Source organism: Phyllobates terribilis, unplaced genomic scaffold (genome assembly GCF_046119375.1).
Source record: "Phyllobates terribilis strain yellow unplaced genomic scaffold, ASM4611937v1 Scaffold_3__8_contigs__length_932513732, whole genome shotgun sequence".
In the NCBI taxonomy this organism is placed as follows: domain Eukaryota; kingdom Metazoa; phylum Chordata; class Amphibia; order Anura; family Dendrobatidae; genus Phyllobates; species Phyllobates terribilis.
In genome coordinates this window covers 129474400-129546488 of record NW_027362763.1, presented here as the reverse complement: position 1 = coordinate 129546488, position 72089 = coordinate 129474400, and the positions used below count along the sequence as shown (strand labels likewise).

Below are 72089 nucleotides of genomic sequence, written 5' to 3'. Positions count from 1 at the left end.
CTACCAAGGCTACTGGTATCTCAAACACAGGGGGATCCAGCCTCTGCCTTCCAGGCTAGTGGAGTCCCACACAGGGACCAGGCCTCTCTTTCTAGGGCTCACCAGGCCGCTCTTTATCTCCCTGTTTCAAAACTACCAGGGTTTATATATCCTTTTGTGCACACAGGACCTGTGATGATGTCACATCACGTTATCAGTCACCTGAGGGGGAGGTAAATGGTCAGCTAGAGCACACCCCCTGGACATACTAGCAATGCAGTAAGCCGCTAAGCCGCTGCATTACACCCCATATAGTATATTGTAGCCCCCCATCTAGTATAATACATGTCCATATAATATAATGTAGCCTCATCTAGTATAATGCATACTCATGTAATATAATGCAGTCCCCCATATAGTATAATGCAGGCCCATATAATATAATGTAGCCCCCATATAGTATAATGCAGCTCCATATGCCCCCATATAGTATAATGCAGCTCCATATGATTCCATATAGTACAATGCAGACCCCATAGTCCTCCATACAGAATAATGGGCCCCACATAGTCCTCCATATAGTATAATGCACCCTTTAGTCCTCCATACAGTATAATGCACTACCCCTAGTCCTCCATACAATATAATGCAGCCCCCAGAGTACATACAGTATAATACACAGTCTACAGTCCTTGATAGAGTATAATGCCGCCCCCACAGAGTATAGTGCCGCCCCCACAGAGTATAGTGCAGCCCCCACAGAGTATAGTACAGCCCCCATAGAATATAGTGCAACCCCCATAGAGTATAATGCAGCCCCCATAGAATATAATGTAGCCCCCATAGAGTATAATGCAGAACCCCTTAGAGTATAATGTAGCCCCCATATAGTATAAATAGCCCCCATACAGTATAATGCAGCTCCATATAAAAAACCGTAGCCCCCATATAGTATAATGCAGCCTCACCATCTATTATAATGCATGCACATATAATGTAGCCCCATATAGTATATTGCAGCCCCCATCTAGTATACATGCCCATATAATATAATGTAGCCTCATCTAGTATAATGCATGCTCATGTAATATAATTCAGCCCCCCATACAGTATAATGCAGGCCCATATAATATAATGTAGCCCCTATATAGTATAATGCAGCTCCATATGCTCCCATATAGTATAATGCAGCCCCATATGCCCCCATATAGTATAATGCAGCCCCATATTATTATTATTATTATTTATTATTATAGCGCCATTTATTCCATGGCGCTTTACATGTGATAGGGATATACATAGCAAAAACATTTACATAATCTTAACAAAACGAGTCAGCGACTGGTCCAGGAGGAGCGAGGACCCTGCCCGCGAGAGCTCACAGTCTACAAGGGATGGGTGAGGATACAGTAGGTGGGGGTAGAGGAGGTCATGCAGTAATGTGGTGAAGCCGTGGTTACTGCAGGTTGTAGGCTTGTCGGAAGAGGTAGGTCTTCAGGTTTCTTTTGAAGGCTTCCATGGTAGGCGAGAGTCTGATGTGTTGGGGTAGAGAGTTCCAGAGTAGGGGGGATGCGCAGGAGAAATCTTGTATGCGATTGTGGGAAGAGGGGATAAGAGGGGAGTAGAGAAGGAGATCTTGTGAGGATCGGAGGTTGCGTGCAAGTAAGTACCGGGAGACTAGGTCACAGATGTATGGAGGAGACAGGTTGTGGATGGCTTTGTTTTATTATTATTATTATTTATTATTATAGCACCATTTATTCCATGGCACTTTACATGTGAAAAAGGGGTATACATACAAGAACAATTACAATAACTAATTACCCTGCCCGCGAGGGCTCACAATCTACAAGGGATGGGTGAGGATACAGTAGGTGAGGGTAGAGCTGGTCGTGCAGCGGTGGTTACTGCAGGTTGTAGGCTTGTCGGAAGAGGTGGGTCTTCAGGCTCTTTTTGAAGGTTTCCACGGTCGACGAGAGTCTGATGTGTTGAGGTAGAGAGTTCCAGAGAAGAGGGGAAGCACGGGAGAAATCTTGTATGCGATTGTGGGAGGAGGAGATTAGAGGGGAGTAGAGAAGAAGATCTTGTGAGGATCGGAGGTTGCGTGCGGGTATGTAGCGGGGGACTAGGTCAGAGATATATGGAGGAAACAGGTTGTGAATGGCTTTGTATGTCATGGTTAGGGTTTTGAACTGGAGTCTCTGGGCGATGGGGAGCCAGTGAAGAGATTGACAGAGAGGAGAGGCCGGGGAATAGCGAGGGGACAGGTGGATTAGTCGGGCAGCAGAGTTTAGGATGGATTGGAGGGGTGCAAGAGTGTTAGAAGGGAGGCCACAGAGCAGGAGGTTGCAGTAGTCAAGGCGGGAGATGATGAGGGCATGCACTAGTGTTTTTGCAGAGTCTTTGCTGAGGAATGCATGGATCCGGGAGATATTTTTGAGTTGGAGTCGGCAGGAAGTGGAAAGGGCTTGGATGTGTGGTTTGAAGGAGAGATCAGAGTCCAGGGTTACCCCAAGGCAGCGAGCTTGTGGGACTGGGGAGAGTGAACCGCCATTGACGTTGATGGATAGGTCAGATGGGGGATATGAATGAGAGGGTGGAAAGATGATGAACTCTGTTTTATGCCCCCATATAGTATAATGCAGACCCATATAGTGTAATGCAGCCCCATAAGCCCCCATATAGTATGATGCAGCCCCATATAGTATAATGCAGCCCCATATCCACACATGTAGTATAACGCAGCCCCATATGCCCCCATATAGTATAATGCAGCTCCATATGCCCCCCTATAGTATAATGCAGCCCCATATGCCCCCATATAGTATAACGCAGCCCCATATGCCCCCAAATAGCATAACGCAGCCCCATATGCCCCCATATAGTATAATGCAGCGCCATATGCCCCCATATAGTATAATGCAGCTCCATATGCCCCCATATAGTATAATGCAGCCCCATATGCTCCCATATAGTATAATGCAGCCCCATATGCCACCATATAGTATAATGCAGCTCCATATGCCCCCATATAGTATAATGCACTCCCAATAGCCTTGCAGTATTATGACCACCATTTACTCACTGATGTAAAAAATAAATACAAACTTACCTCTCCTCGTTCCTCCGGTCTCTGCACAGAGTTTCAGCAGCTCCACTGTCCGATGCGCGATGAAATTATGTCATCGCGCTGCTGCGACAGAGGCAGAGAACGAATGATGGGAGAGGGAGTGTCACATGACGCTCTCTCTTCCATCAACTCTTTCAACTGTACCGACATCTATGATGCCGATATAGTTGAATCTGCGATGCAGGGGAAGGGGGCGGCACTGGCATCGGCCCCACTGACTCATAGGCCCCGTAGCTGCCGCGTGTTGTTCCGCTATTAGCGGCATGCCACTGGCTGGAGGCTCCTGGGAGAGTGGGGGCCTTAGGCAGATGCCTAGTCTGCCTGCCCCTAACGCCGGCCCAGATTATACCCCGGGTATATTATGGCCTAGGCCAATTTATACTTCCTCATGCTAGATTATACCCCCCTTGATATCAGCAGCATATCATGCACAATAATTACTTAACTTTTCAACATTCAAGTTATGTGAGAAGATAACTGACTTAAATCTTAAAGCTTTAAACACATAGACTTTTATTACTTGAACCAGAAAAACTTCAATCAGTAAAAATATTAGAAGTTCACAAAGATATAATGAGGTAAAGAATCCTACTGCGCTTCTCAGTAGTTACACATTAAAAGCAGCTGTCTATCTGAGTATAATAGAAAGAGATCTGCACACTTTTCAACCAATCAGAGACAGGGTGAGAAAACCAGTGAAGTGATAAGATCAAGTTACAATTGCATTCTAAGGGTTTAGCTAAGTGCTTTTAAATGAATGTGTAAACACTACTGAGAAGTGTGATAGCCATCTTTTATCTTTGTGGAACTCTAACATCTAAGTAATTACAACAAACATCACACATCTCAGATGTTAGACTTCCAGAAAGATAAAATAAGGCTGTGTTCACACGATGCGTATTTCATGCGTTTCCGCGGCGTTTTTGCAGTTGCGTAAACGCCGCGGAAACGCATGAAAAACGCATGGTAGAAGGGCAGCAATGTTCCCCAATGGAAATCCGCATGTGCTGTGCCCATGATGCGGATTTTTCCGCAGCGTTAACGCTGCGGTCAAAAATCCGCAGCATGTCAATTAATTTTGCGGAAACGCGGCGATTTCGCCGCCATTGACTTGCATTAGAACGCGCCAATTCCGCAAGACAGCATTTGTACTTGCGTAATTGGTGCGTTCTAATGTGCGGATGGTACCCGGGTGTGGAGGAGAGGAGAGTCTCATCCACACCCAGGTACCATTAAAAAAGCTGTAAAAAGAAGAATAAAATAAAAAATAAATGTATTCTTACCTTCTGTCGGCCCGCGCAGCGCTCCCGCTTGGTTCCCGGCACTTGCAGTGAGTTGTAGGACCTGCGGTGACGTCAGAGTCATGTGACGGGTCACGTGACGCTGACGTCGGCAGGTCTTTCAATTCAAAGTTGCCGGCAGCCGGGAGAACGGAGTGAGCAGGACAGCGCGGGCCATCGGAGGTAAGTATATACACGCTCTCGGTTCACACTGTATAAATCCATGCTGTTTGCATGGATTTATATATTGTGACCTAGTTGTCAAGCACTTTCCAGGTGATGCTAACATCGCCTGGAAAGCGCTTGTCAATCTGCATGCGGAAACGCATGTGAATCTGCATGTGGATCCGCATGTATTCTGCAGGAAAAACGCATGCACAATCTGCATGCGTTTTTTCTGCCAGGGAGATGCAGAAATGATGCAGAAATTTTCTGCTTCATTTCTGCATCGTGTGCACATACCCTAAGACTAGCACACTTCTCAGTAGTGTTTACATATTTAAATTAAAAGCACTTATCTTAATGGACAACAGTGTAATCTCAGATGCAATGACTCTTGTCCATTACCAGTCACATTGTATTGTAAGATCAATCTACATCATGTGATTAACAACACAAATACCTTCCCACTACTTGAAAGTCAGTTTTAAGTTATTAAAAAATGGCATCTAAAATCTATCTCATTTACAAGGGCTCATAAAATAGAGGGGTATAGTTTCGCCTAGGCTATTTTACACCCCCGGGTATAGTTAGGCCTAGGACAGTTTATCCCTTGGGGAATATTCTGGCTTTGGCCAAACTATACCCGGGTTTAATATGGACATCATGGTGGCTCAGTGGTTAGCACAGCAGCCTAGCAGCACTGGGGTCCTGGGTTCAAATCCCACCAATGACAACATCTGCAAGGAGTTTGTATATTCTCCCTGTGTTTGTGTGGGTTTCCTCACACACTCCAAAAACATACTGATAGGGAATGTAGATTGTGAACCCCAATGGGGACAGCGCCCATAATGTCTGTAAATTGTCTGAATTGTGAAGCGCTGTGGAATATGTTGGCACTATATAAATAAAAAGATTATTATTATTATTATTATTGCAGGGGTTAATTTGGCCTGTTACACCGGACTCTGTGCCTACGGTCATGTTCTTCCACAATAAGTTATCCCAACCATGTCGGTATGGACCTTGTGCACTGGGCACAGTCATGGGTAACCGAAATGTGCCTTTCCCAAACTGTCCCCAAAAAGTTGAAGGGTATGATTGTCCACAATGTCTTGTGCTGATGCATTAAGATTTCCCTCAACTGGAATTAAGGTTGACACCTGAATAAAAAACCCATAGCATGGTCTCTTCTCTATCAAACTGTACAGCTGGCATAACAGACTAAATATCATGAACCCAAAATGATGGGTATAAATCGGTAGCATACTCCCACAATTCTGGGAAAAACCCAATAACATTGATGTAATAGAATATTTGGCAAGGAGCCAAAAGGACAATTTAAGGAAAAAAAAATTTAATGAGATCAATTATTAAAAAATATAGTTTATTAATATAGCAATATCAAAAAAGGTCAATTTAAAATCGTAGATATATTAGTGACAGGTAGGGGGGCTGTGTCAAGATATCGCACAGCCCGCTACCTGTCACTTATGTTTCAGGGGGACAAGGGGCTATGTCAAGATATCACACAGCCCAGGAAGGTCACGCTGTGATCTTTTGGAGCGAACAACTCTCTGCTTCCCCCTATCGTCCGGTTAATTACACAATTGGTCGACGATCAATCGAGAAGGCTGCAGGCTGTCTCCACTAATAGGCCGGTTATTGGAAAACTAACAGTGAGCGTATGGTATATACACCTCCGGATTCCAATGCATGGAATATGTATATACCCACGTACGATCCCTGCTAACTCCACGATAACCTCAGAAAGGTTATTAGCTGCCACCACCAGTCGTTTTTACAGGCTGACTGGAGGCCTGGTAGGTATGGCTTTGAGGAGCGGTTTACATAACAAAAGGAACAGAACTATTAAATTTTATATTTAATCCAAAACGAGGCAGTGTTTATGAAAAATATACAAAAGATTTTACAAAGGGGACAAAACAATACAGCATATACAGTTACAGAAAATAAAAGGATAAAACAAAAGAACTTATTACACCAATCGCAGAGACTATTCAGTTTAGCCGAAGGAGAGCGCTTCGCTTGGGGACGTTCAGGGAACGGGATCATGCATACACGATGTACAGTTGTGCTCAAAAGTTTACATACCCCAGCAGAATTTTAGCTTTCTTGGCCTTGTTTCAGAGAATATGAATGATAACCAAAAAACTTTTTCTCCACTCATGGTTATTGGTTAAGTGAAGCCATCTCTTTTTAAATCTTAATGACCACCAAAAACATCCAAATGACCCTGATCAAAAGTTCACATACCCTGGTGATTTTGGCCTGATAACATGCACAGAATTTGACACAAATGGGTTTGAATGGCTACTAAAGGTAACATCCTCACCTGTGACCTGTTTGCTTGTAATCAGGGCATAAAAGCTGAGTGAGTTTCTGGGATCCAGACAGAGTCTTGCATCTTTCATCCAGCCACTGACGTTTCTGGATTGTGAGTCATGGGGAAAGCAAAAGAATTGTCAACGGATCTACGGGAAAAGTTAGTTGAACAGTATAACACAGGTAAGGGATACAAAAATATATCCAAGGAATTGATAATGCCAGTCAGCAGCGTTCAAACTGTGATTAACAAATGAAAAATCAGGGGCTCTGTAAAAACCAAACCACGGTCCGGTAGACCAACAAAAATTTTGGCCACAACTGCCAGGAAAATTGTTTGGGATGCAAAGAAAAACTCACAAATAACATCATCTGAAATTCAGGACTCTCTGAAAACTAGCGGTATGGATGTTTCAAGATGCACAATAAGGAGGCACTTGAAGAAAAATGGGCGGCATGGTCAAATCGCCAGAAGAAAGCCATTACTGCCAAATGCCACAAAGTATCTACAATACGCCAAACATAACAGAGACAAGCCTCAAAACTTCAGGAACAAGGTCATTTGGAGTGATGAGACCAAAATTGAACTTTTTGGCCACAACCATAAACATTACATTTGGAGAGAAGTCAACAAGACCTATGATGAAAGGAACACCACTCCTACAGTAAAGCACGGAGGTGGATCGCTGATGTTTTGGGGATGTGTGAGCTACAAAGGCACAGGAAACTTGGTAAAAGATGATGGAAAGATGAATGCAGCACGTTTCAGCAAATACTGGAGGCAAATTTGAACTCATCAGCCCGGAAGCTGCGCTTGGGACGTACTTGGACATTCCAACATGACAACGATCCAAAACACAAGGTCAAGTTGACCTGCCATTGCCTACAGCAGAACAAATTGAAGGTTCTGGAGTGGCCATCTCAGTCTCCTGACCTCAATATCATTGAGCCACTCTGGGGATTTCTCAAAGCGAGCAGTTCATGCTAGACAGCCCAGGAATTTACTGGAATTGGAGGCTTTTTGGAGGCTTTTTGCCAAGAAGAATGGGCAGCTTTACCATCTGAGAAAATAAAGAACCTCATCCACAACTACCACAAAAGACTTCAAGCTGTCATTAATGTTAGAGGGGGCAATTCACGGAATTAAGAACTGGGGTATGTGAACTTTTGATCAGGGTCATTTGAGGTTTTTGGTTGCCATTAAGATCTAAAAAAAAAGAAAACACAGTAGTTTGACAATAAATGACTTCCCCCAACCAATAATCATGAGTGGAGAAAAAGTTTTTTGTTATTCTTCATATTCTCTGAAACAAGGCCAAGAAAGCAAAAATTCTGCCGGGGTATGTAAACTTTTGAGCACAACTGTATGTATCTCTCTACAGGAACATGGATCATAATTTGGCTTGATCTTTTATTAGCACCTGAGTAACACCCACACACTCCCCGTGATGACCTCACATGGGCCAGGTTGTGGGTTGTCCTCAGCCCTTCAGGATTTTATGAAAATCACACTTATGCGATAACTTCACTCCTGATGGTCGCAGAAGTTCAAGATCGCTGTGTAATGCAGCGGCTTGCTGCATTGCTAGAATGTCCAGGGAGTGTGTTCTGGCTGACCATTCACCTCCCCCTCAGGTGACTGATCACATGACTGTGACATCATCACAGGTCCTGTGTGCACAGAAGGATATATAAATCCTGGTGGTTTTGAAACAGAGCCAGAGAGAGAGTGGCCTGGTGAGGCCTGGAGTGGCCTGGTGAGGCAAGAGGCCTGGTCCCTGTGTGGGACTCCACTAGCCTGGAAGGCAGAGGCTGGATCCTTGTGTTTGAGATACCAGTAGCCTTGAAAGGCGAGAGGCCTGGTCCCTGAGTGGGACTCCACTAGCCTGGAAGGCAGAGGCTGGATCCCTGTGTTTGAGATACCAATGGCCTTGGAAGGCACGTGGCTTGGAGACTACGTCTGGGAAGCCTTAAAGCAACAGCTGTGGCAGAACCGAGCTGACAGAAGCAGCTGAGACCCGGCAAAGGTAAATCAGTGAATATTGTTGCTGTACCTTGCTGAAGTCTGTTATTTGAAGCCAAGCGGGCATAGCTGCCACTGAAAAGGCTCTAGGATACATGTGTAACATTCCTGCGAGCCACTGAAATGGACTATGTTATGTGCGGTTTATGAGGTGTAATAAACTGCTGGGCTACATATTACCGGAAAACGTTGTATGTGTGCTTTAATTGACCCGGTGAAGCGAGTGCCCCAGAGTGATGAATAGCGCTATCTTACATGTGGTGGAGAATGCGGGCAACTGCAGCCTGGTTGCTAGGGGTAACGGCACAGGACGACGATTGTGGATGCAAGAATCTTGCTGTGGCTCGGCGGGGTCACGAAGATTAAAGCATCTTGCTGTAACTCGGCGGGGTTACGAAAATTGTCGTCGTACTCAAACCTGGTTTGCTGTGGCTCAGCGGGGTCACGAAGATTAAAGCATCTTGCTGTAACTCGGCGAGGTTACGAAAATTGTCGTCGCACTCAAACCTTGTTTGCTGTGGCTTGGTGGGGCCACAAAAATTTTCCGGGGAGAGCGGTGTGAAGTGTCTAGTGTGAACAGTGTACCGGGATGGCTATGAATGGAGCAGTATCCCCAGATGGAGTGGAGAAGTGGTTAGATGTCCAGCTGCAAACGTTCTGCAGCAAAATGGAGTGTCCTGAAGAAATGCAGAAGCTTGAGAGACTGGCTGTCGAGAGCCGAGTGGGCGCATTGGAGACAGAGAGGTCTGAGAGAATTCTGCTGATAAAGGAGCAGTTGAAGCAGGAAGAGCTTCAGAGATGGGGTGCTGAGAGGCGAGTAGCTGAGCTAGAGGAAGAAGTTGTCGAGCTCAAGGGTTGCCTGGCAAAGTACCAGTCAGTGAATGAGGATTCCTTGGAAAAGGAAAAGGGCAAACAAGTTGCGCTTAATCCTTTATACCATGAGAAGGTGGACCTGAGGAGAGCTGAAAGAGTGTTAAAAGAAGATAAGTATGAAATGGAAGTGGACAAGACAAGAATTCTTGAGTTCATAGCTGTGAGTCTGCTCAGGGGAAGCATACAGGGTGAAGAAGCTGAAAGTCAGCTGTCCCTGAAACCTGAGCCAGATGTTCATTTGGAGACCACTGGTGAGACAGAAACGTCTCGGTACAAGTGTCTCATAGATGTACCAGAAGATTTGAGAGAAGAATGCACCAGAGAGTCAGTGCATGAAGAGTTCAAGAAGGCCGTGGGAGCCTGTAAGGTGTACTCAACCTCAGAAGCTAAACAGCTGGTTGTCCTGTCCACAACCGAAGTCACAGTGAAGAGGGTGGCTATCCTAAGTGACATGCACTGGCGATGTATTCGCACGTAGCAGTTTGTCCGGTTGAAGACGGAACAAGCCATTAGTCAACTGGAGCTTATGAGAAAAGCTCAAAGTCTGTCACGCTGTCTCAGCGTACAGGGGGGTCAGGGGCCTGAGCTGATCCTAGACGGGGGCCCTGACTAATCCCTCAACCTGGAGGTACTGTTAATGGTACAGAGATCCAGGCCGCCAGCGTAACCCTAAACTCCTGAATATCCCTGAACCTAAGTAATCTAGTCCTGAGAAGGACCCCGATCACAACAATGGGAAACAGGATAGAAAATGCCCAAAACACAGTACTAGACAAACAAGACAGTACAAGGGGAAAACCAAAAATCACCTTGCATACAAAAACTAACACCACAATTACAGAGGGAACAACAACAGGTTAGGAGATAAATGATAAAGGGAGGAAGGGAACAAACCACACCGCATACTCCTCGCTCCGAACTCCACCAAACAACGATCCACTCTGAAGGTCTGCAAGAAATGCTTTCACCGACAACTTCCCTAACAGACCAGCAGGTATTTGAAGGAATCCCAATATTGCAGCATTAACTGCAGCTGGGCGAGGCTGAGCCTCGTCAAGCACACAGAGAGAGAATTAACTCCCTCACAACCAAAAAACACAAAGCACCAAAAACTCAGCTGCGAGAAGTCAGGCTGTGTAGTCGCGACGATCTTCGTGGCGACACACCCATGACAAAGTCTGCGGGAAGAAGTCATCCGGGTGCCTCATGCTTTGGTAACAAAGCTCATTGGGAGAAATGACTGAACCATGCAAATGATGGTAAAGAAGTCTGGTGTGATGATAGTAAGCAGTCCACGTGATCATCAGGACTGGATACCAGATGAAGACGGCATGGTGCCCTTCTTTGCTGTCGGAACGGAAGAAAATCTTGCAAATGTACGCATGCTGATGGAGTACTGAGTGATCTACCTGCGAGAGGTAGAACAGTTGAATCTCGCCTGACTGCGAATGGAAAGACAGCATCGTCTGGCAGCCGTCTATAAATTGTGAGACCAGACAGAGAAAGGGCCCTTCAAATAATAGGACGGCTACAGTAGAAGTTAGAGACTTTTCAAGATGTCCTGAGGACAGTGAGACCTCCAGTAACTCAGGTCTGAGAGGCCCATACAAATGACCCAATAGAGTACGGGACAGCACGAAGTCAGACCTGACCTTAGATACAAGGGCAAGTGAGTCACACTGCTGTATTGACCGCTGGGAGTGGGGGAGGTCTGACAAGGTTACGACTGACCGCTGGGAGCGGGGGAGGTCTGACAAGGTTACGACTCGGAAATGTGACTTGACGAAGTTAGTGACAATGACAGATGGTAGGTCCCTAAGGAATGGGATAATGTTGATGTCTAATGTTCCAGGGGCTGAGCAGTGCAATTGTCAAGTACATGGTCTCTGTGTGAACTGTGGGTTATAATGTGATTGTGTATACTATGTGTTCAACCCCACAAGTTTGAACAGAGGGGGGGATATGTAATGCAGCGGCTTGCTGCATTGCTAAAATGTCCAGGGGGTGTGTTCTGGCTGACCATTTACCTCCCCCTCAGGTGACTGATCACATGACTGTGACATCATTACAGGTCCTGTGTGCACAGAAGGATATATAAATTCTGGTGGTTTTGAAACAGAGTCAGAGAGAGAGTGGCCTGCTGAGGCCTGGAGTGGCCTGGTGAGGCAAGAGGCCTGGTCCCTGTGTGGGACTCCACTAGCCTGGAAGGCAGAGGCTGGATCCCTGTGTTTGAGATACCAGTGGCCTTGGAAGGCACGTGGCTTGGAGACTACGTCTGGGAAGCCTTAAAGCAACAGCTGTGGCAGAACCGAGCTGACAGAAGCAGCTGAGACCCGGCAAAGGTAAATCTGCGCTATCAGTGAATATTGATGCTTTACCTTGCTGAAGTCTGTATTTGAAGCTAAGCGGGCATAGCTGCCACTGAAAAGGCTCTAGGATACATGTGTAACATTCCTGCGAGCCACTGGGATGGACTATGTTATGTGCGGTTTATGAGGTATAATAAACTGCTGGACTACATATTACTGGAAAACGTTGCATGTGTGCTTTAATTCAGAGGTCCCCAACCTTTTTTGCACCAGGGACCGGCTTTAAGCAAGACCAGTTTTCCATGGCCCGGTGGGGGTGGGGGCGGGGCTTTTGTCATATGGGGGTGGGGTTATGGAGGGGTGGAGCTGTATGGGGAGGATGCTGGCGGGACCTCGGTGTACAGCGCTGCTAAGTAGCAGCATTGTACATTGAGCGTCAGTGTATACAGCGCTGCTGCTTAGCAGCGCTACACACTGAACACCGGTACCGGGAGCCGCGTCACTGAAGCCAGTCTGCTGCCCCAGCACGCCCCACATAACATGTTCTGCCGGGGGCGTGTCAGTGAGGAGAGCCTGCCGCCCCACCCCGTCAGGAACACACCATGCTGTGCAGGAGGGCCGCGTCACTAAGACCCGCCCCGTGACGTACAACAGGTACCATGCTGTGCTGTGGAGGGCTGCGTCACTAAGACCCGCCCGACGCCCCACCCCGTCCTGCATAATGTTCTCTGCCGGGAGCTGCGAGCTGTCACGGCTATGGCAGAAAACATTATAAATCCACACAGAGCGAGTTCTGACCAGGCGCAGGGCCGCGGAGCTAGCTGTCAGCGGCAGGGCCGGCTCCAGGTTTTTCTGGGCCCCGGGCGAAAGAGTCTCAGTGGGCCCCTTTAACACATACCACGATTCATGATGCAGAGATACCACAGAGAAATATATATATATAGTACAATGCAAAGATTTCACTTCATGAGTGATATCTATTGTAAATTCTACAATAGCTCAGAAACCGGTGAATCGCTCCACACAGAATAGTGGCCCCCATATAAGGCTCCATACGGAATACTGGTCCCCATATAACGCCCATACGGAATACTGGCCCCCATATAACGCTTCATACGGAATACTGGCCCCCATATAACGCTTCATACGGAATACTGGCCCCCATATAAGGCCCCATACGGAATACTTGCCCCCATATAAGGCCCCATACGGAATACTTGCCCCCATATAAGGCCCCATACGGAATACTGGCCCCCATATAAGACCCCATACGGAATACTGGCCCCCATATAAGGCTCCATACAGAATACTGGCCCCCATATAACGCTCCATACAGGATACTGGCCCCCATATAACGCTCCATACAGGATACCGGTCCCCATATAATGCTGCATGCAGGATGTTACTCCCCACATAATGCCCCATACAGGCTGTCCCCCCCTTATAATGCTCCATGCAGGCTGTTACCCCCCACATAATGCCCCATACAGGCCCCTCCCTTTTAATGCTCCATGCAGGCTGTTACCCCCACATAATGCCCCATACAGGCTGCCCCCCCCCCCTTATAATGCTCCATGCAGGCTGTTTCCCCCCACATAATGCCCCATACAGGCCCCCCCCTTTTAATGCTCCATGCAGGCTGTTACCCCCCACATAATGCCCCATACAGGCTGCCCCCCCTCTTTATAATGCCCCATGCAGGCTGTTCCCCACCTTATAATGCCCCATGCAGGCTGTCACCCCTCCTCTTTATAATGCCCCATGCAGGCTGTCACCCCTCCTCTTTATAATGCCCCATGCAGGATGTCCCCCCCTCTCTTTATAATGCCCCGTGCAGGCTGTTCCCCACCTTATAATGCCCCATGCAGGCTGGTCCCCACCTTATAATGCCCCATGCAGGCTGTCACCCCTCCTCATTATAATGCCCCAAGCAGGAATCCCCCCCTCTTTATAATGCCCCATGCAGGCTGTTCCCCACCTTATAATGCCCCATGCAGGCTGTCACCCCTCCTCTTTATAATGCCCCATGCAGGCTGTCACCCCCCCTCTCTTTATAATGCCCCAAGCAGGCTGTCACCCCTCCTCTTTATAATGCCCCAAGCAGGATGCCCCCCCTCCCCTCTTTATACTGCCCCATGCCTCCATACATTAAAAAAAAAAAAAAAAATCAAATACTCACCTCCCTTCTCCTCACCTGCTACCTGCTGCCCGCCGCTCGCTGCTCGGCTCCGAACTCCAGCGTTGTCGTTTCTTCCCGCTCAGCGCTCCCTGTGACGGCTCAGGGGAGGGCGCGGTGTAAAGACGTCACCGCGCCCTCTGACCTGAGACGTCACAGGGAGCGCAGAGCAGGAAGACAGCTGATCTGCGGAGGCACGGGGAGAGGTAAGTATCGGGCTGCCGGGGCCCTGAGCAAGCGGCGGAGAAGGGCGGGCGCTGACACCGCTCTCCTCCGCCCATAGCCCAGCGGGGTGCGCGACCGCCAGTGGGCCCCTCTGCCTGCTCAGAGCCCCGGCATTTGCCCGGGTGCTGACGCCGGCCCAAGCGGCGCCGCGGACCGGCTGAAAAACCCCAACGGCCCGGTCCTGGTCCGCGGACCGGCGGTTGGGGACCTCTGCTTTAATTGACCCGGTGAAGCGAGTACCCCAGAGGGGCTACCTTACAGCTGCCATATTTTTTATAGGGATTTTACAGTTACCTAGAGACCAAGCATGACATGGCTGTTGTCTGTTATCTGGTCACAATTGATTGGGGTTACATTTATGAGAAAATATGCATCTTCTTCCCTGGTTCACCCTGGCGCGGAAAATGTATGTCTCACTAATATCGGATTTATTCAAACTTCGATATTCAATATTTTTTTTTGGAGACATTAAGTCTGCCAGAAATGTATTTATGAAGAAAATGTGTATCCTGCATGGACAGTGGCCATCTCTGACAGGTGTCAGATATTTCTCTTACAGGGAAAAAAGGTGTCTAATGTACAGTCATGGCCAAAAGTTTTGAGAATGACACCAAAATTATATTTTCACATGATCTGCTGGCCTCTGGTTTTTATTAGTGTTTGTCTGATGTTTATATCACATACAGAAATATAATTGCAATCATATTATGAGTACCAATAGGTTATATTGACAGTTAGAATGAGTTAATGCAGCAAGTCAATATTTGCAGTGTTGCCCCTTCTTCTTCAAGACCTCTGTAATTCTCCCTGGCATGCTCTCAATCAACTTTTGGACCAAATCCTGACTGATAGCAGTCCATTCTTGCATAATCAATGCTTGCATTTTGCCAGAATTTGTTGGTTTTTGTTTGTCCTCCCGTCTCTTGATGATTGACCACAAGTTCTCAATGGGATTAAGATATGGGGAGTTTCCAGGCCATGGACCCAAAATCTCTATGTTTTGTTCCATGAGCCATTTAGTTATCACCTTTGCTTTATGGCAAGGTGCTCCATCATACTGGAAAAGGCATTTTTGGGCGCCAAACTGCTCTTGGACGGTTGGGAGAAGTTGCTCTTGGAGGACATTCTGGTACCATTCTTTATTCATGGCTGTGTTTTTAGGCAAGACTGCGAGTGAGCCGATTCCCTTGGCTGAGAAGCAACCCCACACATGAATGGTTTCAGGATGCTTTACAGTTGGCATGAGACAAGACTGGTGGTAGCGCTCACCTCTTCTTCTCCGAATAAGCTGTTTTCCAGATGTCCCAAACAATCGAAAAGGGGATTCATCAGAGAAAATGACTTTGCCCCAGTCCTCAGCAGTCCACTACCTGTACCTTTTGCAGAATATCAGTCAGTCCCTGATGTTTTTTCTGGAGAGAAGTGGCTTCTTTGCTGCCCTCCTTGAAACCAGCCCTTGCTCAAAGAGTCTCCACCTCACAGTGCGTGCAGAAGCACTCACACCAGCCTGCTGCCATTCCTGAGCAAGCTCGGCACTGCTGGTAGTCCGATCCCGCTGCTGAAACAGTTTTAAGATACGGTCCTGGCGCTTGCTGGTCTTTCTTGGGCGCCCTGGAGCCTTTTTGACAACAATGGAAGCTCTCTCCTTGAAGTTCTTGATGATGCGATAGATTGTTGACTGAGGTGCAATCTTTGTAGCTGCGATACTCTTCCCTGTTAGGGCATTTTTGTGCAGTGCAATGATGGCTGCACGTGTTTCTTTAGAGATAACCATGGTTAACTGAAGAGAAACAATGATACCAAGAACCAGCCTCCTTTTAAAGTGTCCAGTGATGTCATTCTTACTTAATCATGACTGATTGATCGCCAGCCCTGTCCTCATCAACACCCACACCTGTGTTAATGGATCAATCACTAAAACGATGTTAGCTGCTCCTTTTAAGGCAGGACTGCAATGATGTTGAAATGTGTTTTGGGGGTTAAAGTTCATTTTCTGGGCAAATATTGACTTTGCAAGTACAGTAATTGCTGTTAAGCTGATCACTCTTTGACATTCAGGAGTATATGCAAATTGCCATTACAAAAAATGAAGCAGTAAACTTTGGAAAAATTACTATTTGTCTCATTCTGAATACTTTTGGCCATGACTGTAAATGTAGAACATTTCCCCTGAATGGACAATGTATTTCCTGGGGACAAAGGCTTCTTCCATTTCTCTGTCTATGCTTAAACACAGGTTACTTATTGTTATCTGACAAGACCTTTTGTCTCATTACCTGTCCATTCAAATTCTTAGTCTTTCTTACATAAGGCATTTTGTTTCGGCCACCTTGGCTTCATAAGGACTTCCTGCATTTTAATTAGATTTGTCACTACACCATATGTTAACTGTGTGGTCCTATTATCAAAAGAGGCTGGTAGATTGTAAGCTCTTGTTTCCTTACTGCAAATGAGAGAGAGGAGGAGGGAGAGGGGTGAAAGGCGTTTTAGAGATTTTAATATTTTCTATGACCGTCTCGATGCTTATACACTGTGGATGAGGGGCTGGAGGTTATACACCAGGAGTGAGGGGCCAATTGTTATACACTGGAGGTGAGGGGCCTATAGTTATACACCGGGGAGGCTAGGGGCCGGATGTTATACTCTGGGGGCACTAGACTAAATTAAAAATCTGAATTCAATAATTAGATGGAAGCTATAACAAGAAAATGACCTATAATGTAAAGAGAACCTCTCACATCTGACAGGGTACAGGCGCTCCGGTGTGGCTACAGTCACTGCCTGAAAGTCAGAGGCTCCCAGGAGGAATAAAGTTAATTTTCTCCTGGGAGCAGCACTTTCATTTCACTATGGGGGGTGGACACCATTTTGATGCTATCTACTTACATATCAACCCTTCAGGTTAACAGCGTTATCTGATGTAACAGGGTTCCTTTCAATCATGTTTTTGTGTAAAATGTTATTTTTTTGGGCGGTGGGGTGGGAGCGATGTTTTTTTTTTTTTTTCATAGCACAACCTGTATTAAAAGTAAAAAAACAGAAATCTTGAGATTTTCACATTGCCATTTGGGCTTTTTTAGACTCCTACGTCTTATTATTTCAGGAAATTCACATGCACATTAGCAGCGATAAGTGGACTCCGCCCTGATCTTTTGTATTGTAGCATCTAATGAGCGTGTGCAATGGTTATTGTGAAGTAAGAGGGAATGGGTGAGTTGTTAAATCACGTATTGTTATTTATGGATCCTGTGTTAGTAGCTAAAGAGGAGTTACCTCTCATTGTAATCCTGCCTCTGCTGGTAAAGAGCTTGCTGAAAACTCTTTTTGAAAAAAATGAAAATATGAGTTTAAAATAGCCCAAGTGGCCAGTGTAAAAATTGCAAGATTTGAGTGAAATGATATGGAAAAAGAAAAAAGAACACAGTTGCTCAGTGGTTAGCACTGCAGCCTTGCAGCGCTGGGGTCCTGGGTTCAAATCCCACCAAGGACAACATCTGCAAGAAGTTTGTATGTTCTCCCTGTGTTTGCGTGGGTTTCCTCCCACATTCCAAAGACATACTGATAGGGAATTTAGATTGTGAGCTACAATGGGGACAGTGCAATGTGGAATTAATGGTGCTATATAAGTGAGGAAAATAAACACAAAATGATGCTTTTTTTTTTAATAATACATTTAACCCCAAAACCAGATTTAAACCATAGGTCATGTTCTGATTACAGCGTCCCTTTACGAAGTGGGTCCCTATACTTTTGTCCATATAGTGTCTGCGGTTTCATGGAACTGTTCTCCTGTAATAATATAGTAGAGTAGATAAAATTAAAATAATGTCACCTTGCTGCTTACACTGAGGTGCATTTCTGCATGGACAGTGCCGCCCACTACACTTTAATATATTGTTTAAAAAAAAAGAAGTAAAAAATTAAATAAATAAATAAAAAAAGTACATACAGACGTACATCTGGCGGACAAATGCCAGAAGAGCACAGCACAAATGCCAAATGTACGCCATAATAAAGGTGTGAACAGAGCCTTAGCAAACAGGTGAAGAAGCTGCTATATACTTGGATTGCAATGTGTGCCTTTGTGGTGTGTGTGTGTATATATGTGTGTATATATATATATGTGTGCGTATGTGTGTTTATTTATATATATTATATATATGTATATATAAGTGTTATCCATAAAATGACCTGACCTATGCCTCTTCTTGAAATGTGCTGTATTCTGACTAATTGTTCTGTGATTAAAGGAACCTTTTTATGTCTGTGTTCACATTCACAAAGTGCAGGGACCTGATTAGATAAGTGAAATATAATACACTGACGTTTCTTTTTCCCTATAACCAAAGCATACACTATACAATACAAAGAAACTGGAACCTCTGCCCCAAACAATCATGGCCGCCGGGACTGCGCCCCGACCTTTCGCGCATGTCACTTAACACTAGAGGTCAAACATGTGGCGTCCATATTTGTCCCCTGAGACTGCAATGCGCTGTGCGACATCCGCCATTTTTTTGAAGATCAGTTTAGCCTTCCTGTAGGCCTTCCGACTACAGAATAATGTCTGCGAAGCGTAGACAAAAAAATAATCACCCTTCTTGTGAGTGAGCTGATGTTTCCGGCGCTGTGACTAGTTCCTTCTGTGTGCTGTCTTCGCTGGCAACTGGTAGACATGGCCGCTTTTGCAGGTGAGGCGCATATGGTGACAGATTGGTAATGCAATGAATGGCATTACTGCCTGCTCTCAGATCCAATGATCTGTGTGCACTAATGCATGTAGACCTGTGTAGCACTACAAGTATCAGCTTGTGCGTGTCCTGCCATTGCTCTCAGTTACTGGAATGTGGCCCATTATAACCTCTGTCCCCGGGGCTGGTGTATTAGTTCCAGTTACAGAGCACATTCACCCTTCTTGCTGCTTAGCGGAGCTGCTGGGGGTCTTCTAAGACCCGACTACTCCTGCACCCTCCTGATACCCAGTGATCACGTAATTGCTGTGTCCGGGGCGCCCCTAATCCTTGTTTTAATAAACCATCTCTGCCTTCTGTACGAGGAGCCTGACCGTGTCTGTCTGCTGACTCCGCAATGGCGTCTTAAAACATCATTGCAGAGCCGCGTGCTGATTGTCTTGACTTTTTGAGTAGTTGGGTGGTCCAGAAGTAGGTAAAGGGGTCAACGAAGACTACAATATCGATGATGTGTATTTAAAATATGTCATCAGCGTCAGATCGGTGGGGATCCTAACCTCCCCACCAGTCTTGTTCTCAGATCCTGCAGCTTCCCACATCACTCAGTGTATGGGGTACTTAAGCTCAACCCCTATTAAATTGAATGGGAGCGGAGCCGCAGTACAGAAGAAATACCACTCCACAGTGACTGCGCACTTCTGACGACAGGACTCAACTGATAAAAATTATTTTTACAGTTGGGTTTCATTAAAATTTTTATATCAGTTGGCTTTTTAGCCTCCTTTGCATACATGCATATTGCAGGCTGAAGAATGAGTTAACTGAGGATCCATCAGTGAGCTCCTTCTGACATGGAGTTTGTATCTCTTTTAGCTGTCTTTTCAAGCTCCGCTCAGCTGATTTATGTCAACAGACTACATCAGAGGAGAGCTGAACTTTAGCATGATCATAAATCAGCACAGAGGAGGTTGGATTAAAGATTTACAAATTCATCAGAAGTAGCTCATTTACGGATTCTCTGTTAACTCATCCGGCAGCCAGCAGTAGACCGAGGTTATAGAAAGCCAACATTGAAAAATTTTGAATGATGCTCAACTGCAAAAATTGCTTTTAGCTCAAAATACATGTATTTAAAGGGGCTGTCTCATCTTATTATATGAGTAAAATTGTAAAGTGCTTCCTAAAAAACAAACAAGTTTGCTATTTACCATTTATTAAAAATTCGAAGGGGTTTTTACTTCTATAGTTTCTCGTTGCCTAGGTTACCGACCACCTCTGGGGTCTATCAGACCTGTTTCCCAAGCGAGGAATTTAGTGATTATAAGCACTGCTCTGAAGCTGACTGAATCTAGCCATGTACAATTCCTCTGTGCTTCTCCAATGCTGCAGAGGCAAAGCTACCTGTTCCTGAGGCATCGGAGAGAGCACAGATCGGCCCAGCAACGCTACCTGGCCCGAACATTTAATCCAGGAGCGCACTGGCTTGCAGGAAACTGGAAGACCAGGGAGTGGTGTGCTCCTGATCCTAGACTTTACTAATGAGCACACTTTTATGTTGCAGAAATGGGTGTGATGCCGGAGATTGCGCAGGCCGTGGAGGAGATGGATTGGCTGTAAGTGCAAGCTGAGTGTCTGCATATAGTGCTTTCCCAGAAAATGAGCTCTGGTCCCATAGAACAGCTGATGGCTATAAATGTCAGATCACCCGCCTGCGACCATGGGCCACATGTAGGTCAGTGTGCCCGCTCTGCTGACTCTTGCCCAGCCTAGAAAATGCCTACATGGTCATATGGGCATCAGACCTGGAGCAAAGAAGAATGTGGCTGGCTCTCTTGGATCATGTCTTGTTTTATACCAGTCGGTGCCTGCTTGTCGCTTTCCTGGGGGTGTGAAGACTTTAGATTTGCTTTTCTTTTTATAGGGGTTTAGTTCCATTCTCTGCTTTATCTCATTATTTAGTCTACCCACCGATATCCAGGCAGAGTCCATACCCCTGATCCTGGGCGGAGGCGATGTGCTCATGGTGAGTTTATCAGAATTGGCGCCTACGGGCACAAGTGTAATTTTTCATTTTTGGTCTTTATAGAGGTACTGACATGTAAGCAACAGTCGCCTACGACTTCCAATGGCAACCCATCAGTACCATGCAATTGCCTCATGGGGAGCCAACGGGCGCCCGTATCGGTGTGCCAGGGGGATCTGCCGCTTCAGTGCTCCTGTCAAAATATAATGGCACCTAGGTATAGCCGCAGTCGGAGATCCAGATGCTGCTGGTAGTGGCGGGTGATGGCTGTATAGCACAGCCCAGCTCCACACACCACACCCGACATGTGGCATTAAATTGTTTGGGGGCAATCTTGGAAATTTTGCATTGGGACAAGTCTATGTCATTAACCCTTTTTATTTATTTTAGGCTGCGGAAACCGGAAGTGGAAAAACTGGGGTGAGTCCGCCTGTTATGTGGGTGCGCAGACTGGTGACATGTTTGGCTCTAAGATTAGTTTTCTAGCCCCTCTCCCCCAAGCGATCTTACATCCGGTATAGAGCAAGACCCTTCCAAGATAACCCTTGTGTCCTATCTTAATGAACAGGACGCTTGCACGAGTGCAGCGTTAATTGTCCCACAAGGCAGATTTCCCCATTATTTGGGGTGTACTTATTTTAACACTACCCAGTTTTAGTTTCTACCAAGCAATAAAAAAAAAAAAAAAAAAGTGTGCTGTTTCTTTTAGGTAAATGTATTTTCGGTGTATGTCGTGTAATAATGGGATGAAGATGCACGGTTTTCATTACTTTTAGGCTTTCAGCATACCCGTCATCCAGATTGTGTATGAAACCTTAAAGGATCAGCAGGAAGGCAAGAAAGGCAAAGCCTCAATAAAAACTGGGAGTTCAGGTAACCCTCCCGAATATTCGTGTCTCACATTCTTCTGCACTTAAAGGGTGCAGGGACTCAATTGTTCTGGTAGGCTTTAGGTTATGTTCACACAGGCAATGCAGTTTTGGTCCAAACACATGCTGTTTTTATTGCTTTCCATGGGTTGCACAGCAGCACAAAAACAAACTCATAATCATAAATCCCTAGCCTTGTCCAGGCACTAACTAAACAGATCAGACCCTGGCTACTCATACACGGCTGAGCTAGCCCCAGCTCTGTCAAACAAAACAGCAACCACTGATAAATGTGGTTCTCTGCACACGGCCTGTGCAGTCTCTTCTTAGAGGGATTCTGTCTTGTCTCTCTCTCCAAGACACATCCAGTCTGCTCAGCCTCCCCAGCAGACTTCATGCATAATAATAATAATAATCTTTTTATTTATATAGCGCCAACATATTCCGCAGCACTTTACAATTCACAACATTATTGGCACTGTCCCCTTTGGGGCTCACAATCTATATTCCCAATCAGTATGTCTTTGGAATGTGGGAGGAAACTGGAGAACCCGGAGGAAACCCACACAAACACGGGGAGAACATACAAACTCCTTGCAGATGTTGTCCTTGGTGGGATTTGAACCCAGGACCCCAGCGTTGCAAGGCTGCAGTGATAACCACTGAGCCACCGTGCTGCCCGAAGAAGCCCGATCCCACCAGTCTCTGTATCCCCTACAGCAGAGGTCCCCAACCCCAGTCCTTAAGGCCCACCAACAGATCATGTTTTCAGGATTTCCTTAGTATTGCCCAGGTGATGTAATTATCACCTGTGCAATACTAAGGAGATCCTGAAAACATGACCTGTTGGTGAGCCTTAAGGGCTGTGTCAGCAGTTCCTGCAAGATGAAGGCATTGAAGCTATGGACTGGCTCGCCCGTTCCCTAGACCTGAATCTGATTGAGCACATCTGGGACATCATGTCTCGCTCCATCCACCAACGTCACGTTGCACCACAGACTGTCCAGGAGTTGTCGGATGCTTTAGTCCAGGTCTGGGAGGAGATCCCACAGGAGACCATCCGCACCCTCATCAGGAGCATGCCCAGGCGTTGTAGGGAGGTCATACAGGCACGTGGAGGCCACACACAATACTGAGCCTCATTTTGACTTGTTTTAAGGACATTACATCAAAGTTGGATCAGCCTGTAGTGTGTTTTTCCACTTGAATTTTGGGGGTGACGCCAAATCCAGGCCTCCATTGGTTAATAAATGTGATTTCCATTGATGATTTTTGTGTGATTTTGTTGTCAGCACATTCAACTTTGTACAGAACAAAGTATTCAATGAGAATATTTCATTCATTCAGATCTAGGATGTGTTATTTGAGTGTTCCCTTTATTTTTTTGGTATATATATATATATATATATATATATATATATATATATATATAATTTTTTTTTTTACATTTTTCTTAAGGATTTTGATTCTGCAGTCGTCTGATTGCCTCTGTCAGTGATTGATGGCAGCATTTAAGGGATTAACAGCAGCAAAATTTTAGCTTAGCTGATTGCTGCTGTTACAGGCAGATGCCGGCTGTATAACACAGTCAGCATCTGCATCCCCATCCACCTGCACACTAAATGTATCATATATGTACGGCGGCTGTTGGGAAGGGTTAAAGGGGTCGTCTCATAAGAGACATTTATGGCGTACACTTAGTATATGCCATAAATGTCTTATAGATGCCACCCCCAATTTTAGCAGCGAGTGAGGATGGGGCTTTGAATGCGCCAGCTCTCCATTCATAACTTTGGGAGCTCCGAATCCAACTGAGCATAGGCACTGGAATCAGGGGTCCCAATTTTGGCTCTTGGTGTGTATTGGAGAACTGGGGGCCACATCTATCAGACGTTGTCTCACTAGATACATTTACCCCCTTTTAATATAGTAATCGCATATCCTATACAGCTATCTGCTCATGTCTGTTCATATTCACATTATGGGGCAGATTTATCAAAAGTGTCCCAAAAGGAATAGTGTCTAGGTTACCCATAGCAACCAATCACAGTGCAGCTTTCATTTTCCCAGATCAGTTTTTTAAATGAAAGCTGTGCTGTGATTGGTTGCTATAGGCAACAAAGCCAGTTTTCCTTTTAGACCACTTTAGGTAAATGAGGCCCTGTATTTCTGTTTATTAATAGGGTCTGTAATTTCATTTTATAATTCTGCTTCAGACATTTTGCTGATGATTAAATGCTTCTTTCTATTTGTACGTAGTGCTAAATAAATGGCAGATGAACCCGTATGACAGAGGATCGGCCTTCGGTAAGTGTTTCTATTACGCCTGCAATGGCTTTTACATAGTACATCACTCATGTAAACGTGGTGGTGCGAACAGGGACGTAAAAAGTTTTGATAATTGCAACATGTAAATGTTGTTTAATGGTTTTTTTTTTGGGGGGGGGGTCAGTCCATTTGCCCATATAAACGTCATTTCAATAGGATAAAATTCACTACATGGACAGATATACTGTCAGTTTGCAGGTTCTGAAACTGCTCGGCGCTTGCACTGAGAGCCCCGCTGCCAGGACAAAAGGGACTTTATTCCTCCCTGCAGCCTCGTGCTTTCAGTCAGGGGTGCGGCTGGTGCGGCTTCAGTCACCGCTCAGTACATAATGGAGCCACCACGGCTCAGCGTCAGTGCCGGGGGCTCGGTTACATCTGTCGCTCACTATGTACTGAGCAGGGACAGAAGCCGCGCCGGCCGCACCCCTATGATTAAAGCACGAGGCTGCCGGGAGGAATAAAGTTCCTTTTGTCCTGGCAGCGGGGCTCTCAGTGCTGGCGCCGAGCAGTTTCAGAGCCTGCAAATTGACCCTAAATCTGCAGGTTCATAGCGTTTTTTTTACATGACAGATTCCCTTTATGTGGGCCGGCAGAATCCCAGCCAAGGGCCTTCAGATGGAGGGGCGCTGTCGGCTGTTTTTGTTAAATTGCACTAAGTGTTGAACGCTGTGCGCAATATTTTTTTTATTTTACTTGCTTATATACCGCCATTAATTCCACAGGCTTTACAGACATCAACATAAAACTATGTTCACACATTGCGTTTTTGCTGCTTTTTTTTTTTCTGCATTAAAACCTGCTCACTTGGTAGTGAAGAATCTGCCTCAGAAAAGCAGGTTTTCCTGAGGTGTTGCTGCATTTTTTGCTGAGTATTGTAAAAATTAGCATAAAAACCGCAACGTGTGAACATAGCCTAAAAGCTGCTTTTTCCGGTACCAGTAAAAGCTGTGAGATCAGGAATCTCATGCACACACACTTTTTTTTTTTTCCCTGACTGAATTGGAAAACTGCTGCTTTTTTGGAATCTGCATCAGATCGCTTCTTTCAGCGTTTTTGCACCCATAGAAAGTAATGAGAAATTGAAAAAAATGCTGTGAAAAACACAACTTAGCATTTTTGGTGAATAAAAGTAATTTTTATTAAACATGCATTGTAGAAAAAAAATCACACAAGTAATCCACACCAAAAAGGCAGCAAAATCGCTGAAAACCGGGTATTTGGAACACAGCGTTTTTGCTGTTGAAAAACGCAACATGTGAACATTACCTAACCCTGATCACAGCCTGCTGGAGTCAGACCATTCATTCTTGGGCCAGGTTCAGACGAATGTGTTTAAAATCCATCCTTTCTTCCTCTCAGCTATCGGAGCAGACGGCCTCTGTTGTCAGAGCAGAGAGGTGAAGGAGTGGCACGGCTGCAGGTCCACCCGAGGAGTCAGTAAAGGTAAGCTGGAGAGGATTCTCCATTGATACCTAGCATAGCATTATTTGCACACTGGTGACCATTTCACAGACCCAGGCTCCCGGAGTGACATCAGGTCTTGTGCTGTAAAAGGAATCATATCAATATCTAAAATAGTTATTGGATTTTAACAGGAAAGTATTACTACGAGGTCTCCTGCCACGACCAAGGATTGTGCAGAGTGGGGTGGTCTACCATGCAGGCCACCTTAGATCTTGGTGAGTTGAGATTAGCGACATATTTGTCGTTACTACTTATGTCATCTATTTTTGTGAAATCCCTTTATATTTCTGTTATGTGCCCAGTTAGCAGCTTTTATTAACTGTGTGTGTGTTTGTATATATTTATCTACACACACACTAATGTCTCTAAATATATGTCCGTTTATGTACAATTAGAGACAGAAGTGTGTGTGTAGATATAATATATAGGTTTGTGTTTGGTCTTTCCAGAATTATTGGGCGACTATCACTGATAGAGCCACTGAGATCACATCCAGCTTATATTAATAGGAGAGAAACACTGCTCACATCCAGCCTATATTACTGGGAGAGACACACACATCTCACATCCAACCCATATTAGTGGGAGAGACACGCAGCTCACATCCAGCCTATGTTACTGGTGGAGACACACTACTCATATCCAGCCTATATTATTGGGAGAGACATACAGCTGATATCCAAAATATACTACTGGAAGAGATACAAAAAGCTCACATCCAGCCTATATTACTGGGAGAGATGTTCTGCTCACTTCCAGCCTATGTTACTGAGAGAGACGTACTGCTCACTTCCAGCCTATATTACTGGGAAAGAAACACAGCTCACATCTAGCCTATATTACTGGGAGAGACGCACAGAGCTCACATCTAGCCTATATTACTGGGAGAGACGCACAGAGCTCACATCTAGCCTATATTACTGGCAAACACACACCTCACATCCGGCCTATATTACTGGGAGAGATACACACAGCTCACATCCAGCCTATATTACTGGGAGAGATACATAGCTCACAGTTAGCTTATATTATTCGGAGAGACACACAGCTCACATCCAGCCTATTTTACTGGTGGAGACACACTGCTCATATCCAGCCTATATTATTGGGAGAAACATACAGCTCATATCCAACCTATATTACTGGCAGAGATACAAAAAGCTCACATCCAGCCTATATTACTGGGAGAGACGTACTGCTCACTTCCAGACTATATTACTGGGAAAGAAACACAGCTCACATCTAACCTATATTGTTCGGAGAGACACACAGCTCACATCTAGCCTATATTACTGGAAGAGATGCACAGAGCTCACATCCAGCCTATATTACTGACAAACGCACCTCACATTCGGCCAATATTACTGGGAGAGACACGCCGCTCACATCTAGCTTATATTATTTGGATAGACACACAGCTCACATCCAGCTTATGTTACTGGGAGAGACACACACAGCTCACATCCAGCCTATATTACTGGGAGAGACAATCTCACAAGGGAAAAATCTTTGAATCTTGGGTCAGCGGGGTCTTGAAATGAATGATGATTATATGCTTTACCCTTAGTGCAATTTTTGTTAGCCGAAAGTATTTACCAACTAATGTAAAAAATGTTTTCCATAGCAAAGGAGCCCATACATAGCCTTTACGCTTTATTATTTGGAGTTTGTAGTCGCTTGCCCATAGTCTTGTCCAGAATATACGTGTTATTTTTATGTATAGTCTATAAAGCTTCTTTTTTTTTTGTTCTTTAGGAACGGACAAATTTGGTTTTGGTTTTGGAGGAACAGGGAAGAAATCCAACAATAAACAGTTTGATAATTATGGCGAGGTAACACCCAGGCCTTTAATTCTGAGTAAAAAAAACCCCTAAAACTACTTTTCATCCTACTTGTTAAAAAAGATCACCTCTCATGACTGATAAAGAAAATACCTGTTTTCCCTATAGATTTATCACTTATTATGACTGTATTGTGCTGTTCCTGTGTTATTCCTCCTGGAAATCTTGTAATGAAAGGACTGTGAAATGTTATTCACCTAGCGGCTTTCCAGTTTTCAAAAAACAGTTTCTCGGCTGCAGTTGGTATAAAAAAACAAAATGCGCTTTACTCACCCTCCCTGGGTCCAGCTCTGAGTCACCCGTTGTTTATTGTCTATAGCACTATCATCATGTTGACAGCGCTGCAGCCAATCACTGACTTGAATTCAGGCCTGAGCTCTCTCATTGGCTGCCGTCCTGTTAACGTGATGTCAGCACTGCAGACAATAACAGACAGTAGCAGTAGTAGAGACTTCGCGCCGGTCCCAGGGAGGGTGAGTAAGGCATTTTTAATTTTTTTAAACTGCAGCCACTTTAAAAAGGGGGTTTTCTGAAAACAGAACACCCCTCTAAAGTTATTTTCCATAAAAAGCCATTTTGGTAATTCTACCAAAATGCCCTTGTGACATAGTGGATAAAACAGAATAAAAGTTGTTAATTAAGTACGTTTTATTCCCGCGCAGGAATTTACAATGCACGACACGATTGGGTGTTACCTGGACGTAGACAACAGTCGTGTGAAGTTTTCTAAAAACGGTGAGCGGCGCCGGCATTTCTTTGGTTCAGGGGGGCTCCGATCTCCTCACTAATGTGTTTTATTCTGTACTTTTAGGCAAGGACCTCGGTCACGCATTCGACATCCCTTCTAATTTAAAGAACCAGGCATTATTTGCATCATGTGTATTAAAGGTAAAGTTAAAGGGGTCCGCCCATTGTATTTTTAGGTTTCACGGGGGAATCCAGCCAGGGAAAAAATAAAAAATACCATACATAACACTGGCATTTCGATCTTTTTGGTCTCCCTGGAGTCTTGCCCCTGTCAGAGGCGTCAGGCAATAACATAGCCCCACATTCCCCATAGAAAAATTAAGCATGCTCGTCAGAATTGAGTGTGCATGTGTTTAGGGATTCCCAGATGTCAACTAAGCAAGTGCTCTGATGTCCTCTTTTAAAGGGGTGTGGGTAACAAATATAAATACAAATCTCTCTCCACCTTTGGTAACAGTTTCTTTTTCTTACTTTAATGCTTGTATTTTAGGCTAAAAAAAACATTTTTGTAATTGGATTTCATTAACATTTTTTGCACCATTTTGCTTTCTACATCCTCTATGTTGCACTATCTAATGCTGGCTGCAGAATGAGTCAGCTGAGAATCCATCAGGGAGCTCATTCGGACGATCCAATGGGAGAGTTTCTGTTTTCTAAAGCTGTTCCCAACTGATTTATGACCATAGACCACACATACAGTATGTAAAAGCCAAAATGCTGCAGAATTGTATTTAACATGCATTTAAAGTTAAAAAAAAAAAAAAAAAAGAGTAATTTGTCCCGAGAAGTGGACAGCCTCTTTAATTGAAAATTAAATAAAGTTGACTGACAAAGGATGAAAACATACAAGGTACCGACCATCTCAGATGAGGCACCTGCCTGAATAATAATGTGTTAGCTGTTTGTCGTTATGTTGACCCACATCTGATGTCGCCCGTGTTTTTCTTCTTTCCCCACTCAGAATGCCGAACTGAAGTTTAACTTTGGAGATGAGGAGTTTAAGTTTCCTCCTAAAGACGATTTCATGGCTTTATGTAAGGCTCCGGACAGCAATGTGGTGAAGTCGCAGAACGCAGGTACGTGCTCGCGCTCCTCCATCAGTCACTTCGCAGGAGTCTGGTCAGCATTCCTCTGCGTCCTATTAGATGCCTCCTACCTGTCGGCTCCCGCGGCTCCTCTTTTTGATTAGCAGGTCTGCCGCGGTGTCATCGTTGTGGTGTGACACACACATGACATAGCGCCAAACCAGCAAATCGTGTGGGCAAGGTAGGAGGCCGTTCACAGGGCTCCCATCTGGCGGCCATTGAATACTGACCTGGCTGCCGGACCCTTCCTTTGACGGTGTCTGATCACCTTTTGAAGCTGAAACCTGGTCATTCATGTACACTGTGTTCCAAATTATTATGCAAAAAGTGTTTAGGAGTGATAAGGGAAGAATTTTTGTTTTGTCAGTTAAACTCATTGATGGTGATGTGTGTCAGGGCTCTTTATATCACTGTAAGCAATTGCAGACACCTGTGCTAATTAGTTTGGCAGGTGTGTCCAATGAAAGGCAAGACTACTTAAGAAGGCTGTCTCACATTATTAAGCAGCCTACATTTTCTGCCAAAATGGGAAAGAAAAAGGATGTGTCGGCTGCTGAGAAGCAACAAATTGTGGAGTGTTTAGGTCAAGGCATGACTACAATCAACATTGCCAAGACACTTCATCCTGATCATCGCACAATCAAGAAGTATTATTATCAGATCGACCAACATAAATAGTATCATGGGTGTCCGATATAGAAAAGACAACTTATCCTATATACCCATGATGAATAGCCAACTCAAAAATAAATACAAAAAACTAGAGGAAAACGAGTATGCGGCGAAATTCGAAAAAACTTTATTAAATATTGAAAAATCACATTTTAAAAAAGTGTAAGTTACAAATATATGTAAATTTGCGGGACATATCACAAAGTGAAAGGTACAAATAGCAACCAAAATCACACTGCAACAAAGGGGAACATACGGACTAGTAGTACAAAGTAATCCAGGACGAAGTCCTAAGATAAAACATCAGTGAGAGTGTTCCCCTAGGGTGCAGATATGACCGGGTTACTATAAATAGTGGTACACTTAGATTGGGAGCAAGGAGTCTATGACTCCAAGATTCAGAGAGAATCTGAATATAGGAGATAGATATATAGTCAGCCCAAGGGTATACAGCGTTAAAAGGTATCCGACATATACAGTCATTGTATGTAAAGATAACTCACCAATATAAGTGCCAGAGGGAGAGAGGACAGGAGGGTAAATTGGCAAGGCAAAAGAGAACAGGTGTAGAGCCCGCAAGCCTCGACGCGCGTTTCGCGTAGATCGCTTTCTCAAGAGGCATATTTGTACCTTTCACTTTGTGATATGTCCCGCAAATTCACATATATTTATAACTTACACTTTTTTAAAATGTGATTTTTTTTCAATATTTAATAAAGTTTTTTCGAATTTCGCCGCATACTCGTTTTCCTCTAGTTTTTTGTTTTTACAATCAAGAAGTATGTAGCTGATTCACAGTACACACGTGTGCGTGCTGATAAGGGAAAATTGAGGACTCTTTCCTACAGGCAATTACGTCAGGTTAAAAGAGCAGCGGCAAAAAAGCCTTGTCATAGCAGCAGACAAGTTTTTGAAGCTGCTGGTGCCTCCAACGTCCCCCGAACAACAAGATGCAGGGTCCTTCAGAGGTTGGCAGCTGTGCATACGCCATCCTGTCGACCTCCTCTATCCACTTCACACAAGCAGAAACGGCTCCAGTGGGCCAAACAATACATGAAGACTGACTTCAAAACTGTTTTATTCACCGATGAGTGCCGTGCAACGCTCGATGGCCCAGATGGATGGAGTGGAGGATGGCTGGTTGATGGACACCCCATGCAAACACGGCTACGGCGCCAACCAGGAGGAGGTGGAGTAATGTTTTGGACTGGAATCATGGGGAGAGAGATTGTCGGCCCCTTTAGGATCCTGAAGGGGTAAAGATGAACTCCATAATGTATGTGGAGTTTCTCAAACAGCACTTCCTTCCATGGTTCAAGAAGAAGAACCGTGCATTCCGCAGCAAGATCATTTTCATGCATGATAATGCCCCGTCTCATGCTGCACATAACATATCTGCATCTCTGGCTGCTATGGGCATAAAAGGGGACAAACTTATGGTGTGGCACCCATGCTCCCCTGACCTCTACCCCATTGAGAACCTCTGGAGCATCATCAAAAGGAGTGTCTATGATGGCGGGAGGCAGTTCACATCTAAGCAACAGCTCTGGGAGGGTATTCTGTCCTCATGCAAAACAATTGAAGCAGAAACCATCCAAAACCTGACAAATTCAATGGACGAGAGAGTTCAGAAGCTCCTTTCGAACAAGGGGTCCTATGTGCAAATGTAACATCACCTAGAATAAAGTTTTGTGTTGAAAACTGTTTGATTTCAGTTTGTAATAACCTGCTAATGCTTATAATTTCAAAAATGACCATTTTTTGTTCTTTATTAAAATGAAAAGGTTGAAAACTCTGCTGTGCATAATAATTTGGAAGATGCATTTTGAGTGCAGTTTGAGTTTTTTATTTTTTTAAAAATATACTGTTATCATAGGCAGTTTGTACAAAAACCTTTCAATTGTACTCTAATAGTTATTTGACTGGAAAATTACAATGACTGCAATTCATATAGGTAATTTGGGAAAATCTGAGAAAATATTATTTGCATAATAATTTGGAACACAGTGTAGGTCTAAAGTATCTGGGAAGGCGACTGTCTAAAATTTGCAAATGTTCTGTCTGCCATCATTTTCAACTCACTAGGCAGTAGAGATATGAGGATTATACCCCTCAAATGTTTCGAGCCTCCTTTGCATGGGACTGCACCCCTACTTCATTGAGCATGGAAATAATTCTCAGACCCGGTGGGAACATTTATTGCAATGTTGGTCAGCCATTTGCTTTAAAGGAGTTATCTGGGACTTTTTTACAATCTGCCTAAGCCCAAACAGGAAGGAAGTTACTAGCTAGCTGCCTGTTATGCCCGGCACCGATCTCTGCCAGCACAGACCACTCCTGTCGGCGATTCACTGACTTCACGCCGGCGTCTTTCCCAGTTGGGTGCGCGCCGGCGGGAAGGTGCACTGAACTGCTTGCCGAGGGTGCACAGAGCGCCTGTACTTGGTCTGAACAGTGATTTAGCTCGCTTTAAAGGGGTTGCTCAGTACGTCACATCCTTAGGCTAGGTGATCAATACCAGATTGATGGGTGCGCGCCGGCGCCTTTCCCCCCGCGGGGTGCGCGCAGTGGAAAGTTTCCAGTAATGTGCAGGGTCTTTGATTGTGGAAACATTTGTCTGTTCTCTTCAGTTAGTTTTAGCTTTTCTTATAGTGTTGTTATTTTATTATCCTAGCTATTTTCTGTTCTCTATTTAGGAAGCGCGCAGGTGACACAAACCAAGAACGCTCCGAACGCCCCCAAAGCTCTGATCATCGAGCCATCCCGAGAGCTGGCAGAGCAGACGCTGAACAACGTGAAACAGTTCAAGAAATACGTGGACAACCCAAAGATAAGGTAACGGTGCGCCCTGCGCGGGGCAGACAGTCTGCGGCTCCTGTATCTCACCGGAGGTCATTGACGCTGTTCTGTATTTCAGGGAACTGCTCATCATCGGAGGGGTGGCTGCGAAGGATCAGCTCGCTATACTGGAGAGCGGGGTGAGTATTATCCATCGGCTCTTACATCAGCACACAATGAATGCGTCCTACAGAAAGGCTGAATGCAGTTCTTCCCTTACACCCCTACTGTCCATGTTACATACCTGTGCGAGTGTTATATTGCTGCATTCCCACGTCCATGTATGTGAGGGGACGCCCATGAGGCCAAGCAGAGGATAGGTTATCAATAATACCAGATTGATGTGGGTACGACTCCCAGCACCCCTCAGCTGTCTCCGATGCCGGCGGCCGGATATGCTCCGCGCTGCTCCACCAGCTGTATAGTGGCCGACGTGGGTTACTGCAGATCGTTTGAATAGGGGGCGGATCTGCAGTACCCGGCCGCGGCCACTGCACAGTTTACAGAGCTGTGGTATTGTGCACATCTGACTGGGGACAGCTGATCGGTGGGGCGCCACGTGTCGCACCTCCATCAATCTGGTATCGATCACCTAGCCTAAGGATGTGACTTACTGATCAACCCCTTTAAAGGGAGCAAAATCACTGTTGAGACCAAGCACAGGCGCTCTGTGAACCCCCAGCAAGCACTTGAGAGCATCTTCCCGCCGACTTGTTTTCTACGATCTCCGTTCTCATCTGGCTGCCGTAAAGTCTGTCGTTCAAGAAAGAGGAGGGCGGAGGTACATGGAAAAAGGGTAGATGAGAAGGTGCGCTGAACTGCTCAGCCATGCCATGGGTGCACCGAGCGCCTGTGCCTAGTTTGAGCAGTCATTTTGTGCTGACAGTCCCTTTAAGCTGACAAAAGTCTTGCACTAAGTTCATTAGTGTTATATCTGTATAGACGGCCACTAATGACATGGCAGGTCTGGCCCCACAATGTGAGCACAGGTCCTCATCATTGTGAAAAATATGGGATTAAGTCTATTCTATCTATCTAGTGAGCTCATACATGTCAAAATCTGGCCCACAGGGTGGTTTTATTTGGCCCACGACACCAGAATCACCCCTATGTGGGCCCCATTATTCTGTATGGAGGACTATGTGGGCCCCATTATTCTGTATGGAGGACTATGTGGGGCCCATTATTCTGTATGGAGGACTATGTGGGGCCCATTATTCTGTATGGAGGACTATGTGGGGCCCATTATTCTGTATGGAGGACTATGTGGGGCCCATTATTCTGTATGGAGGACTATGTGGGGCCCATTATACTGTATGGAGGACTATGTGGAGCCCATTCTGTATGGAGGACTGTGTGGGGCCCATTATTCTGTGTGGAGCCCATTATTCTGTATGGAGGACTGTGTGGGGCCCATTATTCTGTATGGAGGACTGTGTGGGGCCCATTATTCTGTATGGAGGACTGTGTGGGGCCCATTATTCTGTATGAAGGACTGTGTGGGGCCCATTATTCTGTATGGAGGACTGTGTGGGGCCCATTATTCTGTATGAAGGACTGTGTGGGGCCCATTATTCTGTATGGAGGACTGTGTGGGGCCCATTATTCTGTATGGAGGACTGTGTGGGACCCATTATACTGTATGGAGGACTGTGTGGGACCCATTATACCGTATGGAGGACTGTGTGGGACCCATTATACCGTATGGAGGACTGTGTGGGGCCCATTATACCGTATGGAGGACTGTGTGGGGCCCATTATACTGTATGGAGGACTGTATGGGGCCCATTATACTGTATGGAGGACTATGTGGGGCCCATTATACTGTATGGAGGACTATGTGGGGCCCATTATACTGTATGGAGGACTATGTGGGGCCCATTATACTGTATGGAGGACTATGTGGGGCCCATTATACTGTATGGAGGACTATGTGGGGCCCATTATACTGTATGGAGGACTGTGTGGGGCCCATTATACTGTATGGAGGACTGTGTGGGGCCCATTATACTGTATGGAGGACTGTGTGGGGCCCATTATACTGTATGGAGGACTGTGTGGGGCCCATTATACTGTATGGAGGACTGTGTGGGGCCCATTATACTGTATGGAGGACTATGTGGGGCCCATTATACTGTATGGAGGACTATGTGGGGCCCATTATACTGTATGGAGGACTATGTGGGGCCCATTATACTGTATGGAGGACTATGTGGGGCCCATTATACTGTATGGAGGACTATGTGGGGCCCATTATACTGTATGGAGGACTATGTGGGGCCCATTATACTGTATGGAGGACTATGTGGGGCCCATTATACTGTATGGAGGACTATGTGGGGCCCATTATACTGTATGGAGGACTATGTGGGGCCCATTATACTGTATGGAGGACTATGTGGGGCCCATTATACTGTATACTGGTTGGCCTGCGACTTTGTCCAAGTTTTTCATTTTGGCCCTCTGTGTGTTTGAGTTTGACATACATGAGTTAGGGAAACCCATATTCATGGCTTATGGTGCAGTCCTTTTTGGCAAATTTTCATCAGACTTGTTCACCAACTCATGTATAAATACTATACTTCATGAACTGCACCAGAGGAAACTGTACTGTCATTGAGCCAGGAATTATGGGGGATTTCAGCTTGTAAGGATGCAGCATTGTGAATGCAGCTCTGGAGAACGATACAAGGGTAACCAGGATTCACTTGCGAGTGTTCACCGGAAAGGACAATCCAGCTGTGAATCGTGAGCTTCCGCTTTCTTTTGTGTAATATTTGCAGCAAGTGACAAATTTGTTGTTCACTTATTGATATTTCAGTGCAGAAATGTAGAAATGTTTTGTCTCGTTTTTACCCTTTTTCTGCCTGTTTAGTGTTAAATCCAGCGTCTCTGCCTTCCCTGCAGGTGGATATCGTGGTGGGGACTCCGGGCCGGGTTGACGACCTTATCTCTACAGGAAAACTAAATCTGTCACAAGTCCGGTTCCTGGTCCTGGATGAGGCTGTAAGTTGAGAAGATACGAGGTTGACTTCTGATTTCCGCTGCGAGTATTTCATTTGACAGATCACCTGTCTGTATAGAAGATGAAGGGCTGATCCGGATGTTTTCACAATCTTTTGCCAAATGATTTCCTATTGCAGACAATGGGTCATATTTTATCTGTGGGTTTTGCTAAAAGTTTTGTAAAAAAAAAAATAGTGTGACCATCACCTAAATGGAAGGACCACCTTCACTGCCGAAAGTTTATCAGCGTTAATCGGGCCGTTGCGTCTTCAGATGTCCACCGAATGATCAGAAATAGGATGTTGTGTGTTCATAGGCAGTCATTGTTTTCGGCAGCGCGAGTCCTCTTTACACACGGCGAACGATGATCTTTTGTGAAAACGAAAAAATAAAAACTAATTTCACGCGACGTACGAGTGTTCTTTTTGCTCGTTTGTCGGGTGATCTGCAGCCTGTTTACACTGCAAGATTATCGGGAAACGAGACGTCCTATGAACCTTTGCTCACGATCATCAAGCAGCGTAAATGCAATTTTTGTAAGAATCGGAGGACAGATTATGAAGAGTATGACGACAGAATATATATCCAGGGAGTTGACAACCTAGAAGTGGACGTGTTTCTCGTGTGCACCTGACCCCGCTCAACATGTCGAAATGAGTTTCGGTCACACCATAGCCACACAGCCTTATGTGTTGAAAGGAGATTATGGATTATCTGTACCCGTACCGATGTGATATTGAAGACCTCTTGTAAGGGTAGGCTATCAATATAATAGCAGCGCACAACCCTTTTGAAGGAGTTGTCCAGGGTGAGAAAATCTTGAGAACTGCACCACACCTGTTAACCAAAGTTGGCTCAAATCAATTCTCAGGACTTGGTCAATAGGCTACTTCATCTGCCGGATGGAGACCTGAGGAACCCCTAATATACCTCCTGTCAACCATGGCTCTTCTTTTGATTAGCCGGCCAGGCTGGCTAATCAAAGAAGAACCGGGGATTGTGGCAGGTCGGAGACAGTTCAGGTCTCCCATCGTGCGGCCACAGATTAATGACGTGTCCTGTTTATCCATTCACAAAATCTCCGCTGTCGACATGTTGTATTGCACAATGGAGTTGAACTGCGATACAGTGGACAGGAGCGGTTTTGTTTTTGGGTTTTCAAATCTTGGTCAACTCCTTAAATCTTAAGCAAATCTTTGAATTTCTTTGAAAAAGTATTTTTCTATATATCTGTGTACACTTCATCTGGTTCAGCGCTAACACCCAGCCTTGTTTTTCTGGCTCTTGCGTGTTCCCAGGATGGACTGTTGACCCAGGGATATTTAGACTTCATCAATAGGATTCATCAGCAGATCCCTCAGGTCACCTCGGATGGGAAGAGATTACAGGTGGGGACTTTCTACATTACTCTCGTCTTGTAGCTTCCGGTGCAATGCTCTTTTGTTTTTATATGCTATGCGTTACGTGTGGTTTCTTTCAGGTGATCGTGTGCTCCGCCACCCTTCATTCGTTCGATGTGAAGAAGCTGTCGGAGAAGATCATGCACTTTCCTACATGGGTTGACTTGAAAGGAGAAGACTCAGTCCCGGAAACCGTGCATCATGTTGTTGTCACAGTCAACCCCAAGAAAGATAAGCAATGGGAACGACTTGGCAAAAACCATATTCGAGTAAGAGCTGTTGGAAGTCTATTTTATAGAGTTGATTTAACCCCTTAGCAGCTGTTTGTACAACAGCAGTTTAAGGGACTTCTCATCTGCCACCTGAAGAAGATTGCAGGCAGCTGAGACCCCCAGGCTGTTACTGTCATCATTGGGTATCGGGAACTGATTAAAGTCCTTGACAGTTGGTTCCCAACTGTGCAACTCTTTAGATGCTGCAGTCAATAACGACCTTGGCATATAAGGCTCCAGTTGGCTTCCCGCGATGAGATAGCGGGGGATCGATGGGGTTAGTATGACAGCTGTGGATCTGCTGAAGACCCCCGTCACTGTCATCTTATCTCTGTCCTTTTGTGAAGCTCAGCCACTAAGATTTTCACTGTACACTGCAATACTGTGGTATTGCAGTGTATCGTATGTTCAGTCCCCTAGGGGGACTAAGAAATAATGTAAAAAAAATAAAGAAAAAAAGTTTTGAAAAATATAAAAAAAATAAACAAATCACCCCCTTTTTCCCTCCCGTTAAAAATAAAGAAAAAAATTCCTCCTCAAACTTGGTATTGCAGCGTTCAGAATAATCCGATCTATTAAAATATGAAATTAATTAGCCCCATCGGTAAAGAGAAAAAAAATCAGAACCCCAGAATTGTTTTTTTAGTTTTTTTTTTTGATCACCGCACTACCTTAAAAAAATGCAATATGTACAAAAAATTGGTGTCAGTAAAAATGTCAGCTCACCGCATAAGAAAACAAAAACCTCACAAAGCCCCAATAACAGAAGAGTAAAAATGGTACAAGTCAAGGAGCATGGGGACAAAGCTAATTTTTTTAAAATAATATCTTGAATCTCTTTTCAAAAATCTACCATACATCCCCCCCCCCCCAAAAAAAAAACAAGACCTCCTACTGCTCTGTCAACGGAAAAATAAAAAAGGCTCTTGAACAAAGTGAAGGAAAAAACCTAAGTGCAAAAACAAAATATTTCCTGGTCCTTAAAGGGTTTTATTATCACTTCAGGGAAACGATTGCCCTTGGGATCACAGTAATTGGATGTCGGCATCGGCATTGGAATAGTGACTGACACATGGAACCTTTTATTACATTTATAGGGTTTTCCAGATGCAAAAACTCCAAATTCCCTGTCTGCAGTCTGCTTAAAACAAATTAAAAAAAATAACACAATGTGCCTTACTCATCCTCCCCAGGTCCTGTTCTGAGTTTCTGTTGCTGCTGCTTGTGTCTTCTACTGAATGCAGCGGTGCAGAAAATCACTGAAAGGGCTCTGCCTAGATGACGGTAAGAGCAGTTCAGTCATTGATTGACTGCAGCGCTGTCAACGTGATGTAAGCTGTGCAAACAATAATAGACAGCGGGAGCAGCATTGGAGACTCAGCGCTGGACCTGGGGAGGGTAAGTAAAGAATGTTTTTTTTTTTTTGTTGTTTTTTTTTCTATTGAGGTCTCTTTTGAATCCAGAAAAGCGCTTTAAGTAGTAGTCCACTATATTTTTACATAAAATGTGGGAAAATTAAAAAGAAAAAAAAACCTTTTTTTTTCTTCTTTTTTTTTTTAAAACCACCTTGGCCGCATTATTAAAATTAAAACTGTAGCTTTTCATATAATAAAATATATATATTTTTTTCCCCAGACAGATGGGGTACATGATAAAGACAACACGCGGCCTGGGGGCAGCTCTGCAGGTATGATCTTTCCACGCGATACATCTGAATATTATATAGAGCAATGGGGCTTATCGTAGTTTTACTTTTCAGAAACCATGTCAGAAGCAATAAAGATGCTGAAGGGCGAGTACATTCTGCACGCCATCAAAGAGCACAACATGGACCAGGCCATCATCTTCTGCCGGACTAAGCTGGACTGTGACAATCTGGAGCAGTACTTCATACAGCACGGCGGAGGTAACGCTGTCCGCTCCGGATATGTAGGGCCGGAGTATTAGGGGATTGTGTACAAATGGCCGCCTGCTTAAAGGGGTTATACCGCTTTTAGGGTGGCATTTTCAGGAATCCGGCACACTGAGCTGAACAACAGCGTCTCAACTGGGATTTTGCATCGGCACTTTTACCAGATGACTAGTATTTAGGAATTTCAATATGTTTGGCATTTTATGAGACTGTAAGGTCACACTGATTTTTCTGATATGATTGTGTGTGGGGAAAGTGATGGGAGACATAGATTATAATTATTTATGGAGTTCAGAGAAAAGTAGCTGCACAGACACACGACTCGCTTTGTGTTTCGATTCATCAGCTTTTTTAGTATGTTTTAGAGGCTGAAGCCCAGAGTCGGGAACGGCCACCAGGACATCACAAGGGTTGGGCGCAGACACCAAATATCCAGCTGAAGACAGCCCCATGTGGAGGGGACTTTAAAGCCAATCACTTCACACTAGTGTTCATTTCTTATGTGATGATCACAAATAATCTCTGACATCTTATTGATGTTTCCTGTGTGTACAATGATAGCAAAAAAGATCACAGTGTGTAGAAGTGGACGTGTACATTTTCTGCATTTTGGAGGGTGGATCTTCAGAATCACATTCTTGCCAGAAAACCTTCTGTATAAAACCACCCCCCATAAATATTAGATACCTGATTGTTTGTCCAACAGATATTTCTTCCGACACCCTGCTGAGCACCTCTGTGTTCTCTGAGAGAGCCGCTGATAGACTCCTGTATCTCTCCCAGACTCCTTCCCTCTGGGACTCCTTCCCTCTGGGACTCCTTCCCTCTGGGACTCCTTCCCTCTGGGACTCCTTCCCTCTGGGACTCCTTCCCTCTGGGACTCCTTCCCACTGGGACTCCTTCCCTCTGGGACTCCTTCCCTCTGGGACTCCTTCCCTCTGGGGCTCTTCCCTCTGGGGCTCTTCCCTCTGGGGCTCTTCCCTCTGGGGCTCTTCCCTCTGGGGCTCTTCCCTCTGGGGCTCTCCCCCCCCCTCTGGGGCTGTCCCCCCCCCTCTGGGCCTCTTCCCCCCCCTCTGGGCCTCTCCCCCCCCCCCCCCTGGGCCTCTCCCCCCCCCTCTGGGCCTCTTTCCCCCTCTGGGCCTCTTTCCCCCTCTGGGCCTCTTTCCCCCTCTGGGCCTCTTTCCCCCTCTGGGCCTCTTTCCCCCTCTGGGCCTCTCTGGTGGAGGCTTATTTTCCTGAGAAGAAAAGGAACAGGTGTTAAAATTTACAGGCCAGATCTTTCCTATATGGAGACTTAAGTCTTCCCAATACTCTGAAAGTCTAATGTACATGGGGGTCTTACACTGCTGAGACCCCGTCCTGATCATGTCCACAACAAGCAGTCTTCATATGATGGAGCAGCACACCATTTGTTTCAGTGTTTAGTATGGTCTAGTGCGGCTTCCTATGAGGTGTTAGGTGTTTTTCTTTGGTGATTGGTGGCAGCCATGCACTGCTGTCCCGGTGGCTTAGGTCAGAGGTGAACAACAGGGAATACTCCTAACTAGAGATGAGCGAATCGATTTGCAGGACCCCGGGCCAGCGGTCAGGTCAGTGATCTGTGGCTGCCGGACCGGAGCCCTGAGACCCTCCTACCTGCCGCCGCCGCCATCCCCGGCTCTGAGCCTAGCGGTGTGGAGCAAGATCTGCACAAATGCATCAGATACAGTCTGTAACCTAACAAGGCAGCGCGCTCCCCGGACCGGGTTGGGAATGTTGTAATAATTTTGAAAATGCTTCACTATTTTTCAGGCCCTGACAGAAAAGGCCATCAGTTCTCATGTGTATGTCTTCATAGTGACCGGAAGCCGCACGAGAGAAAGCAGAATCTGGAGAGATTTAAGGTAAAGCAGCGCCCCCTGCTGACACTGGATGCAACTACACAGCTCTGATGAGCAACGCTCCACATAACATGTGTAACTTGCACATGTCATTGCTGTGATCCCAGGGAATACAATATCCACTCATTCCTCACAGGATCCATATCGGGTTGTGACCGAGAGCATACCCATTATAATTCCAATAACCCAGAGAATATCCCCCACAAGGACTGCAAAATGTCTGCATGTTCTGGTGGAGTAAATAGAATATTAAGCCCCGTGTGTGTGTGTGTATGTATGTGTGTGTGTATGTGTTTATGTATGCATATATATATATATATACAGTACAGACCAAAAGTTTGGACACACCTTCTCATTTAAATATTTTTCTGTATTTTCATGCCTATGAAAATTGTACATTCACACTGAAGGCATCAAAACTATGAATTAACACATGTGGAATTATATACTTAACAAAAAAGTGTGAAACAACTGAAAATATGTCTTATATTCTAGGTTCTTCAAAGTAGCCACATTTTGCTTTGATGACTGCTTTGCACACTCTTGGCATTCTCTTGATGAGCTTCAAGAGGTAGTCACCGGAAATGGTTTTCACTTCACAGTGTGCCCTGTCAGGTTTAATAAGTGGGATTTCTTGCCTTATAAATGGGGTTGGGACCATCAGTTGTGTTGTGCAGAAGTCAGGTGGATACACAGCTGATAGTCCTACTGAATAGACTGTTAGAATTTGTATTATGGCAAGAAAAAAGCAGCTAAGTAAAGAAAAACGAGTGGCCATCATTACTTTAAGAAATGAAGGTAAGTCAGTGCGAAAAATTGGGTAAATTTTGAAAGTGTCCCCAAGTGCAGTTGCAAAAACCATCAAGCGCTACAAAGAAACTGGCTCACATGAGGACCGCCCCAGAAAAGGAAGACCAAGAGTCACCTCTGCTTCTGAGGATAAGTTTATCCGAGTCACCAGCCTCAGAAATCGCAGGTTAACAGCAGCTCAGATTAGAGACCAGGTCAATGCCACACAGAGTTCTAGCAGCAGACACATCTCTACAACAACTGTTAAGAGGAGACTTTGTGCAGCAGGCCTTCATGGTAAAATAGGTGCTAGGAAACCACTGCTAAGGACAGGCAACAAGCAAAAGAGACTTGTTTGGGCTAAAGAACACAAGGAATGGACATTAGACCAGTGGAAATCTGTGCTTTGGTCTGATGAGTCCAAATTTGAGATCTTTGGTTCCAACCACCGTGTCATTGTGCGACGCAGAAAAGGTGAACGGATGGACTCTACATGCCTGGTTCCCACCGTGAAGCATGGAGGAGGAGGTGTGATGGTGTGGGGGTGCTTTGCTGGTGACACTGTTGGGGATTTATTCAAAATTGAAGGCATACTGAACCAGCATGGCTACCACAGCATCTTGCAGCGGCATGCTATTCCATCCGGTTTGCGGTTAGTTGGACCATCATTTATTTTTCAACAGGATAATGACCCCAAACACACCTCCAGGCTGTGTAAGGGCTATTTGACCAAGAAGGAGAGTGATGGGGTGCTACGCCAGATGACCTGGCCTCCACAGTCACCAGACCTGAACCCAATCGAGATGGTTTGGGGTGAGCTGGACCGCAGAGGGAAGGCAAAAGGGCCAACAAGTGCTAAGCATCTCTGGGAACTCCTTCAAGATTGTTGGAAGACCATTTCCGGTGACTACCTCTTGAAGCTCATCAAGAGAATGCCAAGAGTGTGCAAAGCAGTCATCAAAGCAAAAGGTGGCTACTTTGAAGAACCTAGAATATAAGACATATTTTCAGTTGTTTCACACTTTTTTGTTAAGTATATAATTCCACATGTGTTAATTCATAGTTTTGATGCCTTCAGTGTGAATGTACAATTTTCATAGTCTTGAAAATACAGAAAAATCTTTAAATGAGAAGGTGTGTCCAAACTTTTGGTCTGTACTGTATGTATATATGTAACTATTTTCTCTTTTTTTTCTTAGACCCATAACTTTTTTTTTTTAGTTTTGTGAAGGACTGATTTTTTTGCATGCTGATATGATGTTTTAATTGATACCCCTTTGGGCCATATACAGTATTTTGATTGCATTTCATTTTTTAAGGAGCTAATGCCAACAGTAGGGCCGCAATTCTGGCATTTTGACTTTTTTTTTTTTTACCCTACGGATTAATATATTTTATTCTTTGATAGATCGGAGTGTTATGGATGAGTCCGTGCCAAAACAGGATAATTTTTAAAAATATTTTTTTTTTTAGTTCCATTAGTTTGATCTCTTGTTTCATATGCAGCAATACAGTGGTATTGTAGTACATAGAAAAGTCCACAGACACAAAGGATGACCAAGATGTCAGCTACGGGGGGTCTTCAGCAGGCCCACACCCTGGCTGCCGTGATAAGCCATCAGCACCCTACGATTGAAGAGTATTGCAATGTAAGAAGAGCGCTGCATCCCCTTTAAATAGCGGAGTCAGACCCCCAATAGGGACTAACAATGGGTCATCTGAATTCTAAAAACAAGAAAAGTTGACTTTTCCCGAATCTATTGACCTAATACATCGGCGTTGAGGAGATGATCTGGAATCAGATGCCTCTTCCTGCATCTGGAGCGTCTGCCGAGTGGCGTTCACCTTGCCAAAAATCCTCCTTCAGTCTTTGCTGGAGTAAGATTTGTGGCGTAGCGAATTCAAATTATTGTTTTTGGTTGTCTTTGCTGGGCGTGAATGGTGTGAGACGCCAAAAGTTGCGGAATTTTTGCGCAGCCGCCAGTTGTGCCAAAATTATACAACTTTTCAAAACTTTTTACGCTAAAGCTTTGAATCAGGCCCAATGTTCATAGATAAAGCCATAATCATTATCTGCTCAATACATTTATAGATTTTTTACATTTGGGAAAACATAAATGTATTTTTAAATTTTTTTTTCTAAAAATCTTAAACCAGGATAATGTTTTGTGTGTATTTACTCTCTTAAGAAAAGTGATGTTCGGTTCTTAATCTGCACGGATGTGGCCGCCAGAGGTATCGATATCCGTGGAGTCCCTTACGGTGAGCGCCTCTTGTATGAGACAGGCTTTATAGAGTTGGCTGCGGGTTCAGACGGGTGAAATTCTTCTCTTTTCTACCTTGCAGTTATCAACGTGACCCTTCCCGATGAGAAGCAGAACTACGTGCATCGTATCGGCAGAGTGGGCAGAGCCGAGAGGTATCGTATAAAGCCGCTTCTGCATCCTTGATCTAATTGCCTTTTTAGGTTGTGTGCACACGTTGAGTATTTTTTCTCCAAAAACTATAGTGTTGGGAGGGAAAACACTGTCTACAGTACGCTCATTTTTGCTGCATTTTTACACGCTTTTTAGATACAATTTTGACTTGCGTTTTTTAATGCGCTCATTTTTGATGCTTTTTAGATACATTTTTAACTTTTTTATTTTTTTTTTAATTCTTTTGAATGGTTGATAAATGCTGCAAAAACATTGACACCGCTGACATGCTGAAGGTTTAAAAAAAAAAAAAACTCTTTGAAAGTTAAAATCCACGCGCACAGGAGATTTCAGGGTTAAAGTGCACCGTTTTTTACCCTTGAAAAATGTGTGTAAAAAACATGGCAAAAAGATTAAAACCTTTATTAGTTCGTTCTTGATATTATTTCATATGCCAACTTTTTTTTTTGTATGGTTCAGAAGCGCCACATACTATTTAGTCTACTTTCTAGGGATAGGAAAAGCCATGAATGTCTGCTGAGACTCATCTGTTTCGAGAATTGTTCGTTTATCGGACATTTTTGGCATATCCTATTGAAAGTTCCAGTACAGTCTTACTTTAAACCTAATAGAATTAAATGAGCAGGTACAACCACACCCCGTTTAGCCCACTACCCGGGAAGCTGGAAGGAAATACCTGCAATATTCTTGTTTTTATCTGCGATGGAAACTGCAATGCAGATGTTAGTAATGGGGTTGGATTCCATACTACTGTGACATAATGGAATAATTTAAAGCGTTTTTTATTTTAACTTTTCAGAAATTAATAGTACACGTGAAAATAAGAAACTTCGTAAAATATCTTATTAGAGAAATATCCTTCTTTCTTCACCTGGACTGTCTCTCATTCTCAAAATACAGGTAAAATCAGTCTTCAGTGAATACAGATTTTTCCATTAGGCCACATCCCCACTATCAGTATTTGGTCAGTATCTGATCAGTATTTTTCAGCAGCAGATGGAAGGAAGGGAGACACAGTCATTACTAGTGGGTAGGCGGAGCCCACATAGGATAGAACACCTCAGATTAAAAAAGAGTGTTGTCCGGCCCCTCCAGCTTGGGCTCCTCCTACTCCAGCTCTCCAGTCTAAAATTTGAGGTCACAGAGGATGGTCGCTGCTGGAAGCAGCTCCTCAGAAAATTTTTTATTTTTATCGGACAGAGACTTGGACCCCCGTGGTCTTGAGGTCTCAGGGGTCTCAGCGCTGCTGGACCCCCACCCCTCCCTTGGCGGATCTGCATTACCCTTTGAGAGAGGTCCCTGCAGAACCCTGCCGGCCCCGGGGGATGAGGGATGCTTCCCTGGCGGGGACACAAACCGCGCATCTGGGGTCACTGCGTTCTCCGCCCTGGGGGGAAGCTTGGGCACAGCGCCACAAATCCCTGGGGGTCCCTGTGGCGCTCAGCTGGGTGAGTACTCAGCATGTTAATGTGTTTTGAGTGCTTCAGCGGCTGCTGCGGCAGCCGCTGCTACATGTATTCAGGTGGTGACTTGTGTTTTTTTGTCCGCAGGTGGATGCCTGCAGGACATGGAAGCGGGGCAGGAGCGGAGAGCGGAGGAGTCGCGCGCGCTTTTTTTGAAGCCGGCGGGGGGCGTGGCTTCGCGCCTTCCCGGTCTTTCGCGGGCAGGAAGCGCTCTGAGCGCGCGCTTTCTCCTGCCCCTCCTCTTCCGGTTTCTCTCTCCTCACAGCGCGGCGGCCATTACTGAACGGCTTCCATCGGGCTCCTCACTCTCCTCTCCTCCCGACAGACCGAAGGAACACTGCACCGCGGCCAGCTGGGTGAGTCGCTTCTGCCTGTCAGGGCAGAAGCTTAACCCCTCACCCCCTCAGCGCAGGGCACCTTTCTGAGGCACAATAAGGTGGCAGACTGTGCTGTCCTGCAGCTATTACCTCATATAGAGGTTCCTTTTTTTTTTTGTCTGGGGCTCGCACATCCTTTTCATTTCACAGAGGTTGTGGGGAGTCTGCGACATTAACCCCTTATTAGGCGGTTATCCCTTAATTGGGGGTCTGCTGGGGTAGCTCTCTCTTTAAGAGCTTTAACCCTTCAGCTTTCTTTTAAGAAACCACACTGTCCTACTTACTGACAGGTTTAACCTGCCATATACTGTGTGAGGGCATGTCAGATCAGGGTCCAGGAGGTGCGGACCGTCTCCCAGGTCCGCTACAGGATCAGTCTCGCGTGTCTGACACGCAGGAGTCCTCGACGGCGTCAAGCGCAGCGGTCGGGGGTTTCGGTGATGGGGCAGTGGTCAAAATGGAGGCCCTCACTCGTTCTATTGATGGCCTGTCTGACCTTCTAGGTTATTGGGTGTCAGCTAGATCCTCTCATGGCAGGAAGCGCCACAGGCCGGTACTGCCCTCCCCGCGCAGCGACTCGGAGATCTCTGTTATGGAGGGTTCCCCTTCAAGCTCAGATGGGGAGATGTCCGATTCGGATAAGGAGGATCGGCAGGGGCACTCTGCCTCTTTTTTGGGCCGTGCAAGCCATGAGGGAGGCGTTACAGTTTCCGGAGGAGGTAACTAGACGTCCTGGTAAGTCGGCCCGGATGTTTCAGGAGTCGCATAGGTCGCGCTTGGCATTACCATCTCTGGATGAGCTTAGTGGGGCAGTGGAGAAGGAACGCCTGTGTCCAGATAAACGTTTTCAGGGAACACGGTTTTTTGAGGCACTGTATCCGTGTTCCACGGAGTTGATTGATAATTGGATTCCTTCTCCTGAAGTGGATGTCCCTTTATCCCAGCTTAGCAAATCCTCATTACTGCCTGTTAAAGGGAAGGCGAGTCTGCAGGATCCGCTGGACAGAAAAACGGAGATGGCGGCGAAGTCCATCTACGAGGCCGCGGGTCATGGATTCAGAGCGGTGCTAGGATCTATGTGTGCTTGTAAAGCTTCCCTAAGCTGGTTGGACCGTCTACGGACGGCGTAGCAGGATGGATCCCCGCTATCCGAGGTAGATGAGCTTTTCAAGTTGTTGGAGGATGCGGCCCGATATGGCAGTGATGCAGGTTTGGATACCGCGTCACTGCTGTCCAGGGCGCAATCCTCGGCGGTCACAGTCAGAAGAGCACTGTGGCTCAGACAGTGGACCGGGGACGCGGTTTCCAAGCAAGGTTTGCTATCTTTAGCTTACAAGGGTGGTCAGTTATTTGGATCTGACCTCACGGAGCTGATTGTCAAGGCAAAGGCAAAAGAAGCGGCCTTACCACAGCGAAGAACTGTGGCTTCTGCGTCGGGCAGGCCTAGTGCCGGTAGTAGTCGGCGGCCCTTTCGGTCCAGGGGACGGTCCGGTCAGCCCTCTTGGGGATCGGGTCGTCCCTCTTTTTCAGGAAAAAAGGCTTCTCAGAAATCCCGCACTCCCTGGAAACAGAGCTTCCGTCAAGACAAGCGGGAAGCTGACAAAAAGCCCGCTAAGGCGGACTGACGCCAGGTTTTCACTCAAGAACTCTCGAGTGGGGGGTCGCCTGCTCCAATTCGAATCGACTTGGGCGTCCCGCGTTTCGGACGCCTGGGTGACGCGGGTTGTATCAGCAGGCTACTTCATAGAGTTTCTTTCTCGACCCCCGGACAGGTTTTGCCGATCTCGCATTCCGTCAGAGCCCGAGCTAGTTGCCGCTCTACGGCAGGAGGTCGATTCCCTTCTGCTGAAGGGTGTGGTGGTACCGGTTCCGCCGGAGGACCGGGGAAGAGGGTTTTATTCAAACCTCTTTGTGGTCCCCAAAAAGGAGGACAAATTTCGCCCCATTCTGGATCTCAAAAGATTGAATCGGCATGTCCGCACCCGGAAATTCCGCATGGAGTCGCTTCGCTCGGTTGTGGCGGCCCTGTCGCAGAACGACTTTTTGGTGTCAATCGACATTCGCGACGCTTATTTGCATGTTCCCGTCGGAAGGGCCCACCAACGCTTCCTTCGTTTTGCCATAGGTCAGGACCATTTCCAGTTTGTGGCCCTACCATTCGGGTTGGCCTCGGCGCCCAGAGTTTTTACAAAAATTCTGGCACCTCTCATGGCGATCCTTCGAAGACAGGGGGTTACGGTTCTTCCCTACCTGGACGACCTTTTGATTGTGGCGTCCTCAAAGGAGGAGGCGGTGACGGCTCGCAATCTATCCCTTCAGCTCCTGGAGGACTTCGGGTGGCTGGTCAATTGGAAGAAGTCGTCTCTGGAACCGTCGCAGTCAATCCTGTTTTTGGGGATGCATTTCGACACGGTACGAGCAGTGGTGTCCCTGCCTCCAGACAAGCAAGCAAGTCTTCTTCGACATGTACAGGTTATGAAGTCTTCGACAGCAATGTCCCTTCGAAGGTGTATGCGCATTTTGGGTTTGATGGTGGCGTCAATGGAGGCACTTCCGTTTGCCCAATTTCATTCCAGGACTCTCCAAATGCTCATCCTGAACCGTTGGGATCGATCACAGGCTTCGCTGGATCGCAGTGTCATCATCTCCCACAGGGTGTGAGAGTCTCTAGAATGGTGGTTACGTCCGGAAGTGTTATCCCTGGGGAAGTCCTTCCTCCTTCCGAGGTGGTCGGTCATAACCACCGATGCCAGCCTGTCAGGCTGGGGGGGTGTCTGGAACGATCTCTGGATTCAGGGAGTATGGTCGTCGGAAGAGTCTGTCCTGCCGATCAACATCCTGGAATTGAGGGCGATTTTCCTTTGCCTCCAACACTGGACGGTCCCTTTAAACGGTCTGCCAGTCCGAGTGCAGACAGACAACTCGACGGCGGTCGCGTATATCAACCATCAAGGTGGAACAAGGAGCTCCAGGCTCATGATGGAAGTGTCTCGGATCCTGGTATGGGCCGAGGCCAAGGTGCCAGCCATCTCTGCGATTCACATTCCGGGAGTTCAGAATATCACGGCGGACTTCCTCAGTCGCGAGAAGGTGGATCCCGGAGAATGGAGTCTTCACCCAGAAATTTTTGCACAGCTGTGCTCCCGTTGGGGAACTCCTCAAGTGGATTTGATGGCATCAAGGTTCAACACCAAGTTACCGACGTTCATGTCCAGGTACAAGGACCCGAAGGCTGTGGCGTTGGATGCTCTGGTGGCTCCGTGGGACCAATTCGAGCTAATCTATGTGTTCCCGCCGATATCCTTAATTCCTCTGGTGTTGCGTCGGATCAGACTGGAAAGAGTCCCGGCTATGTTAGTAGCCCCAGACTGGCCAAGGAGGACGTGGTTCTCGACGCTGGTGTCGCTTCTGGCTGCGCCTCCACTTCCTCTCCCTCTTCGCCCGGACCTGTTAACCCAAGGGCCCGTTCGTCATCCGGACCTGAAGTCTCTGCGTTTGACGGCGTGGCTCTTGAGACCGAAATCTTGACTCGTCAAGGTTTTTCAGCCGAAGTCATTGCCACTCTGCGTGCTGCCAGGGGTCCTGCCACTACTAGGATCTATCACAAGACTTGGGAGGCCTTCTTTTCATGGTGTTCGGGTTCTTCAAGGAACCCGAGGATTTTTTCCATTCCCAATTTGTTGGCCTTTTTGCAGTATGGCCTGGACAAGGGTTTGGCAGTTAGCACTCTGAGGGGTCAGGTTTCTGCTTTGTCCTTGCTGTTTCGGAAGGCTATCGCCTCGCGTAGGGACGTTCGTTCCTTTTTTCGCGGGGTAACCCGTCAGTTTCCGCCGCGGAAGGCGCTTGTGTCCCCTTGGCGGCTCAATCTGGTCTTGGAGGCTCTTCAACATGGGCCTTTTGAGCCTATGGACTCCGTTAGCTTTTCTTTGCTTTCTTGGAAGGTTGCCTTTTTGGTGGCAGTCACCTCTTTGAGAAGGGTTTCTAAACTGGCGGCTCTTTCTTGCTCGCCTCCTTTTCTGGAGTTTCTCCCGGATCGCGTGGTGCTTCGCACACGGGGCGACTTTCTACCTAAGGTGGTGTCACAATTCCATGTTAACCAGGATATTGTGTTGCCCTCGCTCTGTCCGGAACCGAGGAATGCAAAGGAACGGGCCTTGCACTCATTGGATTTAGTGCGGGCTTTGAAGTTCTATTTGTCTATTACTCAAGGTTTTCGGAAATCGGACTCTCTGTTTGTGATTCCAGCAGGTCGTCGGCGTGGTCAACGAGCTTCCAAGGACACTATAGCTCGATGGATTCGGTCGGCCATTTTAGAGGCTTACCGACTCAAGGGCGAATCTTGTCCAATTAAGATTCAAGCTCACTCCACGAGAGCTGTGGGTTCATCGTGGGCTTTTCATCAAGGGGCCTCGGCAGCTCAACTCTGCCGGGCGGCTACCTGGCGCTCCGTCCACACTTTTACAAAGTTTTATAAGGTGGACGTCAGTGCTTCCGCTGATGCATCCTTAGGACGTAGGGTCCTGCAGGCGGCTGTAGTTTAAGTTATCGTTAACTTGTATTTAGCGCTAGTTGCGCATTTTTCTAGGTTGTTGGGATTCTGCCTCTGTTGGTTTTTTCCCACCCTTAATTTTTGGACTGCTTTGGGACGTCCCACTAGTAATGACTGTGTCTCCCTTCCTTCCATCTGCTGCTGAAAGACGGATTTTGTTAAGACCTTACCTGTAAAATCCTTTTCAGCGAAGGAAGGAAGGGAGACACAGCTCCCTCCCATGGCAGAAGTGTGTTGTTGTGTGTTCAGATGCAGCGTGACCCTTCTCTGATAGCGATTATCTGGTCTGGGGTTGGCGCACTAGGGCTCTGTTCCAGCATTGCCAGCTCATCGCAGTGGTCAGGTCCAGTGAGTAGTACCTGGGACTGGGACTGTGTGGTTTTTCTGTTATATGCATAACCTGTCTCTTGTTTTTTCTCTGAAGTTCTTCAGAAGGGGTTATGTTGCTCCGCTGGTGATATTTGCTCTTCCTTAGCTTGTGTACGGACTGGAGAGCTGGAGTAGGAGGAGCCCAAGCTGGAGGGGCCGGACAACACTCTTTTTTTAATCTGAGGTGTTCTATCCTATGTGGGCTCCGCCTACCCACTAGTAATGACTGTGTCTCCCTTCCTTCCTTCGCTGAAAAGGATTTTACAGGTAAGGTCTTACCAAAATCCGTCTTTTCTCAGGAGTGGGAGCCAAAACCAGGTGAGGAACAATCAGAGAAAAGGTATAATAGAAACAAGTCGCCAATTCTGCATTTATCTCCCACTCCTGAGAAAAAATACTGATAGTGGGGCCGTGGCCTTACTGAGATAGTGGACGACAGTTGGTGCTCATAAAGTTCTATGGAGAAGTGTGACTGTCGTTCAGTAGAACTTGCAGCAGAATGTCTGTATTCCACTAGCTCCTCCCCCTTCCATAGAATTTTAAAAGCACCAACTATCATCTCCTATCTCAGTAATGGGAATATCTCCACTAAATACAGATTCTACCCATGAATTGAGAAGGATCGATCAGTCCAGGAGGAGAAAGAAGCAGATCTCTCTGATAAGATATATTACAAAGTTTCTTATTTTCACGTGTAGTATTCATTCATGAAATAAAAATTAAAACGGCAGATAATATTTAAAGGTAAAATGATGCACTGTATATCGTAAAGCATTGAACGCACAAGTAATATTTTACATTATTTATTCCTTTATGCTCTGTATGCTGCGAGTTTGTTCTCTCATAAAGTTTCTTATTTCAGAATGGGTTTAGCAATTTCTCTGGTTGCAACAGAAAAAGAAAAGGTAAGGGGAAAAAAAAATGCCAAATTTGAAAGCATTTTATAGTGTGGACGCTCGGGTAAAGTGTTAACAGGGTCACGCAAAAGGAAAAAGGACGCTGTTATTTATTTTTTATTATTATTCCTCCTCTTCATCAGAGTAAATCTTTTGAAGAGGACTCCTGAAATGTTCCAATTTGCGGATGGTGCAGAGGAATTTACCCCAGCTGTCTAGGCGGTGCTACATGCTAAATACATAAAGCAGCGATCCAAGTTACAGCACTCCTCTTCTGTCATCCTTTATGACATTGTAAAATTGAATGTAGTAAAAAAAAATAAAAAAATCAATACCGAATTAAAATAATAATAATAAAAAAAAAAATATATATATATATATATATAAAATAAATAATAAAAAGCTTTTATTTTTTTTTTCAACCTTTAACCTCTTTGGATTTTAAAATTGTATAATAAAGGATGAAGTTTTTTAGGATAAAGGATTTATGGAACTTTGTTGGTCGCTTTCTGGATTCAGCAGGACAGATCCCTAGTGAAGGTTCAGAAGGTAGTCATAAGACCGAAGATGGACAGGACTTCATCCATGTTGTATTATATTCTGAGAATGACACTGTGCTGTTGCAGAACCTCTTGTTATCAGCGCAGCGGTCATTACCAGGGGAGTGGATTGCAATGTCATCATTTTGCAGAGGAGTGACTGAGCACGTGCGTCCATTAGTGCTGATCTCGTCAGGTGGACGTGTGCCATTGCTATACACTTTAAACACCAGGTGGCGCCATACTACATTAGGGAATGTCATAATTCGTCACTAGATATAGTTTTTTTTTATCCCTGTGTAAATGGCAAATGTTCATTCTTTTTATGATGTATACAGTGGATGTTGTATGTAATGGTGATACAACCACAAAACTAACGATGACACCTAGAAGCACGCATTATTTTGGCAGTAACCATTCCGGTCTATAAAGTTAGGAATGAGAATTGGAGATATGAACTGAATTAATCAGTATTTTTCTCTTTTACGTTTTGTTACAGGTTTGGTATCACGTGTGCAACAGTCGTGGAAAAGGCTGTTACAACACCCGGCTGAAGGAAGATGGAGGCTGCACCATCTGGTACAACGAGATGCAGGTAATCTGTCACTCAAGCCTTTAGAAGACCTGCTGGTTGTTTTAAAGGGGTTGTCCAGGGTTCATACCTATCAGATCATGACGGTCTCGCGCTCCCATCGAGCAGCTCCATATGTACACAGGGAACAGAGCCAGAATAACACCATTTGGTGGCTGCTCAGCTCCCATTCACTTCAATGGGAGCTGCAGTACTGCAGATTAACCACTATGTGGCGTATGGAACTGTGCTGTTCCTGCTCTGTACACTGATGACAGCTGATGTCGGACCCTCACTGATAATAATTGCAGCATTATTAACCCTCTTGCACTAATGTGGCTGCTGTTGTAGATGTTCCTTCATAACCCCAGTATCCTTAACCTGTTACGTCATTATTTCCCTTTTTCTCAGCTGCTGTCAGAAATTGAGGAGCACCTGACCTGCACCATATCCCAGGTGGAGCCTGACATGAAGGTGCCCCTGGATGAATTTGATGGGAAAGTGACCTACGGACAAAGGAGGGCGGCTGGAGGTACATTCAGCGGAGCTAAGGCTCTATATATACATCCAAGTGCAGACCATGGTTTCCAGGCCAGTTGTGGCTCTTCTGGCCCCATTTATGCCTATGAGGTTGGTTGTTCCGGCCAAGAGACCTCTGATCAGTCCATGAAGTGCAGGCATGTGAATGCAGCTTAACCCCTTCGCAACCCTGGGATTTTCTTTTTTGCATTTTCGTTTTTTGCTCCCCTTGAGCCATAGCGTTTTTATTTTTTGGTCAATAAGGGCATGTGAGGGCTTATTTTTTGCGGGACAAGTTGTACTTTTCAACGCCATTACTAGTTTTACCATATCGTGTACGGGAAAAAAAATTCCAAGTGCGGTGAAATTTCAAAAAAAGTGCAATACCACAGATGTGTTTTTTTTATTTTTTTTTACCACGTTTTTGCTCACCGGGCTGACGTTTTTATTAATACTATTTTAGGGTAGATCCGATGTTTTGATCGCCCCTTATTACATTTTATTGCAATGTTGCGGCGACCAAAAAACGTAATTCTGGCGTTTAGAATTTTTTTCTCGTTATGCCGTTTACTGATCGGATTAATTCTTTTTTTATATTGATAGATCGGGCGATTCTGAATGCGGCGATACCAAATATGTGTATGTGGGTTTTTTTGTTTTATTTTATTTTGAATGGGGTGAAAGGGGGGTGATTTAAACTTTAATATTTTTAAAAACATTTTTTTTCACTTTTTGCATGCTTCAATAGTCTCCATAGGAGACTAGAAGCAGCAGTTGTCTGATCGCCTCTGCTACATAGAGGTGATGAGCAGATCACCGCTATGCAGCAGAAATGCTCCTGTGCTATGAGCGCCGACCACTAGGTGGCACTCATAGCGACCAGCTCATGACAACCACTGGAGTCTGCTGCAGACCCAGGGTTGTCATGCCCACCCATCGGTGACCCGCGATCATGTGACGGGGTCACCGATGGGCGGGGTAAGTGACGCGCTTCCGGCGTGGCGATGTTAAATGCCGCTGTCAGAGATTGACAGCGGCATTTAACATGTTAACAACCGAGGGTGGATCGCGATTCCACCCACGGCTGTTGCGGGCACATGTCAGCTGTAAGAATCAGCTGACATGTGCCCGGTTCAGTGCGGGCTCAGCGCCGGAGCCCTCACTGAACCGTGGGGTTACAGCCTGTGCATACAAATACGGCACAGGCTGTAAAGTGGTTAAAGGGTTATTCCCATCTCCAAGATCCTATCCCAATATGTAGTTGGTGTAATGATAATAATATTAGATAATACCTTAAAATTAGAAATGTAGTATAGTTCTTCAGATTCGCTATGTCACTTACCCCATACACAGGGCATTGCAGTAGCTTAGGTATCCATGGTTCCGTCCACTCATATAGTGACAGTTAATTAGACAACTCTTAGTGGTCATAACCATAGATACCTAAGCTACTGCAATGCCCTGCACATGGGGTAAGCCACATAGCGAAGCAGAAGAACTATACTACATTTCTAAATGGAAATATTTTTCTAATATTATTATTATTACACCTACTAAATATTGGGATAGGATCTTGGAGATGGGAATACCCCTTTAATGTCTCTGCGATAGCAATAGTGTATTGATAGACCAAATCTGGTAAATGAATTTACGAATGAGACAGTTTGGCTGATAGTGTTGAGTGTAAAAAAAAAATATTCCCACTGATTTGGTTTACAGCTTCTGTGTATGTCTGTGCGTCCCTGATTCCAGATTACACACAAGCCCTGTCTCTCTTTCCATGGAAACCATAATAATCTGCATAGGAGCTGCAGACACAAAGCAGGGAAATGGATATTTTTTTTTCCCAAGGCTATTGCAAAATTGCTTCCTTTTTTTATTTTTTGGGATTTATATCGAAAATGTGGGTGCAAGGTGGACATTACCTTTGAAGGGGTTATCCAGGGCCGTTCTAATCCAGTAATTGACAACTATGTATGAATATTTATTCAGTGAAGGCTGTCAATCACCGATAGCTCCTCCTACTGGACTCCTTGGATAGAATGGGCGGGAATAAAAATGAATGAATTACATGTAATACAGAAAAGTTTCCCCCGAACTTCTATATAAAATGTTTTAATTCCTCCAGTTCTTTAAGGGTATGTGCACACAACATCTTTTTCAGGTGGGGTCTATTCCATAACCCCACCTGAAAAAGCGCTAAATAAACTCTAAAACAGAATGAACATATGCAGCGCAATGCGAAAAACGACATCGCTGTTCACATGTTCAGTCTTTCGAGCGTCTTCTAACAGCTTCGCGTAGCAGCTAAAAGTGACCGTTCCATTCTGCAGACGGCTTCCGCTTCGAAGCCGCACACTAATTTTCTCAATACAAGTTTTGAAAAGAAAGCTCACTGTCGAAGATGTCACAAAAGAGGGTCGAAAAGAAGCAAAAAATGTTACAGGACAAGAGGCCGGAATGTCCTGCCGCGTCTTCCTCCTGAAAAACTCACGTGTGCGCACACGCCCTTACATGCTCCCTGCCGTTAAACGCCACATGACCATCACATATTTTATAAGTAAATTATATGTAAAATGCCATTTTTTTTCCCCCTCATTTTTGTAGGTGGCCTATATAGAGGACACGTAGATATCTTGGCCCCGACAGTGCAGGAGTTGGCTGCTCTGGAGAAGGAGGCGCAGACATCTTTCTTGCACCTGGGATATCTGCAGAACCAGCTCTTCAGAACCTTCTAAACATCTGGTGCTGTGACGGTCGGCATCGCAGGAGACCTGACCCCCTCGTGGAGCCAGCGGTTGATATATTCAGACCTGTATACTCACTACCTTGGAGAAATAGTCATTAAACATTTTAGGTTCTTTGGATTTTCCTCATTTGTGTTCGGTTAATTCTAGATATTTAATTTAAGGAAAGAAACGTCCTGTAGTTTGGTTTTGTTCACGGTGACGATGCTGAGTGCATGCGGTGGAAATAATAAATGCTGTTGTGTGATATCTGGAAATCTGTTTTTTTTTTTTTTTTTTTTTTGTTATTCAAGGAGTTTTCCACAACATTAGCAATGAAGCCTTGTGGGTCCGAGTGGGTTTAATTAAAAAAGAAAAAGAAAACTTGTTCTCGCCCCCACCAAGACCCCCCACCCCCGATGCGCGTCATTCCACTGTTCAAGCAGCCGGATTGTTGGCATCTCCTTTGGTCAAATTTTTTTATTATTAATATAGATAGATATAAGATTTGGCCAAGGAAAAATGTACAATAATGTGCTGAATACTAAAACATTGGGTAAAATTGTCACAGAAAAATACTTGGGCGTATGGGTGGATGACAAACTCGATTTTAGTAACAAGTGCCAGGCAGCTGCTGCCAAGGAAAATAAAATAATGGGATGTATTAAAAGAGGCAGAGATTCTCTTGACAAGAACATGGGGCCTGATTCATTTTTTAAGTCTTTTTGTCTTGTGATATTCAGTGACTTTTTTGCTCCAAATTCTTGAACAATAGTGCACACATTTCATGAATTTTAGTGCAAAATTAAAAACATGCTTTACTTTCCATTACGTCCATCCTGATGGTACTATGGAGGTTGTCCTTCCTATTCTTTGCAGGGACAGGAAATGCGAGAGGTTAAAAGTAGTGTTGAGCCACCCCCATAGTGTTCGGGTTCGGTTCGGTTCGTCGAACACCGGGATGTTCGAGGAACTGTTCGTCGAACACCTTAGAACACCGTCGAACACCGTTAAAACCAATGGCAGGCAAACAAAAACACATAGAAAACACCTTCAAAGGTGTCCAAAAGCTGACAAACTGCTCAGAAGACACTCTCTTTAAAAAAGCCGGCCGGCAATTCAGCAGCGGCATACACCGGTACCCGACAATTTAGACAAGAAGGAATAGAGCATCACACATAGATTAGATAGATAGAAACATGTCAGTCACACATATAAGAAGCACAGTGACAGTGTTGGTTACTGCACTTGTCATTTAGTGTAAAGGATTTATTAAAAAAAATATTAGTGTTTTCATGCACCGTCTCTTTAAAAAAGCCGGCCGGCAATTCAGCATCTGTACCCGACAATTTAGAACAGAAAGAATAGAGCTTCACACATAGATTAGATAGATAGAAACATGTCAGTCACATATATAATAAGTACAGTGACAGTGTTGCTTACTGTACTTGTCATTTAGTGTAAAGGATTTATTTAAAAAAATAAGTGTTTTCATGCACCGTCTCTTTAAAAAAGCCGGCCGGCAATTCAGCATCTGTACTCGACAATTTAGAACAGAAAGAATAGAGAATCACACATAGATTAGATAGATAGAAACATGTCAGTCACATATATAATAAGTACAGTGATAGTGTTGGTTACTGTACTTGTCATTTAGTGTTAAAATAAAGGATTTATTAAAAAAAAAATTAGCGTGGGGTTCCCCGTAATTTTAGTCTCTAGCGGAGGTTAAGCAGACGGCTGGGGCAGATGTTTGAAGCCTGGGAAGGGGGTAATACCCACGGAGCTTCCCAGGCTACTAATATCAGCCCCCAGCTGAATACCTAGCCTTTACTAGCTATTAAAATGGGGGACCCCCCAAAAAAATGACGTGGGGTCCCCCTTAATTTAATAGCTAGCAAAGGCTAGGCAGACAGCTGGGGGCTGATTTTAATAGCCCAGGAAGGGTGCCATGAATATTGGCCCCCTCCCAGGCTAGAAACACCAGCCGTCAGCCGCCCCAGAAATGGCGCATCCATAGGATGCGCCAATTCTGGCACTTAGCCTCGCTCTTCCCACTGCCCTGTAGCGGTGGCAGTGGGGTAATAGGGCTGGGGTTGATGTCAGCTTATAATGCCAGCTGACATCAAGCCCAGGTTAGTAATGGAGAGGCGTCTATAAGACACCCCCATTACTAACCCCATAGTGAAAGTTAAAAGAAAACACAACACCCAGAATAAAGTCCTTTAATTGAAATAAACACACAATTCTTTATTGTTCTAAATTAAACCATACTTACCATCACGCCCATTCCAGCTGAAGCCAACGATCTCCTGCAATAAAAGAAAAATAATAAAGCAACCTCATCCTTACCTTTCAATGGTTCCCAGGACAGCTCCAGCTCTGCTACATCGAGATGACAGGCTGGACCGCAGCAGAACGCTGCCATCCAGCCTGTCAACCCGCAGACACTGAGAAGAGCAGGCTTGCTTCGCTCCTCAGTGTCTCGCTGTGACGGCATCCAGATGAGCCGAGGTCATGTCCAATGAACTCGGCTCACCTCATGCACGTCACTGACAGCGTGGGAAAATTCTGCACTCAGCGCTTCAGCGTGGGAGAATTCTCACGCTGAAGCGCTGAGTGCAGGAGAATTTTCCCACGCTGTCAGTGACGTGCATGAGGTGAGCTGAGATCATTGGACATGAACTCACCTCATGCACGTCACTGACAGCGTGGGAAAATTCTCACGCTGAAGCGCTGAGTGCAGGAGAATTCTCCCACGCTGTCAGTGACGTGCATGAGGTGAGCTCATGTCCAATGAACTCAGCTCACCTCATGCACGTCACTGACAGCGTGGGAAAATTCTCCTGCACTCAGCGCTTCAGCGTGAGAATTTTCCCACGCTGTCAGTGACGTGCATGAGGTGAGTTCATGTCCAATGATCTCAGCTCACCTCATGCACGTCACTTACAGCGTGGGAGAATTCTCACGCTGAAGCGCTGAGTGCAGGAGAATTTTCCCACGCTGTCAGTGACGTGCATGAGGTGAGCTGAGTTCATTGGACATGAGCTCACCTCATGCACGTCACTGACAGCGTGGGAGAATTCTCCTGCACTCAGCGCTTCAGCGTGAGAATTTTCCCACGCTGTCAGTGACGTGCATGAGGTGAGCCGAGTTCATTGGACATGACCTCGGCTCATCTAGATGCCGTCACAGCGAGACACTGAGGAGCGCAAGCATGCCAGCGCTTCTCAGTGCCTGCGGGATGACAGGCTGGATGGCAGCGTTCTGCTGCGGTCCAGCCAGTCATCTCGATGTAGCAGAGCTGAAGCTGTCATGGGAACCATGGAAAGGTAAGGATGATGTTGGTTTATTATTTTTCTTTTATTTCAGGAGATCGTTGGCTTCAGCTGGAATGGGCGTGACGGTAAGTATGGTTTAATTTAGAACAATAAAGAATTGTGTGTTTATTTCAATTAAAGGACTTTATTCTGGGTGTTGTGTTTTTTTTAAATACTTTACTAGAAATTCATGGCGGTCATGTCTAATACTGGCGTGACCCCATGAATTTTGGGCTTAGGGCCAGCTGATAATACCAAGCTGGCCCTAACCCCTTTATTACCCAGTGAGCCACCGCACCAGGGCCCTGGATGAGTTGGGTACAGCGCCAGAAGATGGCGCTTCTATGAACGCGCCATTTTCCGGGGTGGCTGCGGACTGCAATTTACAGCGGGGGGCAGAAAGCTTGGGCCTCCCTGCGCTGCAGATTCCAGCCCCCAGCTGCCTAGTTGTACCTGGCTGGACACAAAAATAGGGCGAAGCCCCACGTACTTTTTTTTAAATTATTTCATGAAATTCATGAAATAATTAAGAAAAAAAGGCCTTCCCTATATTGTTGTGTCCGGCCAGGTACAAATAGGCAGCTGGTGGTTGGGGGCAGCCCGTTCCTGCCTGCTGTACCTGGCTGGACACAAATATAGTGCGAAGCCCCACTTCAATTTTTTTAAATTACTTCAGGAAATTCATGAAATAATTTAAAGAAAATTGACGTGGGGCTTCGCCCTGTTTTTGTGTCCAGCCAGGTACAACTAGGCAGCTGGGGGCTGGAATCCGCAGCGCAGGGAGAACCAAGCTTTCTGGGCCACCCCCGCTGCAAATTGCAGTCCGCAGCCACCCCGGAAAATGGCGCGTTCATAGAAGCGCCATCTTCTGGCGCTGTACCCAACTCATCCAGGGCCCTGGTGCGGTGGCTCACTGGGTAATAAAGGGGTTAGGGCCAGCTTGGCATTATCAGCTGGCCCTAAGCCCGAAATTCATGGGGTCACGCCAATATTAGACATGACCACCATGAATTTCTAGTAAAATATTTAAAAAAAACACAACACCCAGAATAAAGTCCTTTAATTGAAATAAACACACAATTCTTTATTGTTCTAAATTAAACCATACTTACCGTCACGCCCATTCCAGCTGAAGCCAACGATCTCCTGAAATAAAAGAAAAATAATAAACCAACATCATCCTTACCTTTCCATGGTTCCCATGACAGCTTCAGCTCTGCTACATCGAGATGACAGGCTGTACCGCAGCAGAACGCTGACATCCAGCCTGTCATCCCGAAGACACTGAGAAGCGCAGGCTTGCTTGCGCTCCACAGTGTCTCTCTGTGAGGGCATCCAGATGAGCCGAGTTAATGTCCAATGAACTCGGCTCACCTCATGCACGTCACTGACAGCGTGGGAAAATTCTCCTGCACTCAGCGCTTCAGCGTGGGAGAATTCTCACGCTGAAGCGCTGAGTGCAGGAGAATTTTCCCACGCTGTCAGTGACGTGCATGAGGTGAACTGAGTTCATTGGACATGAGCTCACCTCATGCACGTCACTGACAGCGTGGGAAAATTCTCCTGCACTCAGCGCTTCAGCGTGAGAATTTTCCCACGCTGTCAGTGACGTGCATGAGGTGTGCCGAGTTCATTGGACATGAACTCGGCTCATCTGGATGCCGTCACAGAGAGACGCTGAGGAGCGCAAGCAAGCCTGCGCTTCTCAGTGTCTGCGGGATGACAGGCTGGATGGCAGCTTTCTGCTGTGGTCCAGCCTGTCATCTCGATGTAGCAGAGCTGAAGCTGTCGTGGGAACCATGGAAAGGTAAGGATTATGTTGCTTTATTATTTTTCTTTTATTGCAGGGGATCGTTGGCTTCAGCTGGAATGGGCGTGATTGTAAGTATGGTTTAATTTAGAACAATAAAGAATTGTGTCTTTATTTCAATTAAAGGACTTTATTCTGGGTGTTTGTGTTTTTTTTTAACTTTGACTACGGGGTTAGTAATGGGGGTGTCTTATAGACGCCTCTCCATTACTAACCTGGGCTTGATGTCAGCTGGCATTATAAGCTGACATCAACCCCAGCCCTATTACCCCACTGCCACCGCTACAGGGCAGTGGGAAGAGCGAGGCTAAGTGCCAGAATTGGCGCATCCTATGGATGCGCCATTTCTGGGGCGGCTGACGGCTGGTGTTTCTAGCCTGGGAGGGGGCCAATATTCATGGCACCCTTCCTGGGCTATTAATATCAGCCCCCAGCTGTCTTCCTAGCCTTTGCTAGCTAATAAAATAGGGGGGACCCCACGTCATTTTTTTGGGGGGTCCCCCATTTTAATAGCTAGTAAAGGCTAGGTATTCAGCTGGGGGCTGATATTAGTAGCCTGGGAAGCTCCGTGGGTATTACCCCCTTCCCAGGCTTCAAACATCTGTCCCAGCCGTCTGCTTAACCTCCGCTAGAGCCTAAAATTAAGGGGAACCCCACGCCAATTTTTTTTAAATAAATCCTTTATTTTAACACTAAATGACAAGTACAGTAATCAACACTATCACTGTACTTATTATATATGTGACTGACATGTTTCTATCTATCTAATCTATGTGTGATGCTCTATTCCTTCCATTCTAAATTGTCGGGTACCGCTGCTGAATTGCCGGCCGGCTTTTTTTAAGAGACAGTGCATGAAAACACTATTATTTTTTTAAATAAATCCTTTACACTAAATGACAAGTACAGTAAGCAACACTGTCACTGTACTTCATATATATGTGACTGACATGTTTCTATCTATCTAATCTATGTGTGAAGCTCTATTCTTTCGGTTCTAAATTGTCGGGTACCGGTGTACGCCGCTGCTGAATTGTGGGCTTTTCATGTTTCACTGTGATCACAGTTCCCATCGATTTGGGCAATCACTCTAATGCCACAACCACCATGGCTGTGGCATTACAGTGACTGGCAGACAATCCCTGCATGATTGGTGCTCTAAATAGCGCCAGACATGCAGGACACGCTTTTGGTGCACGAACAGTTATCGAACATAACCTCGAACAGCCGAATTTTTTGCAAATCGTTCGGGTTCGTCGAACAACTCGAACACCGCCCAAAACAGCTCGAATTTGAGATTGGCTAACAGTTCTAGTCGAACACCGCTCATCTCTAGTTAAAAGCCCCTCCCACCACCCTCTCCTCAGTGTTTTTGCTGTCCCTGTAAAGGACAGGTGTGTGAGAGGAGAGCGCAGGAAAAAAAGAAGACTCACTTGGGCCCAGGAGGATCATGGGGTTCCGGTCTCTCCTTCCCCTGTGAAGAAGCCCAGTGGCCGACCCTCCCCTCAATGGGGGTAACTCAGCCATGTCCCAGTCGAGCGGAGGAGCTCCTTGGGTCTCGAGCCGCTTCCCCTGGAGTGGGGGCTCTCGGCTTGCACCGGCCGGGGACGTCGCTCACATGCACAGAGCGGCCGGCGGAAGTTAGGCGCACTTCCGGTGACGTTACCTGGGAGCGCGGACCATCTTCTTCTGGTCCCAGCGTGCGTTCCAGGGTGGAACGCAACTTGATTTGGAGATATGAGGACCAAGGTAGGATAAAAGCTACCTGGGTTCTGTAAAAAGGGGAAAAAAGATCCCAGAAAGCTGCACCATGGCGGATACGGCTAGGTCTGAGGCCCCAAAGGAGCAGTCCCCGGTATCTGAGTAAAACACAGCATATGAGGGGGCTGGGTGAGGGGGGGGGGGGAGTTTTAGTATAGAGACTAATTACCCCATATTGATATTGGCAACACCTACCACATCCAAGGAGAAAGGATCAGGGAAGCCTAGGAGATGTGCCATATGTAATAAGAAGCTTGGCGATTCCGGCAAGCCTCTATGTACAACCTGCACCTCAAAGATCGTTAGGGAAGAAGGATCTACCCTTCTAACCGAGATGAGATCCATGATTAGAGAGGAGAGCGCTTCAGTTTCCAGCCTAATTCCGGCTCCTACAGCTCAGCCAGGTCCCCGCGCCAAACGACCCAGGTGCGAGATGGAAGCAAGTTCTGAAGATGATGTTCTGGCCCCTTCCTCGGATCCAGAGGAAGAAGGGGGGGTGGTGTCAGATACTCCGGAGATAGGGAAAAGATACTTATTTTCGTCAGAATATACGGATAAACTCCTGAAGGCTGTAAGAAGTACCATGCAGGTTGAAGAAACCCAGAAGAATCAGTCGATACAGGACGAGATGTTTGGCGGATTGCGGGTTCAGAGACATTGAGTCTTTCCTGTAAACCACCATATCCGGGAGATGATCCTGGAGGAATAGGAAGAAGCAGAAAAAAGGCTGGTGGTACCCCGAGATTTCAGGCTCCTGCTCCCCTTTGAACCAGAGGACATCAGAATCTGGGACGAGGTTCCAAAAATTTATGTTCTGGTGGCTAAGGTAGCCAAGAAGACATCCATTCCTTTCGAGGATTCATCAAGTCTAAAATACCCGATGGATCGGAAGGTGGACAGACTACTTAAAAGAGCCTGGGAAGCGTCGGCGGCAACAATGATGGCAAACATAGCTGCCCCTTCAGTAGCGAGATCCATGTATCTGTGGATTGACCAACTGGAGGATCATGTCAGAAATAAGACTCCTAGAGAGGATATAATAGATTCTCTACCATTGTTAAAATTGGCCATGGGGCTTATGACGGACGCTTCCGCTGAATCAGACAGGTTCGCGACCCGCAACAACTCTTTCTAATGCAGCCCGGAGGGCTATCTGAATGAAGACGTGGTCGGGGGATGTTCAATCTAAAAATAAATTATGTGCCATCCCGTTTTCAGGTTTAAGGGTATTCGGGCCAATCCTAGATGATATCTTGGAAAAGGCTTCCGATAAGAAAAAGGGATTTCCTGAAGAAAAACCTAAAAGATTTCAGCCCTTTCAGAAATCCCGCCCGCCCCAGAGACAGGAGTATCGGGGAAGGGAAAAACTGGTAGATGGTGCTACTCTAAAGGGGGTAGAGGTAGAGCCTCTCTCTTTGGTTCCAGTGCCGAGTCCAAAAGGCAATGACGCCATGAACCTGGGGGGGCTTTGCCAGAAATTGGGCAAGGATAATTCGGGACCCATGGTTTCTAAAAATAATTTCCCAGGGTTATTCCCTAGAATTTATTCAACCGCCACCCGAAAGGTTCAGTTTAACAGACCCCCCCCACTCCCATTCTTTAAATGGTCCTATGCAAACAGAGGTTCAGGACCTCCTGGATTTGGGAGTCATAGTGCTGGTTCTCCTACAGGAGATCGGTCAAGGGCATTATTCAACATTATTTACAATAAAGAAGCCCTCGGGAAAGTCACGCACGATAATAATTTTAAAACCCCTGAACCACTGTATAAGGTACAAGCGTTTCAAAATGGAGTCGGTAAAGACAACTATCCCGTTAATAGACAAAGATGCATTCATGTGTACAATAGACTTAAAGAATGCGTATTACCATGTTCCCATTCACCCCCTTTCTCAAAGATTCCTCCGTTTTGCAGTAAGGGTTCAGGGAAGAACTTGCCACTTTCAGTTTCAGTGCCTTCCTTTTGGCCTAGTGTCAGCGCCGAGAGTCTTCACGAAGCTGATTTTGGAGGTTGTTGCCTTCCTGAGGGAAAAGGAAATCACCATAGTACCCTATCTGGACGACTGTCTTCTGATAGCCAGCTCAGAAGAACTTCGGAGTCACCTGAACATAACCGCCATGACTCTTCAGGACCTACGCTGGAATATCAACTTGGAAAAATGAAATTTGATGCCGGGAACCAGGAAGATATTTTTGGGAGTACTTCTGGACTCCGAAGCAAGAATATCTGTCTTGCCAGAAGAGAAGCAGAGGGCGGTAAGAGACAGAGTACAAGGTTTTCTAAAAGGACGGAAATTCTTCAGGACGGCTATGAGGGTACTGGGCAGGGCCGGCTCCAGGTTTTTCTGGGCCCCGGGCGAAAGAGTCTCAGTGGGCCCCTTTAACACATACCACGATTCATGATGCAGAGATACAGCGGAGAAATATATATATATATATATATATATATATATATATATATATATAGTACAATGCAAAGATTTCACTTCTTACATTACATGAGTGATATCTATTGTAAATTCCACAATAGCTCAGAAACCGGTGAATCGCTCCACACAGAATACTGGCCCCCATATAAGGCTCCATACGGAATACTGGCCCTCATATAACGCTTCATACAGGATACTGGCCCCCATATAACGCTCCACACAGAATACTGGCCCCCATATAACGCTCCATACAGGATACTGGTCCCCTTATAAAGCTCCATACAGGATACTGGTCCCCTTATAAAACTCCATACAGGATACTGGCCCCCATATAACGCTCCATACAGGATACCGGTCCCCTTATAACGCTCCATACAGGATACCGGTCCCCTTATAACGCTCCATACAGGATACCGGTCCCCTTATAACTCTCCATACAGGATACTGGCCCCCATATAATGCTGCATACAGGCTGTTACCCCCCACATAATGCCCCATACAGGCTGTCCCCCCCTTATAATGCTCCATGCAGGCTGTTACCCCCCACATAATGCCCCATACAGGCCCCCCCTTTTAATGCTCCATGCAGGCTGTTACCCCCCACATAATGCCCCATACAGGCAGCCCCCCCTTATAATGCTCCATGCAGGCTGTTCCCCCCCACATAATGCACTATGCAGGCTGCCCCCCCTTTATAATGCCCCATGCAGGATGTCCCCCCCTTTATAATGCCCCATGCAGGATGTCCCCCCCTCTCTTTATAATGCCCCATGCAGGATGCCCCCCCCTTCTCTTTATAATGCCCCATGCAGGCTGTTCCCCCCCCTCCTCTATATAATGCCCCATGCAGGATGTCCCCCCCCCTTTATAATGCCCCATGCAGGATGCCCCCCCCTTCTCTTTATAATGCCCCATGCAGGCTGTTCCCCCCCCTCCTCTATATAATGCCCCATGCAGGATGTCCCCCGCCCTTTATAATGCCCCATGCAGGATGCCCCCCCCCTTCTCTTTATAATGCCCCATGCAGGCTGTCCCCCCCCTCTATATAATGCCCCATGCAGGATGCCCCCCCCCCTCTATATAATGCCCCATGCAGGCTGTCCCCCCCCTCTATATAATGCCCCATGCAGGCTGCCCCCCCCTCTATATAATGCCCCATGCAGGCTGCCCCCCCCCTCTATATAATGCCCCATGCAGGATGTCCCCCCCCCTCTTTATAATGCCCCATGCCTCCATACATTAAAAAAAAAAAATCAAATACTCACCTCCCTTCTCCTCACCTGCTGCCGCTACCCGCTGCCCGCTGCTCGCTGCTCAGCTCCGAACTCTAGCGTTGTCGGCGTCTTCCCGTTCAGCGCTCCCTGTGACGGCTCAGGGGAGGGCGCGGTGAAAAGACGTCACCGCGCCCTCTGACCTGAGACGTCACAGGGAGCGCAGAGCAGGAAGACAGCGGATCTGTGGAGGCACGGGGAGAGGTAAGTATCGGGCTGCCGGGGCCCTGAGCAAGCGGCGGAGAAGGGCGGGCGCTGACACCGCTCTCCTCCGCCCATAGCCCAGCGGGGTGCGCGACCGCCAGTGGGCCCCTCTGCCTGCTCAGGGCCCCGGCATTTGCCCGGGTGCGCCGGGTGCTGACGCCGGCCCTGGTACTGGGCACCCTAACATCTTGCATCCCCTGTGTCCGCTGGAGCCAGTTCCACTCAAGGGATCTCCAGAGAGCAGTATTATCCGCCTGGGACAGAAGGCAGATAACCTTAGACAGAGAGATCTGCTTATCCCCAAGAGTAAGGAGATCTCTAATTTGGTGGTTAAAACCACAAAATCTGAAGAAGGGGATCCCGTGGATAACATCCCGTTGTGTCACCATTTACTACCGACATAAGCAGGTCAGGATGGGGAGCACACCTACAAGGTGAATTTCTTTAGGGTTCTTGGCCAACAGAAATCCGGGCATGCTCATCAAATTACAGAGAGCTACGCGCGATCTGGGAGATGCTAAAGCGCACCCAAGCTCCGTTAAAGAATCAGCACGTGAAGATTGTCAGACAACATGACAGCAGTTTCCTTCCTACGGCACCAGGGGGGCCCAAGGTACCCAACGCTCCAGGACCTAGCCACAAGGATTTTTTACTGAGTGGAAAGAACGATCTGGTTCATTTCGGCGGTCCATCTAGCAGGAACCAAGAACATAACGGCAGACTATCTAAGCAGACAGAAGATCTTACCAACAGAATGGGAGCTAAACAGCGAGGTGTTTCGGCAGTTGTGTGTCCTTTGAGGATTTCCCCAAATAGACCTTTTTGCAACAAGGAAAAATACAAAGGTCAGAAGGTTCTTTTCCCTAAATCCAGCAGACAGACCAGAGGGCGTGGATGCCTTGAATCACAGTTGGAGCCTGAGTCCAGCCTATGCATTTCCACCTATAGCATTAATACCACGGACTCTTCGGAAGATTCAGGAGGACCAAGCAGAAGTACTCCTAATAGTACCCTACTGGCCGAAGAGGAGTTGGTTTTCCCTGCTGAGAAGGATGGCACAGGAAGAACCCATTCTTCTGCCTTTGAGAGATGACCTCCTCAACCAGGGCCTGGCGTTTCATCAAGATCTGAAGAGACTCCAGCTATCAACCTGGATCCTGAAAGGGAGATCCTAAAGGCTCGCGGTCTCTCGGACCAAGTAATATCCACGATGCAGGCAAGCAGAAACCAGTCACCTCTGCAATCTATAGGAAGATCTGGAGAAGGTTCTGTAGTGAGAGTGGCAATGCAGAAATAGATTCCCCAATATTCCTAAAATATTAGATTTCCTTCAGGTGGGATTTAATAAGGGGTTAAGACCCAGTACGCTGAAGGTTCAGGTTTCGGCCCTAACGGTATTTTTTGACTATCCCTTCGCATCTCATCCGTGGGTGGTCAGATTCCTAAAAGCCATCCTGAGGCTAAGACCCAGAATTAGGAAATCTTTTGCTCCCTGGGATCTAAATTTAGTCCTTAATGCTCTATGTAAACACCCATATGAGCCAGCAGAAGATATTTCTATTGCAAATCTGTCCCTCAAAACTGCTTTTCTAGTGGCGATAACTTCGGTGAAGAGAATAGGGGAAATACAGGCCCTCTCTATTCAGGATCCTTATCTTCGTATCTTAGATGACCGTATAGTGCTTCGCTTTAACCCAGCTTTTAGACCAAAGGTTGTCTCCACCAAAAATCTTAATCAGCAAGTAATTTTGCCCTCATTTTGTCAAAACCCTAGGAACCAAATATCTGGCAAAACTAAAATCACTCAAGGGGGCAGGTGGGATGTTTGCGGGACTGGAGTACATTCATGCCAAATTTTGCTACTTATTGAAAAGTCACAATTGATGAATCGGATGAAAAGGTCAGGAAAACATAGTCAAGTTTATAAATCTGATATTTGTCACTTTATGCAAAAATTTCACTGGAGTGAACCTGTAAATTTCAGTCATTCTGACAGCGTTGCTTTTTGTGACGCATTGTCCTTTATGTTAGTGGTAAACTTAACTCCTTCTCCACCTTGCGATGTTTGTCTTTTGCTCCCCTTCTTCCCAGAGCCATAACTTTTTTTACTTTTCTGTCAATATGGCCGTGTAAGGCCTTGTTTTTTGTATGACAAGTTGTACTTTTGAATGACACCATTGATTTTACCATATCGTGTACTGGAAAATGGGGAAAATTCCAACTGCGGTAAAATTGCAAAAAGAGTTCAATTCCACAATTGTTTTTGGGTTTATTTACCACGGTCACTGAATGCTAAAACTGACCTGCCATTATTATTCTCCAGGTCATTACAAGTTCGTAGATAGAAAACATGTATAGGTTCTTTTTTATTTAAGTGGTGAAAAAACATCCCAAATTTTTAAGCAAAAAAAAAATGTTGCTATTTTCCGAGACCCATAGCGTCTCCATTTTTCGGGACCTGGGGCTGGATGAGGGCTTATTTTTTGCATCCTGAGCCGATGTTTTTATTGATACTATTTTGTCGTAGATACGATGTTTTGATCGCCTCTTATTGCAATGTTGCAGAGGCCAAAAAAACGTAATTCTGGCCTTTTGATTTATTTTACTCATTACGCCGTTTACCATTTGGATTAATTTTCTTTATATATTGATAGAGCAGGCGGTTCTGAACGCGGCGATACCAAATATGTGTATTTTTTGTTTTATTTTGAATGGGGCGATTTGAACTTATATTTTTTAAAACATTTTTTTCTACTTTTTACATGCTTCAATAGTCTCCTTAGGAGACTAGAAGCTGCGATCATCCGATCGCCTGTGAAATGATCATGAACACTGGCCCCGGTAAGTCAATATGTTCTTTGTTTATTTATGAAAACATCAGAAATTTTGATGAAAAATTTAGAAAAATTTTCAAACTTGCTTATACCAGATAGTCTTACTACACAAACTAGTTAATAAATAACACGTCTACTTATACGTCAGCATCGTTATTCAAATAATGTCCTTTTATTTTCTTAGGAGGTCAGAATGGTATAAAAGTTTAGCCTCCAATTTTTTTATTTATTTTTTTTTCAAGGAAAATGTACAAAACTTTTATTTTTATCTTTTTATGGCTCTATTTAGTTTTTGACTTTCAAGGGATTATATTTTGGAAAACCCTCAAGAGTTATGCAATTTTTTTTTAAAATGGCGCCCCTCAAAGTATTCAAAAACTGCGATCGGGAAGTTTTTTAACCCTCTAGAATTAACAAAAAGTGAAACGAATGAAAAATGACTCTTTCTGCTAAAATGTTTCTATCATCCTAATTGGCCGCCGTAGCTTGGCTGACCGCTAAGGTCCACACCATCGGACTTCAAAGGAGTGCTGATAGGGTTAAAAAGGGAGCCCACCCCCCTGTCAACCATTTAGATGCTACTAATTGCTGCATCTAGGGAGTTAATAGCCATTGATCGATGCTAACGCTGATCATGGTCGATGCAGCCAGGATGTAGCTTCTAATGTAAAGCTGATATGCGCTTCATTTTTGCCCATTGGGGGGCGCTATTCTCTTATGGGTGAGAACATAACTTTTACTGCGCAATTAAAAACATGGTGAGAAAAAACAAAAGGATTAAGGATCCATAAGCTGACGCATTTCGGGTTAGCAACCTTTATTCATAGCTCCGGTCAGTAAAAAGGCATATTGGCGTTCAATAAGGGGTTAAACTAAGTCTAAAATAAACCCAAAAATGTTCTATTTTGACAAAATGTGCACAGAAAGGGAGAAAAAGGTCGTCTTTGCAAAAAAAAAAAAAAAAAAAAATGCAGGCCCAGCGTTCTGAGGCAACCTGCGTGCAATATTTGGCTAAGTGCAGGGGCCGTCTGAGCGCCGCCTGTGCCGTATGAATAAATGAGAGGCGATATCTGGCCTACTTTCGGAGCTTGGCTGATGTCGCCATGGCAACAGGGCTTTGTTTATCCTAGAGGATTGTCAACAAGTAGCAATAAAAGGGCCAATCCCATTACAGCCTCGTGACCCAGCCCCGCAAATATACAGTATAATTGATGGAAGGCTATTTTTAGATATCGCTTTTGTTCGCATTTCCAATCGCGGCCACATGATGGCGATAGAGATTCATTTAATTTTTTTTATTTCTGTCTTGTCTTTTTAAATGCAGCCGGCGATGGCCGGAGACGTTCAGTCCAATTTTCCAGACACAAATTATATTTTTCCTTCTTGCTTCAGTTACTCAGCATTAATTCTAATTAGAGATCGAGTCTATTTCATAATGAATTTCCCCAAAATTTGGGGTTTCAAAGTTGAAATTTGGGGTATTTGATTTGCATGAATTTAGCAAATTGGCTTTTATATTTGGGGTTAAAATAATAAAATACATTATACTCGCCTATCCTGGGCACTCACCTGTCTTACACTTAGTCTTGGGCCTCATTCAGACATCCGTTTTTTTTTGTGTACGAATGCTATCCTTGGTTTTCACCGATAGAGCTCGTATCTATGATATTCTATGGGGCCATTCACATGTCCAATT

The 72089-nt window shown here is 45.6% G+C and overlaps 1 protein-coding gene across 1 annotated transcript; it reads left to right on the top strand.

Annotated features, from left to right (window-relative positions):
* Nucleotides 1–19086: 19086 nt before the first annotated feature.
* Nucleotides 19087–57032, top strand: DDX1 (DEAD-box helicase 1). Its single transcript, XM_073674139.1, has 26 exons — nucleotides 19087–19191; nucleotides 20753–20804; nucleotides 21151–21214; nucleotides 21605–21634; nucleotides 21991–22087; nucleotides 24343–24390; nucleotides 25771–25854; nucleotides 26007–26090; nucleotides 27631–27707; nucleotides 28379–28451; nucleotides 28528–28604; nucleotides 29425–29539; nucleotides 32917–33055; nucleotides 33138–33198; nucleotides 35966–36064; nucleotides 37363–37452; nucleotides 37545–37733; nucleotides 39372–39423; nucleotides 39496–39642; nucleotides 41440–41531; nucleotides 44507–44579; nucleotides 44664–44736; nucleotides 52376–52418; nucleotides 53448–53543; nucleotides 53931–54051; nucleotides 56646–57032. Exons 1-26 carry the CDS (start codon nucleotides 19176–19178, stop codon nucleotides 56774–56776), a joined length of 2223 nt encoding a protein of 740 aa, XP_073530240.1. The 5' UTR covers nucleotides 19087–19175; the 3' UTR covers nucleotides 56777–57032.
* The last annotated feature ends 15057 nt before the right edge of the window (nucleotides 57033–72089 follow it).

Coding starts and splice junctions, on each gene's coding strand:
- DDX1 (XM_073674139.1), top strand. Junction 33,056..33,137: donor GTGGACAACCCAAAGATAAG/GTAACGGTGCGC, acceptor TCTGTATTTCAG/GGAACTGCTCATCATCGGAG. Junction 53,544..53,930: donor TCTGGTACAACGAGATGCAG/GTAATCTGTCAC, acceptor CCTTTTTCTCAG/CTGCTGTCAGAAATTGAGGA.